The sequence below is a fragment of the Capricornis sumatraensis genome, chromosome 8 (genome assembly GCF_032405125.1).
Source record: "Capricornis sumatraensis isolate serow.1 chromosome 8, serow.2, whole genome shotgun sequence".
Classification (NCBI taxonomy): domain Eukaryota; kingdom Metazoa; phylum Chordata; class Mammalia; order Artiodactyla; family Bovidae; genus Capricornis; species Capricornis sumatraensis.
Window position 1 is genome coordinate 100,979,780 of NC_091076.1, and position 68,656 is coordinate 101,048,435.

Below are 68,656 nucleotides of genomic sequence, written 5' to 3' on the forward strand. Positions count from 1 at the left end.
CCTTCACGTGAGCTGGGGAAGGCCAGTTCCTTTCCTGCTCAGAGTGAAGGCTGGGCAAGCTGATCATTGAAACGGAAATTGGAAATAACTTGGAATATTCAGGAAATCAAAACATCACCCTTTCGTATTGATAGTTTAAAACATTTGTTCATTTTTGCTTTGTTTTAAACAGAGGTAAGATACATATGGCTGCAGTCACACTCTTGGGCCAGGGAGCCTGCTCCTGGCTTCCCTTCTACCTGCCGAGGGACTCTCATCATCAACCTCCCCCAATACTTTTTTCCCAGGAGATGAATTAAAAGGAAATAAACTCGAGTGTGACTTCCATCTTAGTCCCCCCAAGAGGTCAGCAGGTATAATCTAGGGTTCTGTCTGATCCCTCCTGTGGCCTCTGGCCCTTCGGGCCACGCCCCAGCTGCCTCTGTCGTCACAGACGCCCCAGTTGGAACTCAGCTAGGCTGAGGAAAACAGTGCATTTTCAAAGAAAACCCCCCAGAACAAAATCTCTACACACACACATACACAGACACACGCACACACTCACCCACACACACCCTTGTCACGCGTGTGGGGAAAAAAAAAATCCTTTTCCACTTTTTTTCCATAAAACTTCCCCGCAAGGAATACAATATTTACATAGAGAAATAAATAGACAACACACCTGATTTCTGCTTTCCCTGGTGGGAGACAGTCGGAGGTACTAGGGAAAATATGGCTTGGATTCTAATCTCTTGTGAACTGCCGATGCGGGAAAACAGAGAGGGCCGGCGGGTCCCAGATGGGGGCACAGCTGACCCTCTGCAGCAGACGGATGGGACTGGGTTCCGACACCTAAAAGCTCTCTTGCTTTCCAGGGAAAATAATAATAATAAAAAAAAGCCTGGATCTTGCCTTGGTGGGTTTGCATATTTGCTCAGACTTGCCCCTCCGAGGTGTGGGCCAGCCTCCTACTCAGAGGCGTGGGGCTGTGTCCTCTCGTGCCTGTGGCACCACTGGGCGGGTGGGTCACCTGTGGATGTCGGCACAGAGTCAGCACAGAATGGGCACGCCGTCGGCCGTCACCAGGCGCCCCGTGGTGGGGTCGTAGGTGCCCGCCAGGTAGTAGAGGTCCCGTCGGTCCTGGTACTTGCGGCTCCGTGTCATCTGCTCGTACTGCTCGCGCCCTACGACCTGGCACTTGTGGGAGATGGTCTGCACGTCGTTCTCGTCCTCATGGCAGGACTGGTACAGCGCGTTCTGCCAGGGAGCGGGGTGAGGAGCGCCTGGGGTCAGGTCTGGCCTGGGACAGCACACCCCACCCAACCCCGGGACCCTCAGTTCTGGATAAGACTGTAACTGTGTGGCAGGGGAGCCAGCACCTGGAGCCCCAGCAGGCGGGCAGAGTGGGAGAAACACTTTTTTCTGCACCATCTGCAAACACGGTTCTCAGGGAAGACAGGACAGTGTGCTGGGCGTGTTTAGGGTCTTAGGTCGATTTGGGCAGGCAGGGACCAGAGGGCCTGCTGTAGGGGGCGCTACTGAGGGCGGGACCTGCTTGGTGCTACGTGCCGCAGTGGGTCACAGCCCCCGACGAGGTGAAACTGTCACCCCCTCCACTAGGAGTCAGTCATAGAAGCAGCTGGGGAGGGATCCAGGTGGCCTGGCTCTGCGCCTGAGCCCTCAGCCATGTTTCTCCCTGTGGGGCCCGTGTGATCCTTGGCAACTTGAGGTGTGGGGACAGGGAGGGGGGATGTTCATTCCCCTTCTTCCCACTGGTGCTAGTTGCCAGGATACCTCTTCCCAAGGCCCCCCACTCTGAGCCTGCCCAGACCCCTGGGACCCCTGCCCCCCACCAGGCGGCCCCACCTTCCCGTCGCTCTGTCGCTTCCCCAGTTTGGTCTCCTCTGGATGGTAGAACCACTTGACCTTGACCACCATGTTGCTGCCCCACGACTCCCACATGCTCTCGATGCGGCCGATGTAGGGCAGGTTGGGCCGCCCGGCCGATAGGAAGACCGCGCAGTCCCCGATGCGAAGTGTCTCCTTGCCCCGGACAATAGCCTTGTAGAACAGCTTCCTGGCCTTCCCCTTCATGCCACGCCTCTGCAGGAGACAGCCAGGGGCACAGGGTGGGCAAGGGACACAGGGCAGAATGACAGAGAGACAGTGTGCAGGAGAGACAGATGGCATGTCTTGAGGGCGCTTGCACGGGCCAGGCCCACCTACCTGCGTGGGGTTCCCCGACCACTTCCAGAGCTGCCGGGCGGGCAGGAAGGCTGAGATCTTTGGCCGGTTTTCCACGGAGGGCAGCCGCTGCCTCCGGGACAGCTCTTTGGCTTTGGAGAAGCTCAGGGCCTCCTTGCGCTTGAGCCGGGGCCTGCTGCCGCTGGGGCCTGCGCCTGCTCCCCCACCGGCCACAGCAGCCCTGGACAGGAAGCAGCGCTGGGCATGCGGGTGAGGGCCGCCCCCCTTGGAGCGCAGGGCTTCGGGCTGGGCCAGGAGGGCGGGCACTGGGTGGGTGAGGCATGTCTGCAGCAGCAGGGCGGGGTCCTCCTCATCCGAGGTGTAGGAAGAGCCCTCGTCGTCCGAGGAGCAGAGGCTGGAGGTGGACAGGGAGCCCGAGGAGGAGGAGGTGGATGAACCCGAGGACGAGGAGGACATGGACAGGCGGGCGAGGAAGCGGGAGGGCACGCCGGGTGCCAGGCCAGGCCCGTCCTCCTCCTCGTCTGAGTAGGAGCTGTGGCAGTCGCTGTCACAGGGCAGCGGGTACTCAGCCTGGCCTGCGAACTTGCGCAGCGCCAGCCCCATGGACAGCGGGTGGACGGGCGCCCGGCCCTTCCTGTCCTTGCCCATGAGGGCTGGGTGCCCGTAGCTGGGGCTGGGCAGGGGCCTCCCTGGCCTGGGCCCTGAGTCCTTGTCGCCAGCATGTAGCGCCTTGCAGTTCTTGCTCTTGGGGGAGGTCACGCCCTCATGGTCCAGCTTGACCAGGAACTCGCTGCCTGCCCGCCGCCGCCCGCCCTTCTCAGCCTCAGCCTTCTTGGCCCGGAGCAGTTTGTGGGCACCCCCAGGCAGGCCAGGCCCAGCCCCGCCGACGAAGGGCGCGTAGGAGCTGGCCAGGCTGCTGAAGGAGTCAGCGCGGAAGCCGTTGCCAAACACGGGTGGAGCCACGCTGTGCACGGGGAACAGGGCCTCGCGGGCCCGCAGCTTCTTGGTGCTGCCGTTGAGCTGGAAGAGGTTCTGCAGCATGCCCGGCCCCTTGCTGCCTGCTGCGGCCACTGCCTTCCGCTTGGTCTGTGCCACTGCTGACCAGCTCAGCAGCGGGCTGCCCCGGCGGCCCAAGAAGTGGTCTGAGGCCCCCGCAGGGGTCTTGGCACCAGAGGTCAGGAGCTCTGCTTTGCCTGGGGAGAGGCCAGGTAGAGTCAGAGAAACCACCCGCCCACCCTTCCTTCCCCCGTACTCCTGAGGGAGTTCCCCACCCGAGGTCCTGTGAGTACCAGCTTTGTCTTTGCCTGTGGATTTCTTCCCAGAGGTCTTTGAGGCTTCGGAGCCATCATGAGCCTTAGGAGACAGGCTGGGAGCCGTGGCCTCACTGGGCGGGGGCGCCTCACAGGAAGACTTCTTGGTTCTCCGGCAGCTGCTGGACACCAACAGGGCTGGCGAGGGCTCCGTGCCTGCAGGGTGGACCGGGGGCCTCAGTGCTGTGCTGCTGGGGTGACCTCTTCCCCGTGAGCCTCCTCTTGGGAGACCAGGGAGCTAATGTCTGGGCCCAGGAGAAGCCCGCCCGAACTCCAGCCGTATGAGCTGACCCAGGAAGGAAGAACACCACCCTGGAGGGCCCAGGGACTCACACTGGATCTTGAAGTCTGGAGGCAGCAGCCTGATGTTGGAGACAGCGATGTGGCCAGTGTCCCCATCGTCAAACTCCACCACCACAGAGTCCAGATCCTCTTCCTCATCACTGGAGGCTCCTGGAGACAGGGCCCACCTGAGTATGCTGCCCTCTGCTCCAGGCCCAAGAGGCCAGGTGGCCAGCGGGGAGATGATGGGACAGGAGAATGATGGGATGGGCTCCGGAGCGCCTGACAAATGATGCTGGGACATTCTGCTCCCTGATCACATTTGACCTTGGAGCTGCCGTGGCAGCCGGGAGCAGCCCGCCTCCCCTCCACCTCCTGAAGTGCCGCTAGAGAGGCAATATTACCGCCATCCATCACCAGCATCCCAGGGCACACATGCAGGGACGCAGGGCCCCCGACCTCCCCCTGTGCACAGGCACACGGATGCAGACACATGCCTGGCTGAGGCCTGCCAGCCGATCTGCCCACCCACCTGTCCGACCCCAGGGTCCCCACATCCTGTGCCAGGGGAGCAGGGAGCAGAAGGATTCACCCCAGGAGAGCTGGTGCCCAGGTGACCAGTTCATAACCCTCAGGTCCGGGGCTCTGGGCCCCTCTCTGCTAGGCCTTCTGGTCAGCCAGAGGCTCTACCCTCTCCCCACCCAGGCAGCCCCTCGCCTTTTCCTGTTGGCCAAGGAGCTGAGGTTATCATTTGTCTTATCCGATCCGCTTTGGCCTGGGAAGCAGGGCTGGTAGGAAGCCTTCCTTGAGAGACAGGGTACCCCCGGCACCCTAGGGGTCTCGGAGGGGCCTCTCGTCTGTAGCTTTGCCTGAGGGGAGGAGTTGATGGGCCTCAGTGGGGGTCCCTGGGTGGTGCTCACCTCGCACTACATTGCCTGGATACAGGCAGCGGGACTTCTGGCTCCAGTAGGCACAGACCCTCGTGCCGGGCGGGAGGTACCGGCTGGACTGCGGTCGGACATCCAGAACCTGTGGGAACAGTAGTTCAGCAGCCGTAAGGGGGCTGGCCGAGGGGTGCCCAGGAGGGGCTGGGTGCCGTCAGGCCCACCTCCCGGGGGCGGTAAGCCAAGCAGGGGCAGTCTGCTTACCGCCTCCTGCAGCAGCTGCTCCAGCGAGTAGATCCTCTGCCGGTTGCCTCTCTCGCCCTCGATGACGATGCTGTAGCTGGGGGTGGGGGTGGGGGTGCATGGCAAGAGGTGCATGAGACAAGCCTGCAGACGCCTCTGCCCAGAGCCCTCCCTGCACACACGCTGGGGCCTCACATGTCGGGGGGCTGCAGGGTCCTGACGCTGCCTGCGTACAGCAGACTGTCCTCCTTGGGGATGAGCACAGGCAGCCCGTCCTGCAGGTCCTCCTTATGAATGGTGCACGAGCGTGCTGGGGAGACCAGGGCGTCAGTTCCCGGGCCCCCACCTGCCCACCACCGCCCCTCCCCCGATGCTCCGCACCCCCTCCTGGCCGCTCACCCAGGGCGGCACTCTGCTCGGCGCTCAGGGGGCCACTGGCCTCCTCCTCCTCCTCCTCGTCCTCCGAGAGGCAGCTGCTGTCCTCAAACTCAAAGTCGTCCTCCACCGCAAAGCTCTCCAGGAGCCGACTTACAGCCCGGCCCTTGCCCTGGGGGCCAGAGGGGTTAGCTCCCTTGGGACGGGTTGGGGGGTGGGGGGGTCAGGGCCAGTCAGTCCCCTGGGGTTGGGGCGGGGATGCTACCTGTTTGCTGACGGCCTTGGTTTTCACCTTGCCCGCCTTCCGGCCCCTCCCCAGGATGGCCTTGGCGTTTCGGGGCGACAGGGCGATGGACAGGGCCCCATTCTTCCGCTGTTGGAGGAGAGGGGTGAGGTGAGAGTGGCTCAAACCTCCTTGCCCCCGGTGTGCCCATGGAGTGACACAGACAGACCCCGAGTATGAGTCCCAGGGTGTGACTTGGTGTAGCAAGTAGGGAAGAGTAGGGTGAGGGTCCCCAAAGGCTCTCTGCATCCAGCACCCCCGCCGAACCCAGGACCCCGGGGCGCCTGCCGGCCCTCACCCGCAGCCCCGGCTGGAGCACCGTGCTCTTGCGCGTGGCTCTCTTGAGGCGCTCGCTGGCCAGCCTGCTGCCCTCCTCGTGGCAGGTAAAGGCCCGGGCGGGGCCGCAGAGGGCTTCCCTGCTGGGCGCGGCCCCCGGCTCTGCCCGCAGGCCACCCTTGGCCTTGGCCTTCTTCTTGCCAGGCCCACCTGGGGGCCTGCGCCCCGGGGCCCGCTCCAGCTTGCTGCCCACCTTGGTCTTCACCGTCCTCCGCTTGACCTTGACCTCACTCTCGGGGCTGGACAGGCGGCAGGCCCCTGGGGAGGGAGGGCAGGCGTCGCAGGAGCCCCAGCTGCCTTCCAGGGCCCCTACCGGCCCGGCCTGCCCCAGCCCACCCCAGCCCCCGGGGTACCTAGCAAGCTCTGCCTCTCCTTCTTCTTCTTGGCCTTCTGGTTGGCCTCCATCTTGACTACGGAGGAGGGCGAGGGCCCCAGCACGGCCACGCGGGCCCCAGCATGTAGCACCAACCCGGGCTCCTTGGGGGGTTCTTCTGTCTCCAGCAGACCGTCACAGTTTTCACTGTCCGAGCCGCTGTCTGTGGGGAGGTGGATGGTCCAGGTAACTTGGCATCAGAGCAGCGCCATTTTGGGGTGCAGCTAGGGCAGCGGATGGTTCATGTGTGCGGATGTGTCGGGGGCCAAGTAGAGTCCGTCACTGTCACATGGGGGCTGCTTCAAGGGCAGACACCAGGGCCAGGTGTCCAGGTGAGGGTGTCTGGACCAGGAAGGAGAAGGGGCGGCCTCTCTGACCTCCCTCTGTCTCAATCTCCCTTTCTTACGCCCTGGACAGTGGGGCGCCCCACCTTGCAGGGCTAAGGGTCCCATCCCCAGGGGCAGATTCTTTCCCTCCCTTGTCCTCCTGCCAGACGCCCTCTGGCTTCCTGCTTCCTCTTCCTTCCCTTTGTTCTTTCCCAGGCGGGACCTGGAGGAGGGGGCAGGGGCTGGCAGAGAGGAAGGGTCTATTTTTCCAGGCCCGTCTCTGGACATGTGTGTCTGCTGGGGGCCAGATAACCTCTCCAGTCACCTGGCCGGACACGGCAGGAAGGCTGGCTGGAGCAGACAGAAGGGCTATTTTTAACCCCTCTTTCCAGGATGCATCCAGCTGTCTGCTTCCTCCCCATGGCCCCTTGTGTGGAGGCGGGACACAGAGAATCCATCCTAGGCCAACAAGAGGGTCTCCCTGGGTCCGGCACACTCTAAGAGCTCCTGACCACCCCATCCCCCAGCCCCTCGTGAGCGTGGAGGTCCTGGTCGCACTGCTCAGACCAACAACTTGCCTGCCTCATGTGCTGCGGCTGCCGCCGGCTGGGCTGGGAACTTAGGTGCCTCCCTGCCGCCAATGCTGCCATCAGGCTGTGGGTGCCGGGCCGCCCCAGACGCCTTGGCATTCTTGGCTCGTGACAGCTTCTTCCGGATGCGACCCCCTGGGGTGGCCTCCTTCCGCCGGAAGGGGCTGAGGCCAGTGGGCAGCGCCTTGCTCTTGACCTTCGGCTTCAGCTGGGCCACCTTGTGGGCCACAGCAGATGCCAGGTCGCTCTGACTGCTGCTCTTCTTGCACCGAACCTTCTCCTGTGAACAGGCAGGTGGAGGCTGCAGTCACTGGGACCCCGACCCTGAGCCACGGCCCTGCGACCTCCGGCTGCCCTTCTACCAGTGGTAGGTAGGCTTGGGAGGTGGCAAGTCACTGGGCTTGCCCTCCAAAACAACTGAGAGGGCCCTGGCCCCCCAGGCACAGGGCCCGCCCAGTGGAGTCTAAACTTGTGCCTCTCTGTCCCCCATTTCACAGCCTCCTCAGGCGCCCAACCTACTCAGGTTTGGGGAGAGAGGCCAAGGACCCAAGTGTCTGTCCTGTCCTGGAGAGAGGGACCAGCCTCCTGCTAGGGGAGGGTCAGGCAAGGTGAAAACAGACTTAGACCCACCTCTCGCCTGTCCCTCCCAGGACCCTATAATAGGGGTGGGGTAGGATGTACCCACTGCACTGAGAAGGAATGGGGGGGGGCTGGCACCCAGGGGGAGCCCATCCCAAGGGAGGAATAGCTGTCCTTGGCCCACCCACTACATCAGGTATGCACCAGGTATGCATCGTCCACCTGTGACCAGGGCAGTGTGTCCTGTGACCTACGACACCTATGTGCTCCTTTCCTCTCGTTGGAGTGAGCAGAGGCGGCGGGTGTCGTGGAGCACAACCAGCTCCTCTCATACCTTTGGGAGCCCGCCTCTGTGTGAGGCATACGAAGCTCGCTGGGCCTCTTCTGCTCATCTGAGCAAAGGGACTCCAGCTGGGTGGTGATGGGGGGCGGGGTGAGGTGGCCGTGTTCAGCCTGGGGCTGGTCTTCCGCCTGCTCCCTGTCCTGTTTGTCTGACATCCTGCACCCAGCCCAAGGGGAAGGCTGCAGCGGGGACTCACCGCAGACCCGGGCTGCAGGCCCCCATAGGTGCCCTTCTCCAGCCGGCCTCGCTTCTTCGAAGGTTCATCATCACCGCCCCGCAGCTCAGCACACAGCAGGCTCAGGCTAGACCGCACTGCCCTGGGAGCACGGGGGCAGAGGTCACACCTGGGCACCCGGGCCTCGTGCCCATTGACAGGCCCTGCGGTGGCAGCCAGGGTGGGGTGTGCGGTGCAGCTCTAAGGCTGCAGACCCACTTCTCCCTGTGAGGGCCCTGCCTCTTTCCTGGCCAAGGCTGTGTCCCTGGGCCAGACTCCTCCAAGCACCCAGAACTGCTGGGGCGGGGGGAGCCAAGCCAGTGTTGAGCCCCTGGGGCCCTTGCTACCCAGTCGGCCCCCTCTGCCCACTGCTCAGGGGCCACGGCCCTGCAGCCAGCTGGGCCACTGTGTGACCTGGCCTGTGGCCTTCTGGGCTGTAGGCTCAGTCTTTCTACCTGGAAAGTGGGGGTGCCTTTCATTGTGCCTCTCTGCAAGGTGGGGGTGGGATCGTGCTGGTCCCAGGCCTGGCCCTTAATGAGTCCAAAGGCCAGCAGCTACTGCAATTAGGAAAAAAGAGGGAGTGAGGAGAGTCTGCTGAAAATGGGGTCCACTCGAAGCATCTCTGCCACGGTCAGTAAAGGGATGGGGGGCAGTGGCCAGAGAAACTCATGCCCAGGCTCTGCCTCCTAGCCCCTGGGACTCCCACTGCTGGGCTCAGACCCCTCAGAACTTTGTCCCCTGCCTTCAATTCCTGGTCTCAAAGGAGGGACTCTGAATCTCCCCCAACCTGGCTCCCGGGCTCTGGGAGCTGCTGACTCTGAGCCTGGTTCCCTGTGTCCCACAGGTGTAAGGCTGGGAGCTCTGCTCTGTCCTTGGCCAAACAGGGGGTGGGGGCTGGGCCTCTCACCTGCCCTCTCCCTCACCCACATAGCATTAATGAAAATGAGTCCCAGATGGAGGCTGAGGGCCCTGACCCAGCCCTGGCCTTGTGTGGCCAGAAGTCAACTTTTACCTTCCTGCCCGGAGAGGCCAGCCAGGAAGCCAGCCGGAGCCACGCGTGGCCCCCGGGTGTTGACCCTCCCACTTCCTGCCTGGGCCCAACTGTCGGCAGCTACTGCAGGGTAGGGGCCCAGAAGAGGGATGGAAAGTGGAGAGGAGCCTGAAATGAGGAGAGGTGGGAGGGAACCCCAGTCCTTAGGAAGGGAGGGCCCGGGCTTTGGTTTCCTTCCCCTGCCAACCAGGGCCTGCTTTCTGAGGTCAGAGGGAAAAGTGGCCAGATGCAAGCACCAGGACTCAGCTTCCAGGCTCAGGCTGGTGCTTGGTGCCAGGTGGGTCTGAGACAAGTGTGGGGCAGCCTTGACAAGAGGATCCCTGACAGGGCCCCCTGCCAGGCCCTGGCCTTAGCCAGCAGCCCCCACAGTTCTGGCTAGTCCTCAAAGGGAGCCCCCTGGAGCCCCCTCTGGGTGACACTTGGGCAGGGTGGAGGGACAGCCCCGGGAGGCTCCCTGCAGCCATATGGTGCATCGCCTCCCCCGCCCGCAGCCGAGGCGAATTCCCCTCCCTGTAACCTTCTCCGCATTTGCTAATGTTTTGTGACATAAAGCCCTGAGATTAATTTTTTGCCTCTGTCTTAATTGAAGGAACCATTTAGTGCCGATTTAACTATTATTACCAAATCATCAGGATTGATGCAGTGCGCACACGCCGCGCCAATCGTGTTTGGAGGAACTCGAGGATTTATGCAAATGGGCCTGCCGGGAGAGGCAATTTGTAGCCGAGAAGGACAATTATACCAGGCCCGGGAGTGCGCCAACGACTGCGCCGGGCGGGTAATGGATAATAACCGCGTGCCGGCAGCCGTGCGCAGCACCGCAGCGTGACCAACGACTCTATACGGTGCAGATAAAGAGGCTTTTACGCAACGCCGCCTCGCACTCGTGGGACTGGGCGGGGGCTGGGGCCGGGCAGGGGGTATGCCACCGCCCTGGCCACGGCCAGGTGTGTGGGGCTGGTGTGGCCACGCGCCAGGCCCAGGAGGTGGGGCTTGTTTGCACTGAGCTCAGGGCTCTGGACACTGCTTCACTCACCATCATGGCTGGCCTGGGGTTCTGGGTCTTCAGGAGAAGCTGTGAGGGGGGGGGCTCCTGCAGCCCCAGGAGCCAGAGAGGAGCCCAGCCCTACTGGTCAGGCCTTAAGGGCACCTGGGCCTGCCCAGCCTCATCGAGTAACCTCAGCCCTAGGCACCCCATGGGACCCCTGCACCCAGGACTCACTTGACTTTCTTGCTGTCACTGGGGCGCAGGGCAGGCAGCAAACTGGAGTATTTGCGCTTCCGTGGCCGGCCAGGCCCTCGCCTGGCAGGGCTCCTTGAGCTCTCGTCTCTCCTGGGGGCCGCAGGAAGGGTGGTCAGAGGTTGATGCCCTTCCTGGCTCCCTGACTAGTGTCCAGCAGAGGTCACTGCCCTTGGGGGATATGGTGGGAGCCAGCTGTCCCAAGACTGGGCCTGGGGAGCCTGGCCGCCCCGTGGAGGGCATGGCTGAGCCAGGGTCCCACCATCCTTGCTTCCCAGTTCCAGCCACCCTGCACACACCAGTCAGGTGAGCTGCCACCACTGCCATGACACATTTGGGATTCCCTCTGCCCCCCAAAGCCCAATCCTGCCCTGGCCCCCTGGCAGCCCTACCCTCACCCTTTGCCCCACTACCCAAGGACCAGCCTCTGTCCTGCACTAGCCTCTGCTGCGTACTTCTTCCCTCCCACACCATACCGCACCTTGGTTTCTCTGCTGGGTGATTGCCTCACGGTTCCACTGCCTCTGGGGACCTTCCCAGGCCCCCCGCCTTCTGGCCCCCGCTCAGCCCATCACACACAGGTTTACCCCTGGCCACAAGGCAATGGCCCTGGGCTGGGCCATGCCCACCTCTGCCCTGAAATGGGAGCATCTCCACAAGCCACACTCCCACCCTCTCCACCCTGCTGCCGGCCTGGGCCATACTCATGGTCGTGCCTGCGCTGCAGCCGGGCCAGCTCCCGCTGCTTCTCCTTGTAGCGCCTCTGCAGCTCCGCCAGCTGCACACGCATCTCCACCTCCTGCGTGTCCAGCCGATCGATGGCAGCCTTCAGTGGGCACACCTAGCGGGCAGGGGCACAGGGCCCTGTGAGCCCACCAGGCGGGCAGACCATGATGGGGTGGGCAGGCGGCCAGCCTGGGCACTCGAGGCCCCACCCACCGTCACGGCAGTGGGCAATGGGGGCGACCAGGGCCCCCCTACCACTCACAGGCTTGGTCTTGGGGGTCCAGGTGTCCTTGCGCCGCAGGATCTGCATGCGGGGGGTGAGTGCGGGAGCCCTGCAGGGGTCAGCAGTTGGAGGCTGGGCCGAGGAGGCGGGGCTGTCCAGGTTAGCGGCTTCGACCAGGGACCAGGCTGAGGCCAGAGTGGCCAGGCGCTGCAGGTTGAAGGCCAGCACATTCTCCTCCTCTGCAGGGGACAGGCAGGTCAGTGTGATGAGAGCAGGCCACACACTGTCCCTCAGAGAGTCTCTTGATGTCACCTTGCATCCCAGCACAGCCCAGACTACCCCTCACCCCACCCTGCATCATGCTCCCACCCCGTACCACCTCACCCACAGGCTGTCCGGCTCCCTGAGACACGCAGGCCAAGGGCGAGGGTGAGGCAGCCGGGAACAATGAGACGGTCCCTGGGCCAGACACCTAGCCCTCGCCTCAGCTCTGGGTGAGGGAGATGTCACCCTCAGCTACCATGGGCCAGGCCAGTTGGAATGGCACAAGTCCTCAGGACAGTGACCAAACGATTTTGTTAAGGTCTAGGGTTCATTACGCTCTAGCAGCAACTGCCTTGCATTTTTGCTTTCTTCCAGATTCAAGAAAACTCGGAGTGTCACAGCCCTGGTGGGTGGGGAAGGACAGTCCAGTGCGGGGTCAGAGCCCGGCCAGTGGAGGGCAGTGTCCATTCATGAGACAGGCCTGGAGTGAAGACTTGGGGCTGAATAAAACGATGGGGAGGGGGTGGTGGCAGAGACGGAGGTAGGGGTAGGGCACACGCAGGTGGGGAGATCCTATGAGCTATTGCTGGGGAGGGACCGGCCAAGATGAGCCCTATGGGGTCAGATAGTGTCCCTAGGGCTGGAGGTGTATAGTGGGTAGTCATGAAGTCTAGAACACACAGCCAGTTCTGCCCCCGAAGAAGACCTGAGGGCAGCAACACCCCAGCGCTAATAAGCACACCTGCACCCTGAACGTGGCTTCTAATATCCTCTGAGGAAAGGCATCAGCCTTCTTGGGGACATTGCCCAAGAAGGTTCGGGTACGAGCTGGGAACACAGGATGTGCTCAGAGAATGATCCAGCTGAAGGGGCCAAACCTGAGACAATTCAATCACCAGATTAAATGGTGACAGTGACATGTTATAATAGACTGAAGTGAATAAATATCCACAAGTTACACTGATATAAATAAATTAATGAGTGAATCCAACCTTTGAAAAGGAATGAGATATCACACCATTTCAAAGACACTTCCCGCTGAATAACTACAATAGAGAAGGTGCCCGGTCACAGCCTCGATAGAGTCATCAGGGTGACCCACTCTCAGTAATGGGACAAAGCACAGGTGGACACCTAAGTTCAACCCTCTGGATGCAGTGCTAGGTCAAGGCCAGAGGTGGGGTGCTGGGTCAAAGGTGCCCTGGGAAGACAGGGGAGGGGCTGCGGGGGCTTTCTTCTCCCACCTCACGCTGGGGCACTGATATCTGCAAATTCCATTTCAGCTAAAAGTTCCACAGGGTCTGCCTGTCCCTTGAGGTCACTGTAACTGCTGGGAAGCCTCCCTGTTCCTCCCTGCCTCTCACTCCTCAGGCTAAGCCTGCTAAGATGGCAAAGTTTTGCAGGTGAGCTCTGGGTGGGGCAGGAATGGGGGGCTCAAGGAGATGGCAGGGGTACTGGTGGTGCTGGGCTCCAAACGAGACCCTGCCTTGCTCTCTGATTCAGGGAGGTGCAGGGGCAGACAACAATAGTCCAACCCCTCAAGCCTCCAGGTCTACACCCTGTGTCCCAGGAGGGATGTGGGGCTGGGCTCTCCAGGCAGGTTCAGGGTCCACAGGTACAGAAAAGGCCCAAGACTTGGGTTTCCTCCCAACCAGCCAGGCCAGTAGAAGCTCTTGGGGCCAGGAGCAGGTGGGAGGAGGGAGTGTAGCAGATCAAAAGGGATCAAAAGCAGGGTCTCAGCTCATCATGTAAACTGGGCGGGTCCCTCAGGAAAGAAGGGGCAACCATACTCTGGGACGGGGCCTGGGCTTCACAAAATCCCAGGGTAGATGGGAAGCGCAGTGGGCAGCATGGCCCCTGATGGCCGCTCCAAGTGCAGAGTGGGGCACTCTGGGAGCCTCGGGGATGGGCCCCTGCAGGCAGGCCTAAAAATCCATGGTCAGATAAGCAAATGGCCAGAGGTGTCCAACTTCCTCCCAACCTCAGGGCTCTGTCTGGGGCCTGAGTTCCTGCCCCAGCTGGAATGGAGGTCTGCGGGCTGGGCAGTCTGCCCACTGAGCTCCCTGGACTTGAGCCCAGATGGGGGATAAGCCAGGGTCCTGGGCCAAGTCCTACTGGTGGGGGCAGTGAGGGCTCTCGACGCCCACACCAGTGAGAGCAGAGCTCTTTCCAGCATGGGAGCAAACGGCCTGGGGCCCGGCTACGGAGCTGGGGGCCACGTCACCTTTCTCACTCACACTTCTCAGGGGTCCCCGTCTGGCCTTTCAGCAGCTCTCCCCAGCCTGGGATGTACTTCAGGGGGATGTACTCAAGGACAAGAGGGCGGCGGGAGGCCCTGCTGACCCTCTGGGGTCTTCTTCCTCCCTCTCCCCTCCTCATCCCAGCCTGTTCCCGGGATGTTCTTCTCCTTCTGTGAGTCCTCCCTTTTGCTCTGAAAACAAGCTGATTTCCTAATTAATTTCAGGCAAGGCAGTCACTGAGCTTGTAGGGAACAGCTCCAGAGCTGAGAGGCTGCGCACACCGGCCAATTAACTGGGACAGTGGGAAGGGGTGGGCCTGGGAGCGGCAGAAGGGGAGGGTGAAGACCCGAGGGCTCTAAGAAGGGAGGGTGGGGGGCTTGGGAGAAACAAGAGGGGAGAGTGGGGGCTTGCAGGTTCTAGAAGGGGAGGCTTGGGTGGAGACCCAGCAGTGACAGCAGGGCCTGGCCTGGACTGGCAGCTGCAACGCCCACAATGGGACACACGTGGTCTACACGTGAGCATCCATTCAATGAATGGGCACGGGTCCAGCAGGCATTCACAGGCACCGACTGGGCGGCCACACACATGGTGCTTGGCATCGGCTCAGTGCACCCTCACGCCAGCCACACTCACAAGGTGACTTGGGCAGCAGAGACCCCTGCCCAGGGCCACCTCACCTCACCTCTCCAGGGGTCATGACCAGCAAGGGCTCACTGGCTCACTCTCCTCACCAGCACAGTGGTGGCCCCTCTGGTCAGACAACAGAGGAGTGACACAGAGGCCTTCGGGGAAATTAACAAGAACTTTCGCTTATCTCCACGCAGCACAAGAGGTGCTGGCGGCTGGGTGTGGGCTGTGAGAGTTCATTATGGTGAGAAGACGGGCAGGCCAGCTGAGGATGTTGTTGGGTTCTTTCTATAAACGTCAACCTGGTACAGTGCCTGGCTGGGGGTGCTTCCCCTTGCCCCCCTGGGGTTCCAGCTGGGAGAGCCTGGGTGGAGTCCCTCGGGGGGACCTAAGGTCTAGAGAGGCCTACGCAGAGGCCTGGCCCTTGGGTGGGATGCAGGGAGCCCAGGAGCAATTTTCCCAGCAGGTCAGTTCCGGGGGCCTGGTGAGGCTTAGGGGGCCTCACCTCCCTAGGGCCTGGGAGGCGAGGGTCACTGTGTCTTTAGCTGGATCCCATGCAGGTATCAGGTTCGGGAGCTGCAGAACCCACGGTGGTGATAGCTTTCAGAGAGAGCGCCCTCTCCTCCCCTTTCCTGGCTGTGAGATCACCATTTAGTGACCTGGGGCCCCCACCCCCCAACCTGTGGGCCTTGGCATCCTTGTGCATAAAATGGGGACAACCTTGAGCACACCCCCTGCCCCCCAGGGCATCGTGAGAATCCCAGGGGTCTTCCTGACACCACCATCGGGGCCACAGGCCTGGCCCTGAGGCCCTGCCCTCATGGCGCAACCTGCAGGTGGAGCTGGAGGTGATGCTGGAGGTGTGGGCGCACCTGCCTGGTTTCCTGACCTGGGGCCACACTGTGGGGACAACTGAGTGGGGCTGAAGGTTGACCCTGAGTCTGTGCCTGAGGGTCCAGCTCCCAGGGCTCTGGAGGGATGGGGCTCACCTTGCAGGGCTGGCTCAGTCCTCTGCTGCTGGATCTCCAGGTCAGCCAGCTCGCTGAGCAGGGCAATTCCATGAATCCCTGAGCTACGGGGCAGGGGAGCTGTGCTGGGTGGCCCAGGGACTGCGGGGGGCAGAGGGCCCAGTGGGCTGACGCCAGGCAGGTCCCCCAGGTTGATGGTGGCTGCCACCAGAGCGTCCAGCCCGGGCAGCTCCCTGGGCAGCTGGCTGTTGTCAGGAGTTGAACCCCAGTCCTGCTCCTCTTCCTCCTCTTCCAGCTCGGCCTCCTCGAACTCGGCCACCTCCTCCGCCTCTGCTTCTGTAGGGGCTTGCTGTTTGCCCGGCTCAGCCTGGTCCACGGCGCCCAGGCTCCTCCCTGGCTGCTCCATGGCCTGGGGACCGGCCCCCAACGAGGGCCCCCGCTCTCCCTCCTCCCGCCCCTCCTCCATGGTCCTTGCCTCTTGGGCCCCTCCTCCCTGAGTAGAATCAGCCTGGCCAGAGGCCTCAGGACCCCCTCCCTCGAGGTGAGCCCCGCACCGCAGTTCTCGCACCCCCTCCAGTGGACTGGGGTCTGCTGCCTTCCCCGGGGGTCCCCGCTCGGCAGGGTGGGGGGTGGCGGCAAGGTCCTGGGTGGCCTCCCTGGTCCCTGAGGGCAGCCCAGGCTCCTCCAGTTTCTGGGGGCTGCGGAGGCAGAGCTCCCCAGGTGGGAACGTCCTGGCCAGCTCAGGCTGGGCCCCCAGGGGGGCAGTTTGCATAGTTTCAGGGTCCGAGAGGTCAGATGAGTGCACGCTGCGGGGCAGGGAGAAGCCCGAGCTGGCCGCCGCGGGGCACGTGTATCCGGGAGGCAGGTCTGCAAGAGAGAAGCGCGGTCAGGAGAGCAGCTGGGGACGAGGGTGGCCTCCAATGCCCCAGTTCCACCTGTGGCGAGGGTCCCCAGCCAACCCTCTGCTTGTGAAACGTGACAGGCAGGAATGGGGACACGGTGTGTTGAAAGGGGCAGAAGAAGAGCACCGGGGGCAGGAGGGGCGATTTCCCAGGCCCCCCTCTTCGACCAGGATGGTTGTGAGCTCCCCAGCTCCTGCTGCAGCCTTGGCGGGGTTGGGGGGACCCCTGGGGGGTTCCTAGAGGCCACCTCTGGCATGTGTGGTGTGGCTAACCAGAAAAGGGGGGATTTTAAAACAAGATACTTGAATCAGGGTTTTCCCTGAACCAGAACGAGCTGGCAGCCTGTTGGAGGCATTACGCCCCATTAACTACAATAAAAAAAAAGAAAGCAAAAAAAGTCTAAAACACACACACACACACACACCCACGTCGGCTGGCTCAGCCTCCTTATTGTGGAACTGGGACGGGTTTTATGTTTGCCACACGGGCTTCCACTATAAACTCTTAGCCTAATTCAGAGAGAATCAAATAGCTGTGGGGAGCTGGCGGGCAGCGGGCGGGAGAGCGGTTGCAGCGGCCAGGCTGGGCTTGGACCCTTCACCGCAGGCTGCTGCTCCTTGCCTCGGGCCCAAGCCGTGGCATTTTGGGCCCCCACAGTGAGAATGAGCTCCATGTTGCCCAGCTTCATGGCTGCTGCCCTGTGGTCCTGCCACCATCCCCGGCAGGCCAGGCGCTTTCTCATCCTCGAGGCTCTAGCGCCAGCTGGCTGGGCCTGACCTTCACCCTGCCCCATCTGCCAGGGACAGGGACCCTGAGTGCTTTCCCTATGGGTCCCTCAGAAGGACACGGAGAGGGAGGAAGGGAAAGAGCAGGGGGACAGGCCACCTTGTCCCGGGCCCCATCAGGGGGACTGGGAAGGTGAGGTCAGCCCTGCAGGGGCCAAGCCAGGTAGCCTGGTCTCCACTCAGCTCAGCCCACCAGGCAGGTGACAGGCCTGAGTGGAGGGGGGGCAGGCGAAGGCCAGCCTAGTGTGCCCGCTCTCACCTGGTTCCAATGCGTTGAGGTCGGCTCTGGGCCGCTGGCCCTCCCCACTCTTGTCTTCGGCGCTGGGCAGCTTGGAGCCTAGCCCGGGGCTGCCGGTGGGGCAGACGGATAAAGTGCACGGGGCGCCAGGATGCGGTGGTGGTGTAGGGCAGCTGGCAGGGGTGGGCTTCGGGGCGGGAGAGTGGCAGCAGGGTGACAGCTTGGCAGGGCCTGCGGTGGCGGGTGAGGGGGTGCCCTTGGCCGTGGGGGTTAAGGCAACTGGCTTGTGGGTGGACTTCAAGGCCTTGTCCTGGGCGGGCTCCTCCAGCTCCAGGTGGTGGTCCTCAGGCTTCTGCTGTTGGGGTGGGGCAGAGGCTCAGCCCAGCCGGGGCCCCCAGTGCTCAGGGCATTGTAGTGCAGGGCAGAGGCAGGGGGAGTGGACAGTGGGGACTCCTGGACTGGACCAGGTTGAAGCACAGAGGGAGTCAGTGGTGCCCTGGGTCCCGGCTGGGCATGGCCGAGGGTGTACCTGGAATTGGCTGGCCCGCTGCAGCTCGAGAGCCTGAGTGGCCCGCTGCTGCTGCTGCTGCTGCTGTTGCTGCTGCAGGGCATACAGCTCCTGTTGCCGCAGGAACTGGGACCGCGAGTAGACGGGGAGCTGGCCCGGGTGCTGCATGTGGGAGGCGGGGCCCCGGCCCCCGTACATGGGGGGCCACAGCGAAGCCTGGTCCATGACATCAGCTGTAGGCAGAGCCAGAAGAATGGTCAGCGCCGGTGGAGACAGGATGACCGGGCCACATCCCAGCCACCGAGCGGGCCTCCTCCAGCCCTCGTTTCTTGCTTCTCACCTCACACCTGTCTCTCGGACCCTGGCTGGGTGCCTGCCTCGCTGCCCGTTCCCCAGCACCCATGGGGGCTGCTCCCTTCCTCAGACCCGCTTCGGATCCCCCCCCAACATGCAAATAGCCTGGTCCGAGAGGCCCTTACCAAGCGCATGGGGGGCCGTGTGGGGTGTGGGCTCAGAGGGCAGGATGACTAGTTGTGTGGGGGCATCCTGGGAGAGGGGGAAGACAGGGGGCATGGAGCCGGGCACGGAGGCAGGGAAGCCGGGGGGCAGATTCTGGTGCAGGGCAGGGTGCCCAAGGCCTGTGGAGACACGGCAATGAGGTCAGACAGAGCAGAGGAGGAAACAGGGCCCCAGGCTGGCACTGACCACCACGCCCACCAGGATTCTTGTCCTGCCCCGTTCCCTGCCTGCCCTCCGACACTGACCGTAGGAATGTCCTCCCATCCACAAGGAGGGGCTGCGGGTGCGGGGCAGCCAGGGAGGGTGGGCAGGGTGGGGATGGGGGGCCGGGTCCCCAGCCAGCTGGCCACTCTGCAGGGAGGATCCCCCGGTGATCATGAGGTGGGGGGCCAGGTCCCCGGGACAGCCGCCTGATGGGTGGATCCGGGCGAATTCCACGAGGTCCTTGTTGTCCCTGTCCATCATGGGGGTGGGTGAGGGCTCCGCATGGCCGCCAGCCACCCCCAGCCCAGGTCTTCCACCCCACCCTATGGGGTCACGCTCAGCACCAGCACTGGTCCCCTAGCTGAGGGGAAGTTAGCAGAACTCCCTCCAAAGTGGGCAGAAACCCCAGCAAAGCCTGGGGGGTGGGTGCATAGCTGTGCCTGGAGACAAGTCACAAAACCTAACATTGTGGCCACTTAATCCCATGTGGCACCACTGGGCACCCCCAGGGGCGTGGCCCAGTCCCCAGCCCAAAGGTGCAGCCTGGTTCTTACTGCAGCAGCAGTTCGCGGCCGGCGAGCCCCAGGCGGTCCTCACACAGGCGGGCCCTCTCCTCCTCGGCCTCCAGGTCCAGCGGGTGGGTGGAGCGGGGCCCACCGCCAGCTGCACGGGTGGGAGATGGCAGAAGGGACAAGGGTTGGGTCGGCTGGGGAGCCACAGCTAAAGCAAGCAGGAACCCCACTTCGAGCCAGGAGACTGATGAACTGAGGGGGTCTCCTGCCCTGTGAACCTCACGGGAAAGGTGCAGGGCAGGTCAGCTCAGCCCTGGGAAAAACTGCAGACATGGGGAGGTGATGGGCGTGAAAGCCTGGGGTCCAGCCCTGGGAGCCCTAGGTGAGTGGACTAGGGCAGGTCAGTGACACCCCTACCCCGCCTCCCTCTCCGTGGAGGGTCCGTACCTTTGAAGGTGGGGGCTGCCCGGCCCTGCCGCCCTGTGTTGGCACCGTAGGCCGACTCCGACCGGCTCACCGTGTCCTTCTGCCTGGCCAAGGCTACCGCAATGCCCACGGGAGGCTGCCGCACCTCCCCATCACTGTGGGTGGCATCATGCTCCCGGCTTCGGGCACAGTCTGGCCTTTCCACCTCGCCCGGGGCCTGGCCTGCGCCCTTGGAGGCTGGGAACTTCCCATCCTGCTGGGCACAGCTGGCCTTCAGGCCTCCGAGGCCCACGAAGGGCGCCTTCTGGCCAACGACCAGCGCTTGGTTGCTGTATTTGAGCAAGTTCTTCATGGCCGAGACCTCGTCGGGCGGGGCGGGCAGGTCCTGTGACAGGAGGGCAGCCTGCTGCAGGGTGCCACCAAAGGGGTCCAGATAGGTGCCCGCCTTGCGCTCCTCGCCAATGGCCACGGTGGCCCCCTGGCCTGACTGGACATTCCATGGGGGCGGGGGTGGCCCGCCATAGCCAAGAGACGCCAGTTCCAGAGACTTGCGCTTGGCCTCGGCCCCGCTGCCCCCCGGTTCTACCTCAGGGGCCACCAAGTGCTGCTGATGCCGGATGCGAGCCACCTTCTGGGCCCCGGGGGCACCCACAGGAGTCTCCTTGCTGGCAGCCTTGTCTAAAGTGCAGCAGGCCTGGGTGACCTTCCCGCCCAGTGGGTCCTGGTGATTAGGCCGGGCGCAGTCTTGCGAGGGGGTGGGCAACTCAAAGTAGCCGCTTTTGTCCAGACCTGCTTTGGGGAGCCCGGGGAAGGGGGCCTCGGGGCCGGCACTGTCCAGGTACTCCAGGCCCTTCAGCCGGGGGTTGAGGGCCGCCTCGAAGCTCCCGGACCGCCGCTCACCCTTGCCCTCGGCCTTCAGGTGGGCGTAGGAGACCCCATAAGGCGCAGCATGGTCAGGCGCGGCAGCTGCCTCCAGGTGCCGATCCTTGCCCTCACCCACCACGGCACAGGCCTCGGCCGCCTGGAAGGGGCGGCTCTTGTCGGCCAGGTGTCCCACAGAAGGCACAAAGGTGGGCCCACTGGCCTTCAGGTCCCGGGGGACTTTGTCCTGCAAGGGGCAGAGACCATCCGGGCCCCCATGCAGCTGCAGGCAGGGGAAGGGGCCGGCTGCGGCTGTGCTGAGGGGAGGGGGCGGCCCCGCGGGCAGGCCGGATGGCACTGTGTAGGACACGGCATGGTGTAGCATCTGCCTCCGCTCCAGGCACTCGCTGAAGGCTGGCCCAGGCTCCGCGGGGCCCGCCGCCTCCTTGGCGCAGCGTCCAGAGGCCGGCATGCCCACACCCGGCCGCCCCAGCACGGTCCCCGCACAGCTGGCCAGCGCAGACCGGCCCAGCTCGCCATCGAGCACCTTGGTGTTGAGAAGGCAGGAGGCCAGGTGCTTGGGGCGGCCTTCGCAGGCTCCCCGGGCCATGCTGCCCTCCTTGCAGTGAGAGTCCCCTGGCATGGGCAGCACCAGCTTGTGCCGCCCCCGGGCGACGTCCTCCTCCGCTGCCGGCCGCTCCTTGCCCTCCGCCGCCTTGCCGGCTTTCTCTTTGCCCATGAGGAAGCGGTCGAACTCCTTGGTGCCCTTGTGCAGGTGGCTGGCCTCGCCCCGGTCACGGCTGCAGGAGCCGATGGGGTGGCCGGGGGCAGCCCGGGCCACACTGGGGAAGTTGTGGTTGGCGGGCAGGAGCGTGGGCTGGGGGGCCAGGTTGCGCAGGTAGAAGTTATCTGCGTGCCGAGAGAGCTGAGGTCAACAAGAAACCCGAGGCAGGTGCCGGAGGGCTCAGTGCCCCCAAGACACTGCTCCAGGTGCCTCCCCACCATCACCGGCTGACCCTGACCCACTGGTACTTTCCAGGGCAGGTTTATAACTGTAGAAAACGTATTAACATAAATATCACTTTAACCATTTTAAAGTGTGCCATTTAGTGGCTACTATGTTCATGGTGTGCAACCTTCATCCCTGTCCATTTCTGGAATTCTTCATGCTCCCAGTCTGAAGCTCTCTGTCCCCATTCAATACCGACTCCCCATGCCCCAGAGGTTCTGACTTATGTTCACCCCTAGAAGAGGAACGCTGAAAAGAGCACAGCTACCATGCCCAGCTGGACCCTGAGGATTAGTGGAGGAAGGGCGGGAGCGGGTGGCAGTGTGTCCTCGCTGGACTCACGGGGGTGGAGTCTGGGGCTGCAGCAGCTCCCCCAACCCCACACGATGCTGGAGGAGTGCAAACTGATCAGGTCTTTACAAACAGCCACCAGAACTCTAAAGGCTAAGGAGGCTATGGGCTTATAGTTGTACGCTTAGTCGCTCAGTCATGTCCGACTCTGCGACCCCATGGACTGTAGCCCACCAGGGTCCTCTGTCCGTGGGATTTTCCCAGGCAAGAATACTGGAGTGGGTTTCCATTTCTTTCTCCAGGGGCTTATAGTTGGGGGATGGCTAAAAGTGGACAGCATGTGCTATGATGTGGCTACTACACAGCTCAGGACGCCCAGCCACGTGGAGAGTTATCTGAGGCAGGCCCCTGAAAGCAGGATAGCGCACTGTGGACAGCAAATTTGGCGGCCTTTAGTAGCCCCTGTAAGTGCCAAGACACCCCCGCCCAGGAGGAAGTGAGGCTCTGGGCGGACATGCGTCTGAGAATGGGCCAGGAGTGAAGGACCCAGCCCACCTACCTTCTGAATACTCTGAGAGGCCCCCAAGCCTTCTGCACCAGGGGCTAGGGTGATCCTTTAAGGAAGGAAGAAAGGCAAATGGTCCCGACGGCCACCCCTACATTCTGGGCTCTCGATGTCTCTGCAGCTCAGGCCCATCCTGCTTGAGTGGCTGGGGGGTGTTCCCCCAGCTCCCTGCATGGGGCCAGCCTGGGCCCCCCCTAACCTGGGGTGCCTTGGTTTCTATCTGGGTCCCTGGCCAGCCCTGCAGACACCCACTGCTCCCTAAGCTCGGGCTGGGTTACTGGGGACCTGGAGGGACCGACCCCCTCTACACCCAGCTGGGGTGGCGGATGGGCAGCCTGGATGGCCTGGAGCCTAGAGAGGGAACAAAAGAAACATTTGGAACTTGTAAAACTGTCCTCAGTCGTGTAAATTCCTTGTCAATTTCCTGCTAATTAAAGCAAGGGGGAAGAGGGTAGCCTGGGCTAAACCTAATTAGCTCAATTTCCAAAACCAAAGTGTTCTTGGGTGGGGCTCTGCCACAACACTGTGAAAGCCGAGGAGGCCGCCAGCGCTCCTGGAAGCCAGCGGCCCACATCCTGGAGGGGGTCCCTAGCTCTGGGTCGGATTTCTGGGGCTGGGACCACCTGCCTGCTCTTGACAAGCGCTGTCAAAACAGCAGCAGCACACGCGGGGGCTGATGTGGGAGGTGGAGGGACTCAGGCCGCGGCCTGCGCGCGGTTCTCCTCTGGGCAGCAGAGCACCTGGGCTCCAACCCCGAGGAGACTGGCTCCCTGGGCATCCAGTGTCTGTCCGAACCCCTCATGCGACCGAGGAGTGATCCTGGCCCGTCTGCAGGCAGCGTCTCATCCGCCCCGGCCCAAGCTGGCCAGCCCTGGGCTGGGGCAAGTGAGAGTAAGGCCTTCCACAGCCTCAGCCGCCCCGCCTGGACAAAGATGCCAGGTAGGCTCCAGGACACAGACACCCCACTGTCACGGAGTGGGAGGCTGTGAGGAAACGGGAGGACGGTGGCGGGAGGGCAGGAGGACTGGGCACAGGCCCACCGCCAACCTGCCTCATGGGGTCACCACTCTGGGGTCCCCTTCCTTCCCTGAGACCCTTCAGGACTCTCTCCTCCTTAGCTGCTGCTGCTTGAAGCCTGCCAGGTACTTTGTGGGCCCCTCCCCTGCCCCCACTCAGAGCCCCACTCTTGGGGTTCCCTGGGCTCCCTGGAGCTGGATCTGTCCTTATTTACCCTCTTCACCCGGGTGGCCCCTCTCCTTGAGCCAGATCAACCTTTCAACCCACCCTCTGGCACTGACCACGAGTGTGCAGTCACCCCCTGGGAAGGCGGCCCCCACCCCCCAGCCCCTCAGCATGGAAGCTGAACTCACCCCCAGGTGCACCCCTTCCTGCAGCCTGGGCCATAGATGGGGATCATCTGGGGCCCCCTGACCCTCGTGCTCCATCCAGGCCCCCCATGGGATCCCATGGTCCAGATCACTTGTCATCTAACAAGGTAACTAACCCCAGCCTCCTGGGCACCACCCCTGGAAGATCTTTCTAAAACGCAGATGAAGTATCACCCTACCCAAGAAAAATCCTGGACACCGGGCATCAAGGTCTCAGGCGACCCCCTACACCTGTCTCCTCTCCAGGTGGCTACATCTCCCATGGGCTCCCTGATGGGATCTGCGCCCTGAAGGCTGGGCTTTTACACACACACGTGTGCGTGTGGGCATGTGGTGTGAACACACTCTCCTTATGGAATGCCCTCCTGACTCCACCAGCCCTATGCTCCTATCAGCAAAGCTCCAACCTCAGCATACCCACTCCAGCGACATCTCCTGCCAATGGGGCAGGAGTCCCTCCATCTGCTGGGGGCACACCATTGCCCCTGTCCCCTGCTGCTGCCTCCACCCCCTTCCCCCCACCCCGACCCCTCTGACCTCAAGCCCTGGTGTGGGTTGAGGCCTGGGCCTTGTGCTGTCTAGCTTGACGAGGCAAGAGGTACAGGCTTCTAGGGGCTCCCCTACCCTCATCAGATGGTATTCTCCCCTGAGCTGCCCCTGGGACCCCTGAGCTGCTTGGGTGGGTCAGGGCGGGGGTGCCACAGGGTAAGGCCAGGTGCTGAGGGAGCTGGGTGCTTCTCCTTCAGGGCCGCGGTTGTTTGAGATGCTTCCACTTGGGTGATGAGACCTCACGGAGCATGGCTGTGTTTTCAGCATGCTCGCCTGACCCCAGCGTGCAACCAGCTGCTTGGCCATGGTCCTGGGCCCCGCACTTTAAATTCTCTGGGGGCCTGAGAAGCAGGCCCATCCTCTTTCAGCCCCTGTCCCTACAGTGTGGCCTGAGACCTGGAGAGAAGGGTTCATCCAGGCCGGCCACCTTCATCTGGGGCCCCAGAAGCCCCCGGCCCTGCCCTCCACCCCTCCAGGATTCACTGTGTCCCAGGCCCCATGCAATCTCTCACAGACCCACGCCAGCACTTGCCTTTTTGGGTTCCATAGAAACGATGTTGCCCATAGAGAACATTGCTGTTTCCATGGTGATCCAAGTGGCTCATGGGTAGGAAGGTGGATGCCAGACTCCCCGAAAATCTGGGGTACCCTGGAGCTAGAGAAGCAAGGAAACTGTGGTAGAGGTGCCTCTGGGCCACAGGCTTGCACCTGCCCTGACCCCAGGGAGGTGAGAAGCCGGCGGGTGGCCCAGGAGTGACGCCCCGCGGAGCCCGGCGTGCAGCCCGCCGGTGGGAAATCAACCCATCAATACATCATATTAACTCTGACTCGACTAATACCATCCCTCCGGTGTGGCACAAATTGAATTGCTGATGGGCTGGGGAGAGAGGGGAGGATGGAGGAGGGAGCCTTTGATTTCTCTCCCAGTAGCACTTAGCAGTGTGAGAGCTTCAAGGCAGGCCAACAAAAGGGGCTCTGGAGAGGTGGGAGATGTGGCGGTCACATTCAGTGGACATGGAGGCCCTCACAGCTCAGGCCGAGAGGAGAGAGGCGGGGCCGGACACCACCTTGGCCTGTACCATCATAGCTGCCAGGTGAGCAAGCCACTCTGGGCTCAGTGACCCGCACCCTGAGGCTGACTTGGTTGGGTGTGGCCAGCTTCTGCCTGGCTGGAGGCCACGGGCACCAGGCTCTCCATTGGCCGGGCCTCCTTAGTGCTCTGAGATCTGCAAAATGAGCTGGTCCCCAGCCATGGCAGCATCGCCCCCCTGAAGAGTTTCCCACGTTGGTCCCCAGCCCCAGACCCTCCCTGGAGCCTCCAAGTCAGGTCAAGCAGGCCCCACTCTGTCCCTTTGAGGGGCCTGGACTGTCTTCTTGGACTGGCCCTGCCCAGCAGAGGACCACCAGCTACACCCTGGACTTTGCTCTGGCCACCTGGGACACACACCCTGCCTCCCAGAAGTGATGAAGACAGAAAGAGCGAACATTTGGCCAAGGAGGCCCCTTAGGCACTGGCACCTTGAGAGCAGGCACAGCCGTGGCAGGCGTGTCTGTTGGATGCCCAGAGCCACCAGCCACCTGCAATGCGGCTCCTCACAGCTGGTCCTTCCCCACCAGGCCCAGCGGTGAGGGGGCGGGTGCAGGCCTGCAGCTGGGATGGCTGAGCTGGCTGGGCTGGGCTGGACAGGATGCTGTCTTGCTCCAAAACTCCTGCTTTGAGCTAATGCCCTTAACATTTTCCCCATGGAAAATGAGTCCCAGAGGAGCTTCTCCTGGGGACCCCATGGCTGTCCCAAGAGCGAATGGCTGCTGGGAGAGGCTTCCCACCTGACTTCTGAGGCGCCTGGGCTGTGACAAGGGAGCGGGAAGGAATCCCAGGGTCTCCCCGGGGAGCAGTGGCCACAGGGAGGAGGGGCTGGCGCAGGGTCCCTGAGGGGAGGGTGGCGGGTCCCAGGGCGCGTGTTCGAGCTGGGTCATAAGCCATGCCTTGACACAAGGGAGCTGGGAGCCCCATGCCTGGGGAGCAGGGGTGCCAACTTCCGTCTCAATGCATCACGACAAAGTTAAGACAAGTCTGAAGCAGGGAGCTAGCTCCGTGGACCTGCTCGTTTACGGTTTTCTAAATCCCTCTTAGGACAGAAGCCCTTTGCTGTTTCACTGGAACTCCTTGTGGCAACTCATGGCCGCATGCTCCATGGAACCCATGAGACCAACACCTTTCCAGAAGGAGAGGCTCAGAGCTGCAAGACAGGCCTCCAGGCCCCAGGTCCTCAGAGGCCCTGAGGCTGGCCTGCCTGGTGCTGAGGCTGTTGAGATGGAGGGTGGAGGCCGGCTCGATCTCTGTGGGTGCATGGGGGTAAGCCCTGGAGCTTGCTGCATGAGGGGCCCAGGAGCAGCCCCTTGGCAGGCCTGAGGTTGGGGAGGGGGGAGCCATGCCAATGTGGGGTCAGGCTATGGAACCCAGCTATGAGGTAGGGATGGACGAGGAGCATTGAGAGAATGGGAAACGCACGGGCATCAAACACTCTCGGAGCCCCCAGGGTCAAGGCCCCCAGTCCAAAGGGTGCACCCTGAACCCTGGTCCTGGTGGCCCCCTCAACATAGCCACCATCCTGCCCCTAATAATGCAGGAGGATGGTCTCTGGATCAGGAGATCTGAGGTCAAGCCGTGGCACCCATTCTCAAGAAGTACTCCCCGCAGGACGCTCCTGTACCAGTCCCGTTCAGAGGTTCCCCTTGAGCACGTGTGTTGCAAAAGCTCTGAGTAGTCCCTGGGCGTCTCCCCCACGGAGGGGCTCACATCCCCGGGCCCGTGGGAGGACACAGAGGAGGTACCCACTGCCCCCCAGACCCATCCCTCTGCAGCGCCCTCCTGCCGAGGGCACAGCTGAGTCCAGGGAGCCTGGCCGCCTCGCCTGGTTTGTGAGTGGAGACACATCTGGAGCAGATGTTTCCGAGATGAAATGCAGCTCCTGGAAGACCTGACAAAAGCTGGGCGAGCCCGACGGGGGTGGGGACGGGCCAGGGCAGGGGGGGCAGAGGCCTGTGTGTGTAGTAAGGGGAGCGGTTAAAGCGCCACAGCTGTCCCCCTTTAATTGGCTGCTGTTAAATGTTTTACGGGGCCTCGTTTTGGTAAACAGAAGTCTGTAAATTCCTCCTTCCCAGACGCCCGTTTCCCAGGCACAGACCCCCCTGTGACCCCTCGGGAGGTCTGGGCCTCCCGCCCACCCGCCCTCGGCCTTCAGCTGGCCGAGTGGTGGGCTCCTTCCTGCCACACCCTTCGGGGGGGCAGTGGGAGGGTGATGGCCATGCCCGTCCCTCCACGTCTGACCCTGAGCTGGTGGCCAGGGATCAGGGGACAGGAATCTACGGGGGCTCCTCCCCCCATCTCCAGTCTGCATAAAGTCCCACCCTCTAGGACCCCAGAAGGGGAGTTAGGACTCGGGGAGTAAGGATGGGGAGATGGAAGAAGAAATGGAGTGGGCAAGGGCCGGAGCTGAGTGGGGTGGCCAGGGAGGGGGAATGTGAAGAGCGGGTGGGCATCTGGGTTGGGGGGCAGAGAGGGAGGAAGGAGAAAAGCCCTCCCAGCCCAGCCACAGAAAGGACCCTTTCTTCTTCCCAACAAGAACCTACTCTCTGAATTGAAGAGGAAAATAAAAAATGATTTTTATGAATCACAGCAGCTGTTCTGTGACCAGAAGCCAGGGCTGATGTAGCTGGCCTGGGAAATGCCTCAGGTCCTCAAAGGGGCTTCTGCAGAGGAGAATGTGGTGGTGGTGGGCTCTGAAGAGGGCTCCGGGAGCCGAGGATGGGTCAGATACCCTGGAACCCAGGGCCAGAGATCCTCGACCCTGCACTCCTTCGGGGTGGCATGGTCCAGAACCCCCTTGTTCCCAGGCTCTCACACCCCCCGAGGTTGGCTACTGCGATCGCCCCTGTCGGAGCCCTGGAAGCCCCTGCTGAGTTCTAGGGAGAAGCCCTTGGCCTCAGCCACCACCCCACTGAGATTCCCCCCATTCTGGTCCCACGCTCTGAGTTGCCAGGAGACTTAACCCCACCCTATGACGTGAACATTAAAAGGGTCAAAAAGGTGACACCATCAGCACCTAATGGGGTTCAGTGATGTGGAGGCAGTCTTGAGCTGGGAGGGGGCAGCAGACCAGGTCCTTGGTATTCTGGGATACCCAGCCCCTGCCAGCATCCCCCAGGGCCCTTGCTGGCCACATCCGGGAAGGTCAGGGGTGTTTCTGGGTAGTGGGCTAAGGAGGAGAGGAGCCAGCGGGCAGCCCGCCCCTGGTGGGGGCTGCCCAGAGGGCAAGGTCTGAAGATGGAAGGGTGAGAGGAAGGGTGGGGACACTTTACAGGGGAAATAAGTGAGGGGTGCCATGGAGTAGGAGGCTCCTCTTGTCGCCACACCAGAGAAGGTGCCTGGGAGGACCCCAGGCCTGCTGCAAGTCTCTCAGCTGGAGAGGAAAGAGGGGTGGCCCTGGCCCCCCACATGCGCCCTCCTTGCCTGGTGGCGTCAGTTCCCACCCCCCCTGCACGGCACCTCACCTCTCCTGGGTTCTGCTGTAGAACTTTCCCAGCAGCCCAAGGTGCCCCACCTGCCCCAGGCCAGACCCAAAGGCTGGGGAGGCAACACCACCTCCCCATGGTCCTTGCAGGGCTCACTCTCCTAGGAGAGGACCGGCTCTTGTGTCTCAGAAGGCTGACTGTCTCCTGGCCAGGTCTGGGCATGGGGTGGGGTGTGGCCTGTGATCAGCCAACCAGTGGACCAGAACCCCTTGTGGGGTGGGTCAGGGGACTCCCACCACAGGGTCCCTGAGACCCCCACCCCCAGAGCTCAGTGCAGACCCTGCAGGCTTAGCAAACTGCCAGCGGCCTGACACACAGGGCTCTAATCACTCCCATGCCACCAGGGTCCTGCCCCGTCTCCCCGCTGGCTCCCCGCACACCCATGAGGGCAAGGCCTTCCGCAATAGACGCCCCCCGCCTCCCATGACGCCTTGACAAAAAACAAGGCCACCTCCCTGGAGGCTCGAGTTGCTAGAAAGTTCTCCCCACCACTGAGCCCTGAGCTGTGGCCAGGGACTGCCAGCAGGGTCTGACATCAAGTCCCAAGGGGAGCTCCCCACAACGTGACTGGCTGAGTCCCTAATCGGTGGGGCCAAGAATCACGCTTTTATATAGTCAGCCACACTGTGGGGGCGGGGCAGGCTGGCGCTCCAGAAAACCCGAGCTGAACCATCTCAACTGCCTGTCTCGTGGGTCAAGCCACCCTCCAGGGCTCAGCAGAGGGGAAAGCCCCTCTGGGTAGAGCACCCCCCAGACCATTCCACCATTGACCGGTGTCCTCCCAACCCTGACAGGTCCCATCTTTACTCTACCCATGACAATCCCCGCAGACACCTAGGCAGAGAGCCCTGTTCCTGGAGCCCTGCACACATCTATCCCTCTGAATTCTGCCATGCCATTAACTGGACGCTGGCTCTCTTCCTGTGACATCCTTTTCACTCAGGGTGTCAGTGGACTTCCACTGTGGTACACAAGACTACTAAACAGTAGTGACCACGCTGAAAGCTGGGTTAAGAAAAATTCTGAGGCTGTGTCTACACGCAGCTTGGAAAGTGCTGCAATCGACTAATAATGCCTGCCCTGGGCACAAGAAGGTCACTGGCAGCAAACTGGGAGGACACCCGCCACCACCCTTGCTCTAGTATCTGAAGTGGGTAACTTTGCAACAGCCTCCTTCCCACATCCTCCCTGTTCCTTGCCAGATATTCCAGTTTCCGTCCATAAGCCCCTTCAGGCTCATACTCAAGTGGTCAGAACCCTTGGGAATCCAGGCTGGGCATCACAGTGCAGCTCCCAAGATCTACCACCCTGGACTTCGTTGGGAGGAGCCAAGCGAGACCCCTTAATGGGCTGAAGATGGCTTTGGAAGCTGGGCCTCTCAGGGAGTACCCAGATCTCAGCCTCTTGCAGCTGGGGGCTGGGGCTGGGGCCTAAGGCTGGCACAAGATGATTTCTGTGCCACTGTGGCTCGTTAAAGTTGGCCCAGGCACACACACTGACCCCCAGTTGCCCCAGGTTTGGGGCCCAGCTGCCTGGTCTGTTCCCAGGCTGAGTGGAGTGGCTCAGAGGCAGGGGAAGGTGCCAGGCTCCCACGGACACCTCTGGAACAAAAGCAGCAGGCAGCTAGCCCAGGAGCCAGGCGGTCATGGACAGTCCCGGGCTCCTGGCGAGTGCTGTGCAGGGAGGAGCTGGGTTCAGGCCGTACAGAGCTGAGATGCAGGCCTTAGCAGCAGCCCCTCCAGGGGAACAGGACCTGTGGGCCAGGGAGGGCTGGGGACCAGGGCTTGCTGCAGGACTAAAGCTGGGGGAGAGACAGTGTCTCAGAGCTTGGAGCTGGGAACAAACTGGCATGACCCCCCCCAAACCCTCACAACACCCCACCCAACACCTCTGTCAGGGAGCTCGGCTGGAGAGAGCCCTACGCTACCCCTGACCACACCTCTTGCACCCTGTCTTCCTGGGTGGATGCTCTAAGACCCCCGTACCCCATGCCGGGGTATCTAAGATACACATAGATAGTGCTTGGGGGATCCTGGGGCTTGGGGCCACAGGAACAGTGCAAGCCAGCCCAACACCCAGATGTGACACTGGGCCTCCATCCCCAGCCTGTCAGACCCAGTGTAGCTCACATACACCCTCGGCTGCAAACAGCAGCCCAGGAAGGTCCCCAGGCCCCCAGCATAGCAGTGGACAGTTGCTACACGGGACATGCAAGGACAGAGGGGTCCCTGGAGGTTGGGACCTGGATGAGGAGGTGGGCAGAGGCAAAGCGTGGTGAGGGGCCAAGGTCACAGGGAGCAGGGTGGGGTGGGGGGTGGGGGTTGGCCACGCAAAGCCCCGAGAAAGCTCTGGAGGGGGTCAGAGGTCCAGATGGGACAGGCCTCCCTCTGGCTACGATGCAGCTGGCAGGAGAAGGCCTGTCTGGCAGGGCAGCCCTGATCCCCATGTCTGGATCTGGGGAGTTTGGTCCCTTCCCCTACACTGTCCCCAGATCACAGGGTGGTCAGCTGCCCCCAGTGACTCAGCCCTGCCCTCTGGCACTGGCAGGACCAGGTGGGCAGGGTAAGTAATGCTGCCTACATGTAGGGGCATCTTTACTGAGCTGGGCAGGGAGGGGAGGTGATCATCGGTGGTCCCGTGCGGGCAGATTCAGAGGCCATTTTGGCCACCGAGAAAACTGAGGCCAGGAGAAGGGGCTGGAGTGGCCAGCGGCCAGGGGAGAAGGACAAGGTCCAGGGCAGGGATGTGCCTCAGAGAAGGGCAGGCGGAGGGCTCCTCTCGACAGCGTCACCACACCAAGACGGTGACACCAGCTGGGACCTTTGTCCCCCACATAGACGTGCTCCCAGAAGCCCTGGTGAACCCTGAAGTCTTAGAGGCGGACAAAAGGACAGCTGAGGGGCTCAGGGAAGCCAGGAGGGGGGTTGGGAAACGGTAGGGAGTGCCCAGTGGCTCTCGGGTGCGACCCCTGCACCATTGGAGGCGAGCCCAGCCCCGAAAGGAGAAACAGCCTCCAGGGCGGGTGCAACTGACAAAGAGGCCGGCCGGCTAACAGCCAGCGCTGGCTCATGTGCCCGCTGCCTCCGGAGGCTCTCCCTCCAGGTGGCACAAGAGACCACGAGTGGCCTGGGCTGTGGGAACCCAGCAGCCCCGTTCCTCCCCAGCTGAGCCCCCAGGAACAGAATCCCCTTTCATCGCCCTGTGGGTGGTCCCACCAGGCAGCCAGGGGTGGGGTGGGGGGGCGGGAGGCGGGGTGGAGGAGGGAGGGAGGGGGCCCAGCCTGCTGACAATAGGGCCAGCTGTGCTGCACCCCACCCCCATGGGGACCCACCCAGGGCAGGCCAGCTACATTGGCTCACCCCTTTGCCTCAGGTCAGTTCCGCCGCCCACCCTGACCCTAGGCCCCGGAAAGGAAAGTCTCATCTCTGGCGGGACCCTTCACTTGGTCGAGCCTGGGGTGGGGGGTCCGGGGGTGGGGTGGGGCAAGAGGCCCTGGACAGACAAGCTCTGCCCCAGGCCAGATGTTCTGGGGCGGCTCCTCCGTTCTGGGGTACTTGCCCTGCACCCCAGCTGCTCCACCAGGGAAGCAGGAAGCCCTGGCCCCGGCTCTGGTGGCTGTCCCCCAGATGGTGGGTTGGGTCCACCCACGGAGAGCTGGGGGCCCTGCCTGAAGTGGAAGGATCCATCCTCTCTCCTGACCCCCACTGACGTCCCTCCCCATCCCTCCCTCCCCCACACCCTCCCCACCATCCTGGCCTCCTTGCTCTTAAGCTAAGAACTCCTTTAGGGGCCCAGCCCTGACTATCCCCAGGCTGGAGGGGGCGGGTAGCAAGCCTGCTTTGCCAGGCACCTGTCTCCCCACCCATCCTGGGGGCGGCAAGAGGATGAGGATGAGGCCAGACCACGGAGCAGCCTGCCCAGGCAGCCCACCCTGCCCGCCACCCCCCGCTCTCCGGCCATGTCGCGTGCCCCCCGCCCCACCTCGGCCCCCCTTCCCCCTGAACACACACAGCAGAGAAACAGGCCCCTGCACGCGGGCAGCCAGCTGGCACCCAGTCAAACTAGCAGCCAGGCACGCTGCCAGGGCAGCCAGCCAGCCAGCGCTGCCACTCGTCCCGGCCCCGCCCGCCCGCCGGCCTTTACGCTGGGAGCTCACAGTGAGGCAGCCGCACCACGTGGCCTGTCAGAGCGAGGCTGCAAGGAGAGGAGGGCAGGGGAACCCCGTAGGAAGGGGATCCCAGGCCGGGCAGCGCAACTGCAGGCAGAGGAGGGGAGACTAGGGCACAGGCCTGCGAGGTGGTAGGGTCCCCAGGACAGACACACGAGCGACCCTCAGGCGGGACCTGGCAGATTGGGGTTGCTCTCCCCAGGAGCCGCTGCTCCCCTGAACTCATCTTTAGTCCCAGGCGGGCCCTGCTCTCTCGTCTCCCTGTGTTCCGGAGCCTGTGTTCCACGTGGGTGGCTCAGAGGCCTCCTCGCTTCCCCGTGTCCTGCACCCACCTGCATTTGCCCACGGAGCCCACCGCCTCCACATGCACGCCCTCCCCCACGAGACCGTGGGTGCCCTCAGCCCAAGGAGGCGCCAGGGCTGGTTCGGGGCTGCTCCAACTGTCCTTGCCTCGGAGCAGCTGCCTCCCTGGCATGCACGGTGGGTAAGGGGTGGGTTGGGGGGCTGGCACCCTTGCACACACTGGTCCCCTCACACTGGGTGGTGGGAACTGCAACCTGCCAGGTGGCTCTGGGGCTGTGGCTACGGGTGGCGGGGTGACCCACAGACCATGAGCAACTCCACGGAGGCAGCCGTTGGCTGGGGGAAGTGAGTGTCTGGAGGCCGTTGAGGGCGCTATTTGTGGGCTGCCTCCCACCCGCCCACCCCCGCCTCCCCAGCAGCCCCCAGAGGGGCAGGACAGGGAGCCTTTCCCCTGGGCCCCAGGGCAGGTGGCACTGCCCACAAACCGCCCTTTTTGCCCGCAAGGTCCTCAAGGGTGGGCCGGAGGGGCAGGGGGATATGTACCTTCTGAAGCAGATCTCTGCCATCCTGACCCTGACCAGGGATCACTGTGGCAGCCAGCCTGGCCACGCCCACGCCCCCATGGCCAGGTCAGGGCAGAGCAGCGGCCGGGGGAGGCCGTGGGTTTGGTGGAAGCTGTCCTACACGGCTGCTGCGAGTACGCCCTGCCCGCCCCACGGCACTCGGCCCTCTCCTCCCTCCCACAGACATTTTGGAAGCCAGACGCTCCTGCCAGGTTCAGGAGTTCACCCAGCAAATGCAGAAGGCAGAAGAGCTGGGAGGAGCAGGGGAGCAAGGGGTGCCAGGCATGGCCAGCCCGGGAAGCCCTGATCCGGGGCCTGACACCATTGCACCAGGTGTCCCCTGGGGAGGCTGCGAAGAGGCAGAGGTGGGAAGCAGGCGGAGAGGGGTCTGGGCCAGGCGTCTGCTCTGCCCACCTGGGTCCTCAGGGCCTGGTCGCCCTTCCACTGGGGAAGGGAGCTGCTCCTTATCGCCTACCCAACATGTGCGCTCTGCACAGCACTTAAAGCCCAGATTATTTTAACAACTGTCCCTCACTCGTCACCTGTCCTGTTTGGAAAACAGCCCCTTTCTTGTTGCACAAAGAGAGGTTTCTCTCGCTCTCCAGCAGCACTGGGCGCTAATCTCCCCGCCTGGAACGCGGGCGGCAGCGGGCGCGGTGTGTGGGTCCGCGTGCTCTGCAAACACAACGCCCGCTGCTCAGCAGTCATTGAGTTACGGCGGTGCTGGTGCCAGGAGCGCAGAGCCCTCTGTGCCCGCTGCCAACTGCAATTACCTCTCCGCGTGCCAGCCGCCGTCGGGCTTAACCCTTCCTACGCTGTGGTGGCCTACTGGATATCAGCAACCTCGGGCTGGGGACACTAGGGCTCAGGGTCACTGCCCACATCATGGTGCCCAGGGGCTGAGCCGACAGTGCAGAGCTAGGTGGGGGTGGTGACCTTCCCTGAGAGTGCCAAGAGGAACCTCAACATCCTAATAGGCCCTGCAAGGGCCCTCCAGCCAGCCACGAGGCCTAAGAGTGACACGTATGAGGTACCTACTGTGTGTACAAGGCTGCAACCGAGGGGGAGGGAGGGGCCAGAGAGGGACTCTGTCCTAGGCCAGGCCCCCAGGGTGGCAGCCTGAGTCTGTTTACAGCTCTCTCCTCCTCTCCACTCCCTCCCAGCTGACACATCTGGAGCCCATGCCTCTCCGAGTCTGGGAGGTGGGCGCAGGCCTGCCCGGCCAGCGCAGCTGTGTTCCACATTTCCTCAGCTCCCCTGAGCCTTCCCGGCCCCACCCCTTCTTCCCTCTCTGCCCATCTCTGCTGCACATCTGGCCAGGACCACTGACTGGCAGGGTTGTCCCCCGCCCACACACTCTATTTCCAACCAGTTACCACCTCCCCCATGGGAGTGTCCTCGACAGGGAGGCAGCCCCTTGCCCCGGTGCTTGGCATGGTCTGCCAGCCACAGCAGGGGAGCCCTTTGCTTCCCCATAGGCCCTGGGAACCACGATCAAGAACCCAGTGGCTCTAGCAGCAGGGTGCGGCTGGGAGCCTGGGCCCCTGACTTACCTTCATGGGAGTGGGAGAACCAGATCTGGGAGGTGGCGGGGTGTGAGCCCCGGTAGGCCTGCTCCGAGGGGGACGGGGTGGGGCCACTGGGGTGCGCAGAGGCCGCCGAGCCCAGGCTGCTGGTGAGGAAACTGCCCATGAAAGAGGAGGCCGGAGAGTTCCCCATCAGGCGGCTGCTAGCTGTGGACACAGTGGGCGAGAGTGAGTCTGGGCAGGGACAAGCACTAAGGAGCCCTTTCCCAGGGCTGACTCTCAGGCCCCAAGGTTCCCGGGCTTTTGTCTTCAAACAGCCAAGAAGCCAAGGCGGGAGAAGCTGCCCGCTCGGGCCCTGGAGGCCCTGACACCCTCCTGTTCTTGCAAAACCCTGAAGATTGGCACTTCAGCTGAGCTGTCCTCCACCCCGCCCGCCACCCCCAGCAACCAGGTGCCAGGTACTGTGGGAATAAACATTCAGGGACCCAGGGCTTGAGGGAAACATCGACCCTACGGGCGGGTCTTCACTTCGGAGGCTGACTCCCCCAGGCTTCTTAGCTGCTGGCAGATCTGCCAGAGTGCACCTCCCGAAAAGGTCCAGGGTCAGCAGGTCTCAGCCGTCTCTGTTCTCCCCCCACATGGCACTAGGGTTCTGGCCTTCCCCCCAAGCAAGGTCTTCAACCTTCTCCCCAGGTCCAGTTAACCATCTCATCACACTGGATGCCCTCTATCAGGTGAGCAAGAGAAGAAACGGAGGCAGAGCAAGAGAGAGCCACAGGAGGAGCCCGAGAACGGACACGGCAGGATCTGCTTTAATGTCCCCAGGGTTTTTCAGGGTCAGGCCCTCCTGGTGGCATTGAGACGCAGTCAGCCATTTATGTTTCAGGATACTCGGCATTTCACCCAGTAGCTAGCCTCCATGGCCTGCCTACCTGCACCCTCTGACACTGTGTCCCCCTCTCTGCCCTGTCCAGTGGCCAAGGCCAGGCTGTTCGAGTCTCTCCAGGTTACCATGGCAACCAGTGGATTGCCTGGGAATGATGTACACGGTGCACTCTGCGCAGTGCAGCCCCCGGTGCCAGGTGGGTGGTCTGGGCTGCACCGCTCAGCCCCTACCCCGGCACGGCCCCCTGGCACCTTGTCACCTCCATTCCATGGGCAGTGAGCCTGGCCTGGGACCATCTCAGGGGATGGGGAACAAGGTTCTGGGGGTTCACCATCCCATTAGGCTGAATGCAGCAGCCTGGCAGGGTTTGCAAGGGTTCTGGGGGCTCCAGGAGGCTGCAGGCCCGGCCCAAGGTGAGTCAGGGCAGCTGTTTCCCTACCCGGGAGGCAAGGGGAATTTGCAAATTTGTGATGTCTCATCCAGCCTGGCTGGGCCCTGGGAGCTTCCCAGACGTGAGGTGACTCAGCAGAGAGGCGGCAAGGCCCTGGAGCAGGGGAGAGGGAGGGGCTGCCCCACCGGGACCCTGGCAGCTCCCCTCCACTTCCCTTCACTCCCATTCGAGGATGAGACTTGTGGATGAGAAAGGCCTCTCCCAGGAACCAGCCTCAGCGGAAGGGTCTGTGAGTGCTGGCTGGGTGCTAGGGTGTGAGCTAACCTCTGTGGTGGCTATCAGGCCAAAGGGAGACCCTGAAAGGACCAGAGGACCCAGGGGCAGGGGGCGAAGGTGTCCAAGAGCCAGGGACTTCCCAGACCGCAGGGCTGGGACTGCCATGGGCCCTGGCCAGACCACAGGCACGTCCAGCCAGGGGAGGAGACTCTGGGCTGGGAAGGGAAGTACTGGCCTCCCGGGCGGGCGCGCAGAGCAGGCAGGAGATGGAGGGCGGTTCCTGCTGGGCTCCAGGGACCCTGGGGGGGGGGGGGCCATGCTTGTGGGATGAGTGAGGCCTCTTCCTGCCTCGCCCAGGCCCACCCCATGTCCCCCAGGCCTTCCCACCCCCGCACCCTCCCAGGGAAGTCCCTCCGCCCTGCTCTTCCTGGGGACAGTGGGAAGCAACCGAGTCCAGAAGTTGGTCTGGATAAAGGATTTCTCTGGGAGCTTGGCCTGAGAACCTTACGTTCTCCCACAGCCCAGCGGGTGGGGGCGGTGGGTGGGCCTGAGGCTGGGCGGGAGGAGTGGCCTGGCATCCCATAGGGCCCCTCCAGTCTGGATGCAGGGAAACTGAGGCTCAGAGGTGGGCCCCCTCACCGGGTCTCCCGCACCCGGGCACCCTGCAGGGGCAAGTGGGGAGCATCCCTGAGGCCCAGAGGGGGATGTTCGACTAGTCTTCTAAGCTGGAACTGGGTTGGGGTGAGGGAGACGTGGGACTTCCTGTCACCCTCCCCCAGGAGACTGGCCCTGGCCCTGGCTGGGCACTCTTAAGGGTGCCTGTTTTGACACCATCCCAGAAGGGGATGTCCCACTTCGTGGGCGCTTTGGCGGAGAGAGGCACTGCAGCTCAGCAGCCCTGGTCCCAGCTCCACGGGGCAGGGGACACACCGACAGGCTGGGCTTCCTGCTGTGCGCCCACCTTGTCTAGGCCAGCCACTCTCCCAATTTGGGGGACCCTCTTGGAGCCTTTCCTGAGTCCATAAGGAAGGAACCCTTGCTCCTGAGTGTGGGAAGTGAGTGGCTGGGACGGCACTCCAGTCTTGCCCTTTGACTTCGGTTCAAGGCTCCCCAGGGCCCTCCTTTGCTCCAAGCCTTTTGGGGATGCCCCTGCTTCTCCATCTTCCCCAGCCTTGTGAGCGGTTTGCGGCCCCAGTGTCCGGCCTCAGGCTGGACCATTTATCTCGGGGGCAGAGGGTGTCTTTTCCCTCCTTTTTCCTTTCACATTGAAAACGGAAGAGCCTTATCACATAAATATTATGTCTTTATATCTTCACTGTAAGACATTCAAATGACAGATACAACAAGGAAGGAAACAGAGATATCAGGGACCCCGCTGCTCTGGGGCACAGCAACACACATACCAGGGACCACTTTCCAGGGACCACTTTCCAGGCACTCGCCCTGGTGGGCCACCTGAAGGTTCCCAGGTGTCCTCTCCTAAGGCCCCAGCCCACAGCAGCAGGTCCCGCCAGGGGCTCTCATACTCCCTGACTGGCAGGCCAGCCCTGGGGGATGGGCGCTGGGCAGCTGCAAAGCCAACTTCCCTCATGGGCCCCCCAGCCCGGACCCTGCTCAGTTGGTGGGTTCCATGAGCCTTGCTCCAAAAGGGTCAGTCTCCTCCCGCTGTCCTGGGCTAGAAATCTGCAAGCTGCCGCAGGTCCTACAGGCTTTGCCAGGTGGGCACTGCCATGATGGGTGTCAGGGAGGGGATGGCTGGCACCCAGAGCCTCCCCCACCCCATCTGACCCCTGACCCTCAGACAGAGCATCCATGCTCCCGTGTCACTTCCACCTCCAAGGACTTTGGCCATGGCCCCGTGCCCAGCCAGCAGAGGCATGGGCAGACCTGGCTGCCACCTCCCAGCCCCCGCCCGCCGACCAGTAGCCAGTCCCAGACAGAGCTTGAGCAGAGGCGGCCTGGGCCCCGGCCAGGGCTGAAGCTGCACAGCCAAGTCTGGCTGGGAACTGGGCTGGAGACTTCTTTCCTCTTGGCAAGGCCCTTGCCACGGAGTGTTGTGGTTAGCAACCCGGGAGGCGACAGTGGGAGCCCCAAGCAGCAGGAAGGGCCAGAGGGGCTTTCGGCTCAGAGCCCCCCAGGGGCTAGGAGCCCTAACCCTGGCACTGTCTGCCCTAGCCCTTCTCACAGCCTTGTTTTAATGCAGGTCACTGTGATCCCAGGTGGCCGGCCCACTGCGGGACTGATGAAGGGGTAGGCATCACCACTGTTGGCCCCGTAGCCTCTGGGGTTTGGATGTGGCCTGTCCAGGGAGCATGGTCACGGTGGCCAGTGCCCTGCGTCCTCTAGGGGCTCACAACAGAGCCATCTGGCCAAGTTGAACATCATCTCAGGACTAAGACCTGAACAGGGCCACTGAGGCAGACGGTTCTATAACCACACACCAGCCCCCAGCCCGCCGTCCCCACTGCCCGGCCGGCCCAGGCCAAGGTCTGCAGCCCCAGACACAGGGCTCCAGCCCCGATTCCAGCGCCGCCTCAGCTCTGCCTGGGACACCACGGAGGCCTGGCCCGGGTGCCGGGCTGGCTGAGAAAACCACTCCGGAAGCCAGAATGCCCGGGAGGGCTGGTTGACACCCCCCACCCCCCGCCATGGCCCAGTTCCTCAGGCCCGGCCCTCACCCCCGGAGGCCTACTCGTTCCCACGCCCCGAGGCCCAGACAACCTGGACCGGGAGACAGAGCGTACCTGGGCCCTGGCCGTGTGGCGACTTCTAGCTGCTCCAGCTGGACAGGGCTGGGCCGGAATCCCCTGACTGCCTAGCCTGCGCTCATAGGACCATTCTGCGCTGGCCATGCCCGAGGCTGCCCCACGTGCCCCCAGGCGAAACCAGGGGGAAGGGGCCTTCCTCTGCCAACCTGTTTGCCAGGCCCACCTGCTGCAGCCAAGACGTTCAACAGAAGTTGGGCAGGCCAGAGGGGTGCTGAGGGGGCCCCTGTCGTGGAGTCCAGGGGTGCCCCAAGGAGCTTCCAGTCCAGGGAGTGTCTGACGGGCAGCAAAGTCACCAGAGCTCAAAGTGCTGGCACTCCAGAGGCTGGCCCTGGGGGCCTAGACGACCTAGGGCCTGCCTACCTCCTCTGCCTCCAGCCTCTACCTCCCCATCAGCCAGCAGGATGGAGGGACAGACATAGAAGGGCCTAGGAGAGCGCGGGAGCGGGAGTGGGCGCCCGGAGTACAGCGCGGGAGCATTTGTTTTGACTTAAGTGAGCTACCTTTTCTGGAAACGGTGAAATGGGTTATAAAAAAGCACACACACAAAAGGCCTCCCTGTGATGGCTGGGGGCAGCTCCTGAGAGTCAAGCCCTTTCCAGCTCCCCTGCCGCTGCTGGAGGCCCAGCTGATGGGCTGCTGGCACGAGGCTCCCCAGGGGTGCTGTGTCTGGCGGCTGCACCCGCCCGCTGCCCAGACCCACTCCCGCCCTGTGGCTCACACCTGCTCAAGGCACCCCACCGCCCCCAGCCCCCGGCAGAGCCTGCCTGGGTGCTGGGGACATCCAGCTCCCCTGGGGCCATCCCTGGGTCTCCCCCAGGACCTCAGGGGCAGCTGAGACACTGCCGCGACAGGTGGCCTGCCTGGGAGGCCAAAGTGCCCCTCGGGTGCTAGGCCAGGCCCCTCCAAGGGAGTTAACTGGAGAAGAGGCGGCAGGAAGGGTAACAGCCCACCACGTGGACTGTTCACATTCCTCTCATTCCAGGAGAGGGAAGGGGAGGGCGGATGTCCATCCCGGGTGTCCGCGTGGACAGAGGTGGCGAGACCTCGGTCCAGCCTGCCTGCAGGCGGGTGGGCGTCCATCTGTCTGGCCACCCAGGAGAAGAAAGTGGGGAGAGAGACAGGACTGGGGATACCAGGCCCAGGTGGGAGGGGCTGCTCTGGACTGCCCCACCGGAAACCCAAATTGCACAGAGCAGGGGCCGGGCTATAGAGGCTACGCTGCACTGCCGGCCACCAGATCCGCTCTGGGTGCACACGTGTTCCGGGCTTAATTGCTGATGTCACCACGGACACTCCCCACTGGGCTGGAATCCATCAGTGGCCCAGGCATGAGATAATACATGTGTGTGTGTATGTGTGCACGTGGGCATAGCAGGCAGTGAAGTGAGTATGTGGGCACTCAGGGTGTGTCGGCCTGTGTGCATGGCTGAGAGTGCATATGGGCAATGGTCACGCACACAGGCTACAGATGTGCATGGAGGTCTGGGGCCAGGGCTCTGAGTGTGCGCTCAGGACATGGGTGTACACACCTGGCTCTGAGTGTGTGCGAGGTGGTGACTTGTTCGCACGTGAGGGACTCACACACAGGCTGGGCCAGCCCCCAGGGACGCTGCTTCCCAGGGTCACACCTCCACCAAACCAGTCTCCTTATTGGCCCAGACTCTGAAAAAGGCTCCCAGCCTTGGATTCTATGCGACGCCCATGGTGGCATGTGAGAGACGCCAGGACGCCCCTCTCTTTCTCCACCATGGTGGGGGGGGGCTCATCCAGCTTACTCGTGGTGGAAGGGCAACTCAAGCCTTAAGCCTGTACCAAACTGTGGTCCCAAGACCCCCAACTCCCTGCTGGCTGGGAGTTGGCCCCCTCACCAGCCCAGCGACTCAACCCATAGCCACCTGAACCTGAAAGTGAATCCAGCAGTGGTATGGGTTCTGGGGGCAGCAGGCAGGTTGCGTGGCCATCTTCCCGCAGACACCCGATCCCTTTACAGTGAAGAAGCAGCTCAGAAGCCCCCTCGGATCTGAGACCCCCTCCCAGCAGGGCTGGTCTTACTGACAGGCTCTTCAGGACCCAGAAACTGTTGGGATCTGGAGCACTCCCCTCTGTCCTCGAATCGGGGGCCTCCTGTCTGGCTCCCCTCACTTGCTGGGTCTCAATGGACACAAAACCTGCCCTGCTTTCGGCCATCCTCTGCTGCCCCAGCCCGAGTCCCTGAGGACGCCATCCAATGACCCCAGCTGCCGTCCACAGCCCCGCAATGATGCAGGGACCAGAAGAGGATGCAAGACAGGCCTACGGAGGGAGGGAGGAAGGACAGAAGAGAAGAAAGAGGCTGGAGGCAGGAAGAGAGACAGCTGCAGCGGTGGGAGAGGGGCGCTGGTGGGAGGCGGCATGTGGGGGCAGCCCCGGTGAGGAGTGTCTGCCAGAACACACAGGCGTCACATGGGAAGCCCCTCTCCGCTGGTCCAGGAGAACCTTCCAGAAGACCCGGTTGGCCCAAAGGCAGCGTCTCTCAGGCCATAACAGGAGAACTCTGTGGTTGCTGAGCCACCAGGCCCGCAAGTGTAGAGGCAATGATGACGGGGGACGGGCCCAACCACCAAGAGCCCAGAACTAATAAAAGAAAAGGAAAACCGGATATAAGTCTGGTTCTTATTAAAAGGGTAAATTTAGCTTTTCGGCTGGAGGGGGAGGGGGGCGGCCAACACTCCCCCCTGGGGCCGCCCTCGAACTCTGGCTGAGAGAGTGACTCAGAAGGTTGCTCCCCCTCCTCCTGTTCTTTGCACCTTCTGGGGTCTCCGCCTTGCTTCCCTCTCACACCCTCCCTGGCAAGTGGCCAGCACTCCCCCTCCAGGACACCTCTGAAGGCCAGGGGGCGGCGGTGTGGGGAGGTGACCAGCGCCACCCCCTCCAAACCCCGCCAGCCAGAGAAGGAGCCTCAGCCAAAGCATCACACCATGTTGAAATAAGCCAGCTGCAAAGAGACGAATGCCCTAGGGGCTGTAGTCCAGTGTGGACATCGGGGTGTGCACACACACACACACACACACACACCTGAGCCCCTGGACAGGGTCATAGGGGCCCACTCTGTTCTACACTTCATCCGCTGGACCCCGGCACTCAGCACCTCAAGCTGGTCTGGGACACCCCTCTGTCTCAGCTGCGAGCAGGCAGGGCAAGAGGGGAGCAGATGGCGGGGTTGGGGGCAGGGCTGTGCCTCTCCAGGCAGAGACCTCCATGGAGCCCACGTTCTTGAACTTCTGATGGGCCACCCTCTGCAGCCCATCCCTGCCTTCTGAGACTCGCAGTAGACCTGGCCTCCCCACCAGACTCTAACATCCGTGACCAGAAGCAGGAAAAGGCCTAGCACTGGGGCTGGGGCTGCTCCTGGCTCCTGGCAAGAGGAGCACTGTGTGGGGGCAGCTCGCTGGGGAGCAGGATCCCCCACAATGTGTTCCCGGGGGCAGCGCTACCCGCCCCACATGAGAAGGGAGATGGGGCAGAGGGCAGGGTGCACCCAGGACTCTGTATCCTTGTAGCTTCTAACAGCGCTGCTCTGACAAACCACCCCACTCCCTTCAAAGTACAGAGATAAAGTATTTTAATTTCTAAAGACGGTGAGTGTAAGTAGAGAGAAAACCTCAATTCTCTGACGTACAACTACAATATTTCTGGGAACTGTCAAAATGAGCAGGGCAAGGAGAGCTGTTTCTGGCGTGGAGAAGGGCACCCCACTGATCGAAGGTCCCAAATAGGGATGGAGTGCCAGCCAGCCCTGGGGAGCCGGTAGGGGAAACAGGCTCAGGGCAGCTCTGCAGGAGCTCCCAACAGAGAGAAGATCCCTGGCACACGCAGCTAGCCCACAGCCTGTGCACCCAGCCCTACTGCAGGGCGTGCCGGGGCAGGGGGTAGGGGGGCTCAGGCAGAGAGCCAGCCTTGGATCTCCAGCCCAGAAGCCTGAGCTCCTGTCTCCCGATGCGACCACAGGGCAAGCAAGTTGGCTTGCTGAGTCTCCACCACCTGGATCCCACCTGTTTCAGGGGCAGGAGGCAGCAGGGAACTCAGCCCTGAGACTGAGGACTGACTCCCTCACCCGATTCACAAGCTGGGCTTGAAGCAAGTGTCTTTGGCAAAGGCTCTGCTGCCAGAGCAGAGGAGGGGGCTCTGTGCTGGGCTGCCCGAGTGGCACAAAGTCTTCAAAGGGTGCCCCTCACCCCAGTCTAGAGACCACAAGATGCACCATGACCCTCCTAGCCACCTAGTCCAGCAGCCGGTACCTGGGCCAGCTGCCCTCTCCCCAGGAGGGCCCAGGGCATGGTTGGGCTGCCCTGAACCTCCATCGGCTCCAGGTAGTCCAGGGCGAGTGCCCAGGGAAGCTCGGGGCACCTGCTGACCTCGCTAGGGCAGGCAGCTGATGTGGGAATACGGGGAGAAAGTGCTGCCCAGACCGGACAGCATGAACATCCTTGTCACCCAAGCCACAGCCTGGGTCCGGAGTTCTGGCCGGAGAACGAAATTCTAACCCAGCTCATTCGTTAGACAGTCACTGAGCGGCTGCGGTGACCTACCCTCACCCTGGCACCCAAGGAAGCCACAGGCTGCCCAGGCACCTGGGCCTTCAACAATGGCCCCCGGGCCTCTGGGTGACCCACACTGGCCTCACGGCTGCTTGGGACCATCTCACTGGCCTGTATCTTGGAGCAGACGTTCGACAGGTAGAAAGACGCTGCTGCTTGTGTGCACCTTCCAACTTTTCTTGATTTTACCTGTATTCACACTTGTTAAGGGCTTTTTAAGAGTTTGCCTAAAAATGCATTACAATTTAATTGAGCTTTAATTTTTATATTAATTTAAAACAAATTAAAAGCTTATTTTTAGGAGACCCAAAGGGATGCAAAATGTCTTGAAAAAGGGACTGGCTTCAGGCAAACTGTCCCAAGTGACCCGCTGGCCAGGCATGTGGCAGGTCAGCTGGACAGGGCAGCTGCCCCATCGGATAGACTAGGAAGTCCTGGGGGACCCCAGGTCCAGCTCCTTCACCTGCATCCTGTGTAGGGCAAGGAGGGCTGTGCCCACGAGCCAGGGACAGAGGGATCTGGTGGTACCCTTCCGCGTGGCGCTGCCAAGGCCAGGAGGCTCCACGGGCAGGAGCCCAGTCCTGTCCTCACTGCACCCGTGTCCGAGCCTGGGTCCTGAATCCTGCCTGCCGGCCGCCGGGACCATATAGCGGGTGATGAGAGTAGGCATCAGGGCCCGTGCCCCACCGAGTGAGAGCTGCAGGGACGTGAGCGCTGCCTGGGCAAGGAGAAGCGACGAGGATCTGGAGTGGCAGGGCTTGTGGGAAAGAGCCTCCAGGAGACGTGCAGGCAGTGGGTCCCACTAACTGCCAGCAGCCCCAAGCAGCCATGCACTCCTGCCAGGCTGGGCGCTGAGGCTGAGAACCTGGAGCAGCTCCTAGGCCTCCTTGTGCATAAATGCTAGAGAACACAGTGGTGCAGCGTGGGGGCCCCACCTGGCTATGCAACGCTCGGGTGCCCACAGCCCCTCGCCGCCACACCTGCCGGCCAGGGAGGTGCACAGAGCAGAGGGTGAGGGGCCACAGCCCTGCTCCCTTGTCTGTCCTGAGCCCTTATTTTTCTTTTGTTGGTTGACCCCCAGTTCTTGCCTACTCGGTCACCCAAACAGCCACCATAGAGGGGAGGGGAGGGGGTAGCTCTCCCCAGCATGTGTCCTTCCTTGCCCCCCAGGCCCTAGGGCCCAGGTGAGGCCACTGGCTTCTACCCTCTCATCCATCGTAGGTGCCCCATCACACACAGAATCTCCTGTTGATGGTGAGAGAGCCACCTGCAGAGGGTGCCAGGGACAGTCAAGAGACAGACATGAAGTGGCCCCACCTGGTGCCCAGCTTTTGCTCCATCAGGTCCCTCCTTTACTGGAGTGGGATGGGGCAGGGGAGTCTCTGCAGGGACGGTCCCCATCCTGAGCCTTGTTCCATCCCCACCGGCCCCTTCTCTCCACAGCCCGACCTCACATGTACACCCAGGGGCCAGCCCTGGTGCCATACAGATGATGCCAGGCTGTACTGCCCAGTGGACCACTCCCTGCCACGCTCTCGCCCCCTGCCATCGAGTATGGCGCTAAGAAGGAGGAGACTGCCCTTTCTGCCAATCTGTTTGGCTCTGACACCTTTTTAAAACACAGTCTGGGAGCCTTTGAAGATGACAAAAGATGCTTCTGGAAGGAGAGGAGATGCTGAGCTGATCCCTGTGAGGTGGCCACACAGGCTGGATACGCTGCCAGCATGATTGTCTACCATGTGTGGTCAGGTATGGGGCGGTTTTTAGGGTAGAGACAAGGGCCAATCCAGAGCCCTGTGTTTCCTGCCCTTCTCTTCCTAACAAGGTTCTCCCAGAGCATTATCTTCTCGATTTTCCAGTGTGGCGGCACACTGGTAGAAGAAAAACCGAACAGCCCCCTCTCCATGTCTAAAGGCATGCGCGTGCTTTGCCTCAGTGTGCACGGACACGCATATCCCCTCTTGCCCCAGCCATCCTGCAGGGAGGGAGGCCCGTGACAGCCACACCCAGCTCCGGGGAAACAGAGGGATGGAAGGCAGAGACACCGAGCCTCGGGACCCTGCCGCCCCTCAGAGAAGGTGGCTCCGTGTGGTGGAGGATGGAGCTGCCGCAAGGCCTGGTGAGAGAGACTGCCGAGGGCGGTCAGGGCCAGAGGTCACGGGGATCTGAGCATTGGTGACTGTGGGGGCTGCCCAGGTGGGAAGATTCCAAGAGAGGCAGGGGAACGGGACAGAGAAGGTACTTGAGGCAGCAAAGAGGGGTGCAGAGGTGGCCGGAGCCTGTGGGTGGCTGGGCATAGATGCTGAGTACTGGGAACGCTTGAGGACAATGGAATGACGAGAGTAGGGGGTGGGAGCTGACCTAAGGTGTGTGGGGGGGTGGTGTTGGGGAAGGGAGACCTTGAGGGAAAGAGAAGCAGGGCTGAAGGCTCACACAGGCTTGGGACTGACTTGCAGGTCGAGAAAGGGCAGGGAAGCTGACTAGCACCTCTTAGAGGAACTGGGCGTGGGCTCACCAGAGACATGACTGCCGACCAAAGTCCGTCTAGTCAAGGCTATGGTTTTTCCAGGAGTCATGTATGGATGTGAGAGTTGGACTATAAAGAAGGCTGAGCGCCGAAGAACTGATGCTTTTGGACTGTGGTGTTGGAGAAGACTGGTGAGAGTCCCTTGGACTGCAAGGAGATCCAACCAGTCCCTCCTAAAGGAAATCTGTCCTGAATATTCACTGGAAGGACTGATGCTGAAGCGGAAACTCCAATACTTTGGCCACCTGATGTGAAGAACTGACTCCTTGGAAAAGATCCTGACGGTGGAAAAGATTGAAGGCGGGAGGAAAAGGGGACGACAGAGGAGGAGATGGTTGGATGGCATCGCCGACTCAATGGACATGAGTTTGAGCAAACTCTGGGAGTTGGTGATAGACAGGGAAGCCTGGCGTGCTGCAGTCCATGGGGTGGCAAAGAATCGGACATGACTGAGTGACAGAAATGAACTGAACAGATTCACTGGAAGAAGCCTGGGGCAGGTGCTGGGAAAGGACCAGCTCCAGTTCAGTGGAAACCAAAAGATGGGTTCCATGGTGACAGAGGGAAGGAGGGGGCTGAAGCAGGGGCAGGCAGCTCACCAGCACCAACCCCGGCACGTCGGGCTCTGAGTCTGTCAACCAAGGTCACTGGGGACCTTTAGGCTCCACCTCCGGCAGCTGGCCAGGAGCTGCAGGATGGAGCAGGAGGTGGGAAGTGGAGACAGACCAGAACGCACATTCTGATCACTGGGCCCGCTGGCTACCCCCCAGGCCAACTGGGATGTGATTCCTTGAAGGCCCATTGTGTCTGTGTATGCGTGTGAGCACATGTGAGTGTAAGGACATACCTCAGGGTATGAGCACACGTGATCAGGCGTGATGAGTGTCCATGCATGTGTGAGCTCGGCCAGTTAATGTGCTGGCGAGCCTGTGGGGACGACGACAGGGTCTGTGCCTCTGCCCCCAAAGGGGACACAAGCAGGGCCAGGCAGCAAGGCTGGTGCTAAGTTGGAGCCTGCCACATGGAGCTGCCCTGAGATGCTGGTGGAGAGCAGCCTGGAAGTGCAGCTCCTTCCCCACCCCCATCAGCACATCCCCACCCTGGGTCCCACCCCTAGAGTCTCATCCCACTGTCCCCAACCTGCCTTCTTTTCACCCCCATCCAGCTGGGCTCCCAGCACACCTGCCTTGAGGGGAGGGGGCCCTCCCTGGCCTGGCTGTGTGATATTAGGGCCATGGTGTCCTCCCCAGAGCTGCCTTTGAGAACAAAGTCCCAAGGAAGAAAGGCCCTGGCTTCCCTGAAGGAGGAGCACAGGGATAGAGCCAAGACTGCCTCTTCTCAAGGAGATGGCAGAGGGTGGTTTAGTCCATAAACCACCACTTAAATGTGGCTGATGATTCTCTCTCACTTGGCGGGGTGCCCCAAGAAGACAGCCCCAGGCCACCCTGGGGGACCCCAGTCTGCCACGCAGGGGCCTCTCTCGGCAGCACAGGCATCCTCTGCCCCTCCCCTGCATTTCTGGTAATTTCTACTGGAAACCAAGTCCCTGCACTTGGATGGAACAGGACTGCTGTAACTTTCCCTTCTGTTCCAGGCACACAGTGGGTCCCCCTTCCCCAGTGTCAAACATCTTTGGATCTAAAGACACTGGACTCTTTGTTGGGGGCCCTGGGGAGGCAGCGAGGGGGCAGGGAACCCAACCCACCTGTTCATTCCCTCCTCCTCCTCCTCCACCCCGGCTCTAGGTCAGAATGGGGAAAAAAAAAAAAAAGCTTCCTGGCTTATCCAATCTGGAACCTAATCGTCTGGACAGCTGCAGCAGCCCTCGGATGCCAGCCCGGCTGGCTCCCTGCTTGGGCACTGGATGCCTCCCCGCCAGGCCCTCGGCCTGCTGCAAACCCACTCCAAGCCCCTATGTGGGGCTGGGGCAACTCCCACCCTGCGCCCCTCCCTTTCCAATCCCACACCCAGTGCCCGACTGGTCCCCATCCTCTGGTGGCAGCTGCTGGCAGGGCCACGGGAGGCAGTAATATTATATATTACAACAAACAGGGGCGGCCCACTGACAAATAGGCCTGCGTGATCTAAACGGTATATTATCCCATAAAAACGTCAGCGGGCAGGGCGTCAAAGCCGAGATGGAGCAGCAGCCCCGGAGCACAGGCTGCAAGGCCCGAACCTTCCTTGGCACAGCCCAGAGCTGCAGGGATGTGTTCTAGACAGTGCATGCTGGTTGTGATCTTGTTGTTTGCTTTTAATCCTGAACCTTCGGTGGGAGAAAGAAGTCCCCAGAGGTTAATAGGGACCAAGGAACCCCGGGGGAGCCGTCCCCTGGCGGGTGAGGCAGGTGGAGCCCAGCAGTGTGAGGCACCTACTGCCAAACAGGGCAGGTGCCACACCCTGAAGCCCTGGCATCAGCTTGAGAGCTCTGGCACAAGGCCCAGCAAAGACCTCCGAGGATGGCCTTTCCAAGAGGCGCCCACCTTTCCAAGAGGCCGCTGGTAGTGGCCCGAGTGAGAACTTTCTCTGGATGGGTGATGACGGGCCCCCTTCCGAGGGGCTAAGGCAGCACCTCCGCCCTGGGGGGATGGTTTCTAGTCATCAGAAGTCATCCAAGGCTGATGCTAGTCAATATGGCATTGACAGGGCTACTGCTGCCTGGTGACGTGAGGCTGGGAAGAGGGGTGACGCTCCAGAGGCTGTGCAGGATTTTCTTGTTGGACTCTCTAAGCAGAGATCAGCCCTGAGGCCACCCAGGTGGAGTCCCCAAATCCCTTCCATGCTGACCTCTGGCCAGAGTGTCCAGGGCCCCTCTGAGAAAGCCCTGTGCAAAGGGCTGAGATCAGGGCAACTGGTGGGAATCCCCCTGAGACTCTGGCCACGCCAATCAAGGCAGCTGCCTGCCCTGCTGCACAAAGTCCCTGGGATAGAGGGGCAGCTCCTATCTTTGGGGGCCTAGATATTTATGGTAGGGAAGAGGGCAGGTGGGGGTGGGGGGCCCAGAGGCCTCTTTCAGAAGAAAGGGCAAGGGGACCCTGGGGGTGGTGACCAAGGCCTCTTTCCACCCAGAAAGCACTCATTCCCAGTGGTACTGGCTGAACTCTATTTGAGCTTGGGAATTCCCAGCTTAGGGCCGGTCCCAGGCTCAGACCCTGGAGCTAGACCAGGGGCATTCTGGGAAGTGTAGTCCTTTGGGAGTTGAGAGGGCCTGCTGGGATTTCGGGGGGTGGGGTGGGCATCCCATCAAGAGCAAGCAAATAAGCAGAGACAGCAAAGGAGGTTACTCTGACCCTAATCCCAAGGTGGAAGTCTGACATTCCTGGGAAATGGCTGAACTTAAGACATCTGCCCTGAAAAGACACCAGCCAATATTGGACTCCAGCCTCAGATCACACCCTCAGTGGTTTCCCTGAACAAACTGTCTGGAGCTCTTATTTTGGTGAGGAGATCTGGGAACTCCCCAGAGAGGAAAGACCCGACCTGAATTCCCCAACGCCTTTCCTCCTCTGGCTGCTGCCTCCAGACCTCAGGAGAGACAGGGGTGCTACCTGCCGGCCTCCCGGAGAGGCTGCAGCGCATCCCGCACACTCTCGCACATTATTTATGCTCACAGCCCGCGCTGATGACATATGTAAGTTGACAGCGAACATCCTATCAACTTGCTGGAGTGTATCTTGATTGTTAAAACACACTCTTAAAGGTGTACGATCATTTATCAAATTAAAATAGCGGCGCCTTGCCTGTCCCTTTTCTGCCTTCCCTGACCACTCCCCTGCAGCCTCCCTCCTTCTCCGGCCTCCTGGGCATCCTGCCCTTGTACCCAGGCCCTGCTCCTCTGGTGGGGTGGGGGGCGGAGAACCCTGCCCCTGCTTCCAGGGACCCAGACTCAGTACCCCCTCCCCATCCCACCCCAGGCCAGGGCAAGCCCACTAATCGCCAAGAAGTGACAAATGCCAGAAGCCCCACCAATTAAATCTAAACTCAAGCAAAGCTCAGTGGCCAGTAAATTATTATTTTTATTAGCTTGAACCAAGTTCCCGTAAGAGAGAAAGTCAACTTGCTCCCATGAATGGCTCTTGTATAATTTATTTAACTCTGTGCTCTTTGCCAAAGCCTGGAATATTTTTAGCTCGTTCTGTTGTTGGATTTGGCTTTTTTATGTGTGTTTCTGAGGGGTATTTTTAGCTCCCTCCATGTTATTCTAACAGCCTCCTGTGCGTTTTGTCCTGTCTGTGCGGGCTGTTGAACCCAGTCTCACAGCAGACGAGGGAGATTTCTAAGAATAAACGGGAGCATTTGGGGGTGATTTGGGATCCGCAGAAGGCCACTCCCTGCCTCTATGGCTAATTTGCTTTAGTGCTCACGTGACCTGGATATTCCTATAGGAATATCCCTGTAGGAATAATCAGACATGGGGGCAGTACAAGCCCCACTGAGAAAAAACCCACATTCCAAAAATGGCTTCGTTGGGGTGGGTGAGGCGGCCGCAGCCTGGCCAGTCCACGCGGCCGCCAGATCCTGGGCTCCACAGGGCAGCCGTGGCTTTGATGTTTGCTTCTGCCACTTACAGAGCAGGACGGGTAGAGTCTTCGGAAAGTAACTCTTTTCACACCTACTTAATGTTGGTAACGGTTGCCGAAACACTCCATCGTGTCATTGAGTTAATGAGGTATTTACGAAATTGTATTTTTTTTCCTATACAAAAAAATATCACATGAGAAAGGAGGGGGATCCTTTGATGGGGTCTTTTCACACCAGGAAATTATCTTCCCCACCCCACCCCCCACTGCGTTTTTCTTTTTGAGATTGAGGATCAGAAGCACTTTTAGCAGGAGAGAAGTTTGTGGTTCTCCCACCAGAAGGAACCTGCCGCCCTGTATACTCCCAACAACAACCACAGGCCCAGGGCACCTGGCTTCCAGGCCGGACCATTTACACGCCAAAGAAGCCAAGAGAAGGGGTGGAGAGGAGAACCCACCCGCAGTCACATTGCCGAAACCTCCGCCTTGCTTGGGTGGAGACCCAGTGATTCTCCTTTGGCCCCACAGGCAACACACAGAGAAGGATGAAGGGCAGTAGCAGTAGCTGACGGCTGGAAGAGGGGGCGGGGACCCGGCTTCTCCCGGGCAGGGCTGCCTCCTACTAGACGGGCTCCCTCCGAGGAGAGGCGCGATCCCCAATCGCTCCAGGCAGTAGCGCTGATGAAAAATCTTGGGTTGGTGTGTTGTTGATTTTCATTTTTTTCCCCCCCTAGATTTCACAGCTTTGCCTCCAGACCATCTGTATTAGAGACAAAATCTAACACTGCACTAAAAATAATGATTCCAAACATTCTAATTGCACCTTTTGGTGACAAGGTTACTGGAACAGCACTTTACCATAAAACCCTACAGCCCAATGATAAAGCTATCCGCACTTTCATTTTTAGAAAAACAATGGGAGAAGCCCTGGAGCCCAACTTCCCAACGGGGTCCTTCAAGCTGACATTTTGAAAGCGCTGGGTGGGGGCAGCACTGGAGGAGTGCAGGGAGGGAGACCTTGGCCCAGGGTGGGGGCGGGCCAAGACGAGGAATCCTGAGGCCAGGGACTCGATCTCCGGTGGCTGGATCCTACTCCCATGTTAGAGCCGAACAAATAGGAAGAAGCTCGGTGCAATTTTCCTTTCAGCTGGATAGTCAGTGGAGGGAGGGGTGGGCTGGGCTGCTGCAGCCTGGCTTATGGACCTGAGGCCATCACGGAAATGGGAAGAAAGTCCGCCAAACTGGCCATTTTGAAATCCGCACACGAGATGCAAAAAGAAAAAAAAAATTTAACTTAATTATACTTTTTCCTTTTTAAACTAGATCATATATAGGTACAGACCAAAGCAAAGTAGTCTGAGGTATAATTCTTTTTTTTTCTTTTAATTGATGTAGCTAAATTTTAAAACCAATACAAGATCCTGGCTTTCAGCAATTTCAAAAGCCTTTCAGCGGCAGATGTTTCTAGCTGGACGCCCTCTAGGCCAGCTTTCCCATCACAAATGGGTTGAACATCTCCAGGCACAATAGGTCTCTCTGGTCCCCCAGGGAGGTAGAAGCAGCCTCCAGGAGCAGCGGACATGTGGGCCCCCAGTTGCCCCCTCTGAGGGTACCCTGGGGACCTCCAGTGAGCTCTAGAACACTCTGCATATGGGGGAGGTGAGTAGGGTTTGGGTCAAGGACACAGACCAGGCCAGCGCCCACCTGATTTCTCCAGTCCCTCCATGGCCTACGATCCAAGAACCACATGGTCAAACTTGGAATGAGCCAGACAATGCTTCGGGTCACCCAGACCCTGTTCCCACCTGGGCTGGTGGTGCCTGCATCTGGATACAAGAGCAGAAAGCAGAAATGGCGGCTGACCAGGATCTGGTGAGGGGTGTGGGCTGTTGAATAGGGACAAGGGAGGCAGCAGTGACTTAAACTGATGGGGAATCCAGCCTGGCCATGCCTCCCCCCCCCACCGCCTCAGCCCCCAGGAGGGCATGGCCCCAACATGTCTGTGCACTACTGGGACAGCCTTGGTGTCAGAGGCCCTTCTGAACCCTTGCTTCTGTTACCCTCCAGGCTAGAGGGCATGGCATACGGCATGGCGGGGGGCGGGGGGTGCATCCAGAAAGGACTAGGGACGCTGTGGCACTGTCCCTACGGCTACCAGCCCCCAACCACAGCCCCTCAGTGTGAGCTGAGCTGGGCAGGCAGCATCTTCAATGCAGGAGCAGGAGAGACAACCACAGGGACAGTAAGGACAGATATTTAAAATCACCGATGGCCCAGGCAAGTGCTTTTGCTCTTTTGAGTTATAAATCTATAAGAGGAAAGAAGCAAGGAAGAGGGAAGAGCGAGGCAGAGGAAAAACGCAGCCTTGCAAAAGGCTCACACTGGAAGAGGAAACGAAGGCGAAGTGCTGATTCCAGGAGAAGGCTGAGTCCAGCACCTCCACTCCTAGCTTGCTCTAACTTTTTGAATCTCATGTGGTAAATGCTAAAAGCCCATTAGTAATTAACCAATTTCTCGTTTTTTTTTCTTTTTAGGAAATTTATGTTTTTCTTTCTGACTGCCCTCCCTTCTGACATTTTCCCTTCTAGCCTGACTCTGCCATCCGTTTTAATCCACACACTAATTGTAATCCCATTAAAGCAGATATAATTTTATTAGTATTCACAGTTCATCAAGCTAGCAATAATAACTGTTACTGCCAAATTAACAACAACAACAACAAAAAAAAGAGGCAAACAACATTTCTAATGTTTAAAACAAACTGTAAACAAAAGCAAGCCAACCTTCCAGGGTGACCAGCGGGTCCCCAAACGCGCAGCCACTCAGGCTTCCTGCAAGCTCAGCCGGCGCTGGCCAGTGACCTCCAGGGTCTCGGCGAGGTAGAGGCCCCTTTGCCACCCTCTGCCTGCCCCTGCTTCTCCTCTGACCTGGCTCGACAGTAGTATCGAAGCCACCCCAGAGGGGGACCGCTCTGGAGATCTGCGTCAGCTCTGCCAAGGAACAGCTCTCTCCCGGGAGAGGTCTGGAGTGCAGGGAGGCCCCAGCTCTCTCCTCTTGGAGCAAATCTGCGGCGAACTCGCCTGCACCGAAATCCGGCGGCGGCCCCCGCGCCGCCCCCAGCCGAGCCGGCGCCGGCGCTGCCCTCCCGCAGGCCGAGAGGCTGGGCCACGATCTGGCCACGCTTTGTCCGGCTTTAGCAGGATACCAGAGGCACTTGTTAAAGCAAATGCATCCCCTGCAAACCCATTCTCGCCCTGACACTTCAAGGCTTTATATAGAAACAGGATTTGCTCGTCTTACACCAGCAGTCCCTATTAACGCTCACCCCGCGCACACACCGCCCTAATCCGAGAGGCCGCGGCACTCCCCTCCCCAAGTCACAACAGCCGTTTTTGTTCCCGCAGAAAGTGGCCTCGTTGTCCCAGCCCCGGAATGTCTTAAGGATGTGAATGCAGAATGCAGAAATGAGGTTTCCGCGGAATTTAGTTCTTCGGCAGGAAGGGGTGGGGGAGGGTGCAGGGGAGGAAAGGCTTTATTTTTAGCCGGCTCCGGGGCTGCCCCTCCGAGACCCTGGGGGACCCCGGGGAAGGGCGCTCTAAACCGCGATGATCCGGCTCGGGGGGCCCCCGCAGGACGCGCGGGCCGCCACCGGTGCCGGAACAGGGAAATGAAACCGAAGGCTTCTCCGCAAACGCTCGAAGAGAGGAGGGGCAGGCTCCCATCCGACCCTCGACCGTGCCCACCTCGCGGCAGGGTCTCCTCTCCCGCGCCCGCCCGGCCGGCACTGACCTGTGTGCGAAGCCATGGGCAGCGGCGACGGGAAGTACTTTCCGGGCTGGAAGTGAGCGGGGGGCTGCGCGGCGGGCCCGGGCGGGGCGAGGCGCGCGGCGGCGGCGGCGCTGCGGTGGCCCAGGCTTCCGCGCTCCGACAGCAGATGAGGCGGCGGTGCGAAGTCGCGGCCATCCATGCCGGGCCCCGGCCCCGGCCCGCCGCCGCCTCCCGGGAGCAGCACGGCCGGGGCCCGGGGGCGGCTCGGCGCGCGGGTGGCGCGCAGGCGGCGCGGAGGAGGCGGTGTCTGGGGTCACCGGCGGCGGCGGCGGGGCCGGTCAGCACGCGGGCGGACTGGGCTCCTCGGCGGGCGGCCGCGTGCCGAGCCGGCAGCCGCCGTGCGGATCCATAGTCTGCGGATGCAAGCAGAGGAGACTAGGTGACTTGGGGGTTCGGCTCGCCTGGGGGTCCCCGCCCCCACCCGCCAGCCTGCCACCCTTCCCACCCCGCCGGCCCGAGTCCCGCCAGGCGGGGCGGCCGGGCCCCGAGCGCCCAGCGCGTCTCCCCGCTGCACGCGCGCGCGTGGGCCACCCGGGTCGCCCCGATCCCTCCGCGCACACGCACCGTCCCGGCCACGCTCGGTCCGGAGGAGCCTGAGGGAACCCGGCCGTACTACTCGCCGCTTCCCCTTCGCGGGTCCCTGCGGCGAGGGCACCGCGGCGAAAGGCTGCTGGCTCCGTTGGGTGATAAAAACCCAAATCTGCGAAGCCATCACGCATATACACACACACACACACACAGAAACACACACACGCACACCCTCTCCCCTCCCCCGCTGCCCAAAGGTGTCTCTGAGGAAAGGCCTGGGGTCCACGCTTTTTTCTTCTTTCTCCATTCCGGGGTCCAGCTTTTACTGCATTCTGCTTAACCGAATAACCATGCTAATTAAGCGAGTAATTTTATTGATTGTAACTCGAGTTTTTTTTTTTTTTATAACCTTCCTTTTCTCCCCTCTCCCATCCCCCCCCCCTTGCGTCTTTTGGTCCATTCTTTTGAACCCGCCGCTCCTCCCTCCCACCCCTGCCCCGCCACAGCCCTAACAGGACCAAGCCCCCACCCTGCAATGCCGAGCTTGGACCCCGGGCCAGCTCCCCGAGCCCCAGGGGCTCTACGTCCGCCGGCGGCGTCACCTGGGCCGCCACGCCGCAGTGCCCGGCCGGCCGGGAGCCGGGAGCTTCCTAGCGAGGCTCAAACAATCACCCCGCCCCCCGGTGAAATTCGCCCAGGATCTTCCTCTGTGGATTGGGGCTTTGGTGGGGGCTTCTTTGAGAGTCAGAAATTGTTCTTCCTCAACGCTCCAAATCGGCCACGAATTTCTCCCTTCGGCGCCTGTCCCAGGTCGCTCGCTGAGCCGAGGCCGTTCTCCGCACGGCCCGGGGACGTGGGGTTTGCGACGCCGGGCTCGGCCTTAGGGCCGCGGACAACTGGCCCGGCCCAGGGCAACCTTCGCCAATGCCCAGGTCCCAGCGGACCCCTGGCCTCCCCTCGTCCACCTCCACCTCTCGGCTGAGCCACTTGTAATGTCCCCCACCTCCCTTCTCTTCCACCCCCACCCAAAGCGGAGAGTCCACTCCGAGGCGAAATTGGGGACAATTTCAGACGCTGAGTGTGAAACGACGACGCAAGCAACATAAACTGAACAGCTGTGCTCCCGCGTGGACCTCTTTCATTTTGCACATTTCTCATTTCCTCAATCTGTATTGTTTTAACGTTTGATATCACTTCGAACAAAAGGGAGATGGGCAGGCTCAACATTCTTAACTGTGAACTTTGCAGAAAGTCTTCGGATTTTTTTAAAAAGTCGTCCCACCGTGACAACAAAGCGATTAAGATGTTTTCCATTTTGTGAATACCATTTTAAATTACTATATTTAATGCTACAGGTTCTACACGTCTTATTTGCAGACTGTTTTGTGTTTGATTTAATCTACAACCGAAAACATAATGTATTAAGCGAATACATATTTGCTCAGCTGATAAGCTTTTTAATATTTATTCGGAGAGCTTTTGCATTGTAAATAAACGGGACGTACACAAAGAGTTCTCTTTGTCTCTCAACTTCCTACAAAGGGGTTTTGGGCTTCCTCTCCTCTAGGGATCCTCAGCTCTCTACCCCGGTCTAACAAATCACTCGGCTCGCCGCCGCTCGGGCCTACTGAGCGAACGCCTGGCCTCAGAACCCGGAGAGCGCCGGGCGAGGGGGCTGCCCGTGCTGGGGCTAGGGGAGGGAGGGGCTGCCGCGCGGGGCTTAGGGCCTCCGGGCAGCAGGGAGCTGCGAGCCGGGGGGCACGGGGCGGGACAAAGGGAAAGAAGGAGGGGAGGGAGGTCGAGAACCTGCGGCTTCAAAGGCGCCGAAGGCCCGCGGCTGCGCGCACGGGGGGTGGGGGGCTTCCCAGCGGCCTCCGGGGAACCGCGTATACTACGCTTTTGTTTTGTGGGGTTTCTTTTTTCCAATAAGAAATTCCAAAATTGTAGAGAAAGGGAGTTGCTCTCGATTCTCGGGACGCGGGCTTGGCTACCAGCAACAGCTTTAATCTTCACCTTCTGTGGGCTGGATCGATCCTTCCCCACCAGCCCGCCAGACTTTTTACTCGGAAGGGGATGGGTTGTTGTCGCCCCTCCGTGCCGCGGAGATTCTCACCAGGTCAGAGGGGCTTTCTTTTGTGTTCTTTGCTCCGGGGAAGAGGCCGCGCCGCGCCTCCCAGTCCGCCAGAGAGCGGCTCCCGGGGGCCTGCGGAGCACGAGCCCGGCAGGGAGAGGGGCGGCGACGCGCGGCCTCCGCCGCCTGGGCCCGGAGTCTCGGATCCCAGGCGCCGCCATCTGCGAATCCCAGGGCTCCGAGCCTCCTCCCCCCAGCCCCAAGAGAGACCGCAGCTCGCGTCAGGCCGGACTCAGAAAGGACACCGAGCGAAAGCGGTGGCGTGGGAGCCCCCGCGCCGGCTGGAAAATCGCTGACAAGGGTATTTTGGAAACAGTCGAACTTTGAAACGCCGGGTCCTCCCTAGGACTCCGCGGCGCGATCCCAGGAGTCGCCAGTCTCTGCGCGTGGCTCGAGCGCTCCAGGATTGTGGGAGCGGCTCCTTCGGTTTTGCTTCGGTTTTAATTTAAACACCGAACACCCTCCCTTTGCTTCGGCCGCCCGCATCCTCCAGAGCCGTCTCCCGGTGCGCTGGCGCCGTGGGGCCTGCAGGCTGGGCTGGGGCCCGCGCACACCCGGCGCGTGCTGCTCGGGCGCCGCCGTAGAACCCGCTCCCTGCGAAACGGTCGCGCCCGACACCCACCCTACCTCCGCCAGGAGAGGACCGAGGTCCGTGGCCGCTCCGGGCCCCCGCAACCCAAGGCGCACCCGCCCGCAGATGCCGCCTCAGGGGTGGTGGTCTGAGCCCTGCATGCCGCCCGGAATGCGCTCGGTGAGAAAGCCACTCTACGCTGACCTCGCTTGGCCCCCTCCGCCACCCTCAGCCGCCCCGGAAATTTTTTTCTGAAATGTCCTGAAATGAGTTAGGCTCTGGAAAGCGAACCCCCACGAACCTCGCCGTTACCCCTCTCTGCCCGGTCCCTCGCCCCGCACGCGGCTGGCGGCCGGCAAGACCCTCTAGTAGGCGGCTCAGCCGCCTCGGCCAGCGCGAGCCAGCCGGTTCCCGGCGCCGTGGAGCTACCGGGCGGGGCTGACCCAAGGCTACTCGGGGGAGGGGAGCAGCGTGGGGGGGTGCAAACAATTGGGGTTCATTCGTGGTGCCTCCAGAGCCGGAGCGCGTTGGCTGCGTCCGGGACCTCACCGGCTGTCTAGCCGGAGCGGCCCGCGCGGCTTTCGCCGGACGCAGCCTGGCGGTCCTTGTCCTGTCGCGATTATTTATTTTTAATGCTGGGTGTCGATCGACACAACAAGCGCTCAGAGCAAAGCAAGGACGCATTACAGGGGGAATTTTAAACCGATCGATAAGATTTTTCAGAGGGGGGAAAAAAAAAATCTCTCTTACATATAGTCCATTAAAAAAAAAAAGCCTGTTCGACATTATAACGGATTTTTTAAAAGGGAAGATATATACTTCTTAACATAGCAACCCTGAATTTCTTTTACTAAAAAAAAAAAAATGTAAATCCCCAAAGCCAAAATAAAAATAATAATAAAAATACAAAAACAAAAAAAAATGAAAGCAATTTCAGTTACTTACTGGAGGTTGTTTCCTGGATACAATTGAATGCAATACAATTAAACCAGTAAATGTGACTTTGTTTTGTATTCCTATTGGTATTTTCAATGTGCTGACTGTTGCACTGTAAATGCACCGCTTCCACAACAACGACTCTAGCGAGCCCATCCAGAGCGGCTCTCAAACCTGCAGCCCGGCGCGGCGAGCCACGGGCCCTGCATACTAATAAGCTCGTGCCACTCAGCCCGGAGCAGCCGGTGCGCTGATTGGCCGCGCGGGCCTCCGCGGCCGGGAGCTCGTGCCACTCATTCGGCGTAAACAGGCCTCCCAATAGGCTGGCGCCGGGCCAGGGAGCTGCCAATCAGGGAGCAGCAGGGCTACTACCGAGCCCGATGGCGCCTAATTCAAGCCCGGCGACTGCGCAGCTCCTTTGCGCAGATCGTTGCTGCTGAATGGGAATGTGTTGGCGCAGGGCGGGAGAGGGAGCAGGGCCGAGTGGGAGCGCTTATCCACGCCGAGGAGAAGGCTTTTTCTTTTTTTCTTTTTTTTTTTTAAATTTAACCCAGCAGGTCTAACGTTCGGCGTCCAGTGAACAGAGGCCAGATGATACAGCAACACGCGTTGAAGCAGATGCTTTTTAAAATACTTAGGATGTCTGGCAGGTGGCTGAACCCGGCACAGGTAGGCCCGAGATCCAAGCATAGAGGCTTCCTCGGGTTGCCTGGCCCTACTACCACTTCGAGGCTCCACCTGCTCTGACCAAGCTCAGGAATGCCTACACTCTCGAAGTCTGGGTACCACGGACTCTTGAGTCGCCAGCCTTGTCCTCTCCTCCTCTTGCCCCAGGGATCAGAATCTGGGGAGAAGGTTTTGTGTCTCTGGCCACGTATCTGCGGACCCTGTTTTTATTCCCCTTGGCTATATTTTTGCAACCCAGCACTGATGAAAATGAAAATCGGGGATTTATGGCCATGACAAAGATTGCCCTTTCTTCATCTGCAACTAGATTTTAAAAATATGTTCACCTTGATATGTACAGTATTTTTTCAATATCGCTGTCCTGCATATCTGATAAATTCTTGCCCTAAATAAAAAAGCCACTAAACAAATATCTTCATCGTAATCAGATGCAAACTATTTTTTAGGTTATTCTCCAAATATTTCTGTTAGAGTTTGGTTTCCCAACGATGCTATTTATGCTCGGGAGTCAAGTCTATGTCTTAGTGGCGATGGATACATTATTTTTACTCCTCCAGGTGCAGCTCTGCTTCCCCCTCAGGGGGGACAAAAATGGTATTTAACTAGATGCCAACCAACTCGGGCCCGCGCGGTATCCACCGGCTCATTCCGGTAGGGACAGCCGCTGCCACCGCCGTTGCTAAGTCGCTTCAGTCTTGTCCGACTCTGTGCGACCCCATAGACGGCAGCCCACCAGGCTCCCCCATCCCTGGGATTCTCCAGGCAAGAACACTGGAGTGGGTTGCCATTTCCTTCTCCAATGCATGCATGCATGCTAAGTCGCTTCAGTCGTGTCCGACTCTGTGCGACCCTATGGACACAGCCCACCAGGCTCCTCCGTCCACAGGATTCTCTAGGCAAGAATACTGAAGTAGGTTGCCATTTCCTTCTCCACCGGTAGGGACAGGAACGGGTTAAGCCAGAGGCCTTCTGTTGTCACCTTTCTTTCCCCGCCCCCCAGCCCGCTCCCTAGGGACCGTCAGGATTGGCTGGCACTCGGCCAGCAGGCTGTCAATCACCGAGTGTAAACAAGGCGCTGATTGGCTGTTGTCCAGTCCGCACAGGGCCTCCTGAAAAAAGCAATTACTGGCTCCGCGGTTTCAAGGCGGCCCCAGGCCGCTTGATGAAAGGAGATAAGCTAGGGACCGTTTCCAGGACCCCCGCGGGCCGACCCTGGCAGCCTTGGAGCCGAGGTGCGGCGAAGAGCCTGCGGATCAAAGGAATCCAGAGAGAAAGGGGAAGCCGGGCGCACGGCTCCGGCCGGCCTTCCCCCGCGGGCATCTCTGACCTGGGTAGGGGCTTGGGCCGCGGACGGGGCTCCGGAAGTGGGAGCCCGCTTTGGGCGGCGCGGCCGGGCAGCTCCGGAGAGTCCGGGGCTGGCAGGTAAGCGCCTCGCTCCGCGGCCCGGGCCTAGGACGCAGGACTCGGCCGGCGCGGTCCTGAGTCCCGGCTCCAGCGACACCCCTGCCAGGTGACGAGGACCCCTGTCCCCCACGGCCTGAGCCCCTGGCCAGTCCCTAAGCCCGTGCCTTCGGAAGCCACCGGGGTGGCGCGCGTCGGCAGCGGGAGAGGAGGCGGCACGTATAAATCCATAAAGCGCTCGGAGATCCGATTAGCGCACGGCTATTCATTAGGCCGGGGGCGATTGAATTAGGTCCCGGGTGCGGGCCCGAGGGCGGTTCCCGGCGCGGGTTGGGCTCAGCCGCCAATGCGGGGCGTGGGGTGGGGTGGGGGGGACAGTTCTGGCGCAGACCTCAGGGCTTGGGCCGTGGCTTCCGGAGGAAGTCAAAGCATCGGCTCCGGAGCGAGTTGAGGGGACGGGTTCCTCCAGGTCCTGCCCCAGCGGGTGCGTGCGGGGGCGGCCGGCTTCCCATGCACACCGTGCAAAGCCAGCCTGAGCCCGGCCCGGCTGCGGAGAAATCGCGTCCTCGGAAGGGTGGGCGGGCAGGAGGGGTGGCCATGGCTCCCGGATCCAGCGCAGGGCCAGGAGCAGCCGGAGCTAGGGCTGGGAGCGGCTAGCTGTGCGGTCCCGGTCCCGGAGCACACAGGCCTCGCACCGCCTCCTCGGAACCGGTGACCTGGCACGCCGAGACTGCCTGTTCCGCACGCCCAGGAGTCCCGCCAGCTTCCCGCAGCCCTCGGAGTCCTGACCCCCAGCAGGGTGCTCCTCGCCTCCGGACGTTTGGAATCTGGGTTCCGGATTACTGTCTCTGATTATCTTGTTTTCTGGCGCAGAAACTTTTTCTTATAACTGAAGTTTGTAAGCTCCACTTGAAATTTTTAAAAATGAGAAGATGTATGAGAGAAAAACCTTCAACCCAAGAGAAAGAATACCTTGCCTACCCTCAGTATCCCTGTAGTTGCGCCTAGCTCCCTGAGCGCCCGCCAGTGCGGGACCCCGGGGTGCGCTGGAGTCGGAAAGGGGCTCAGCCTTGGACCACCACGTGGGGGAAGGGCCTCCAGGCCCCCACTCTCCGTCCAAGTGTGTGAGGAGAGGCTCCCAAACCCCCATCCCCCACAAACAAAATATTGTCTGAGGGTCCTGGAGCCTGGCTGATGGGCCCCACCCTAGGCATAATCCAAGATGTGCAGGCTGCCAGCGAGATGGAAAGACAGAGGGTGGCACGGCTCGGGTCCTCCCCGCCCTCCGGAAGGCTGGCTCAGATCCTTCCAGCTCGCCATCGCCAAATTCCTAATTCAGTGGGAGAGAACTGGCTTTCAGAACCTCACTGCTGTCCCCTGCCCCTCCTGGCCCATCGGGAGACAGAGGCTGCCCGCCTGGGGGAGGTGAAGCACAGCCCCCTGTCTGCTTGGCTTCTTCCCCTCTCCTCTTCCCAGCATCACTTGAAAACAAATCTAGTGGGGTTTTTTTTTTCTTCTTCTTCTTAATACTGTTTCAAAACAGTTGTTAGAGCAAATAGCTGCAGACGGGCCTGCTGGATGCGGCAGGGGCTGGCAGCTGCCCAGCGCGGGCGCCTGGCCGCTCAGCAGCTCCCGCGGTACCAAAATAAGCTCCCCGTGTTCCCCTTCAGAAGACGCGGCCTACCGAGGCTCCGGCCGGCCGGGGCATGTTTGGCTGGGTGCGCTATCAGCTCAGAGGAAACCTCCCCGGTTTCCTTTTTTATTCTGCCTGCTGTCCAGAGCTAACAAATGTTTTTAATTTTAGAGGAACATGGTGTAGGGATCTGTAGACCAGCTTTCCACTGGTGAGGACGAGGGAGCCAGGGAGTGGGTGGGGAAGGAGAAAGGAGAGGGGATAGAAATGTGAGATCAGGGTTGAGCTAGGGTGTCCAGGTTTCTGCAGTTGCCCACAGTTTCACAAATGAATGGGCTCCCAGTCAGGCGAGGCCCACACACCCTTCCCAGCCCACATGCCCTGCCCCAGCCTGGAACACTACCCAGGGGTGTCCTTGAACCCCCAGCTTGCTTCCTCCCTGGCAGGTACCCAAGCTTGCCCTACGGCCACATGCCGCCAGCTGTGCCCTGACACCTGGGCATGCACCCTTGCACATCACCCATCCACATACATGCATGTGTGCACAGACATAACACAAACACATCATGGGCACACGCTTGAGCATTATATAGCACAGCACATACCCATACACCAATACGTTCACAGCACACACTGGGACAAGTGCTCTGGAGAGCCTGCCTTCCCTCACACAGCCTGGCGGGCCCTGTCACCCCAGAACCTAACCAAGCCGTGGGGCCCCTCCCGGCACTTGCCCCCACTTCCCCTGAGAGCAGCTGCAAATCCAGAGCTCCTCGTTCCCCAAAGACCAAGACCGCCATCCAGCGCTGTCTGAAATCATGAAATAATCATTTTTTTAACGCAAGGGGGTGGAGGTGTTGGGCAAGTTACATAAAATTGTGAATTAGTCTCTGCTCCAAATAAACGCCTGCTTGGGCCAGAGAGCAGCAGAGCTGTGCGCTGGGTAATTGTGTGTCGGGTGTCTCTCCATTGTTCCCTGTGCCATTAGTCAAAGGGCAAATTAGAAACAATTTCTTGACAAAAATTGACTCTTAATTTTTCCTACCAGAGGCATAGAGGGCTGGGTCCAGAGGCTGGGCTCAGCGACAGACAGGCCTGTCCGGAGGGGTGCTGGGGTCACTGATTTGCACTTGCCCAGCCTGCTGTAGGGCCCTGGATATGGTTCACAGCAACCACCCCCCCCACCCACCCTTAGCTGGAGGGCAGCATTACCCCATCTCAGCCCAGAGTCTGATGCAGGGGTCGGAGGTTTGCACTCTTTCTCTCAAGTAAGTGGGGTAGAAAAAAAAAACAAAACATTCCCAGAGATGCCTGGATTGGAGGAACTCAGCCTTCGAACCCCTCCAGCCCCAGGAAGCAGGGTTAGGCCCCACCCCATCCCCTGGATGAGATCTTCTGCCACAGATGTGCGAAGTGGTTCTTTTCACCAGGGCAGTTGGCTGGTGGACTGAAGGGGGCAGGGGTATGGGGGGAAGGTTCTAGGGTGCCAGCCCAGCCCAGGATTCAGAAACCCCAGGGCCCCACCCTGGCTCCACTCACTAGGCAGCCATCAGAGCAGCCTGCACCCCTACCTGCCCAGGTGCCTTCAGCTTTGGCTGTGAGTGGAGTGAGAAATCCCTACCCCATCCCCGAGGGTCCTCCCCAAGGTGCTGCACGGGGAATTTGTGGCTAGATTGGGAGTGGCCTTCTTTATGGCTATCTTCTGTCTTTAGGGGCTTAAGCTTTGTTGGAGTTGGCCTATTTTGGAGGAGAAAGGAATACGAAGATCTCCCAGAACCCCCCGCCACTACCAAGGGGAGGGGGCTGCCCCCGCCAAAAACAAAATCTCCAGTCACAGCCCCTTCATTATCTAGCAGGGCCTGCGGGGGCCCAGAGGGCCACGTGGCAGGGGAGAGGGCCACTCTGAGGCCCAGCGTCAAGAGGATGAAGAGTTGTCAGGAGCCAGGTCAGGAGGGAGAGTCCTCCGGTCATGCCTCCCATGAGGCCTTCCTCCAGCATCTCCTGAGCCCTGTGTACTACCTTGAATCCCTTCCTAGAGGTCCCAGCTCCCACCTGAGCAAAGGGCCTGCATGCTGAGGCCTGAGCCCTGCTCAGTTGGAGCCCCTGGAATGTCAGGGAGGCACAGCTGGTCTCTGCAGACCACAGACAGGCTCCAAGACAGACTTGGGGATGTGGCTGGAAGTTTTAAAAGGCAACAAGAGCAGCAGGGGAGCCAGACTTTGAAGTCAGATGAACAGCTTTCCTGGGACCCCTCCCTTTTTTGGGGGGGAGTGTAATTCTGTTGCTGGTTTGTCCAACCAAGTCAGGCCCAGCCCCCTCCACTCTGGAAAGGTGCTTGTTAAACACAGTCGTAATTTGTGGCTAAATATAAGCCAGTGTGTTCACACGGAAAGTATAATTCAGGGTGCTGGTTGTGTGAGGTTATCAACCAGGAGGCCCATCTGGGTTAAATTGAAGTGATTTTCATAAACGGGTAGGAGCATCCTATTGCTAGGCTGCTCCCTGACTTTTTATTAGTGACTGCATGATTGTTGTTAGTGTTAAAGGGAATAATAGGAGTGGGGGACTCCTGGGACCCCAGGGGAAGCAGGAGAGGGGAGCCTCCCTACTCTGCTCTGTCCTGCCCCTCCAGTCTCTTGGCCACTTTCTCATCTAGGCTGAAGGAAGGCAGGGGACCCCTCAGGGAGTCTTGAATCAGTAGTGCTAAGCTGTCCTCCCCAAATACAGCCCTGCTCTTGCCCCACAGGAAGTCTGGGAGTGACTGGGAGAGTGGGAAGCAGGTTCTCTGAGGAGAACTCCACTCCCCTTGTAAAGCTGCAATTAGGGGTGGGGTGCACTGGGGAGTCTTCTTACAGGAGGATGACCCAAATTGGGCCCTCTGTTTTCCTGCTTATCAGGAAGGACCCTACTGAGAGCCCAGGCTTGGCCTGCACAAATAGGTGTGGGAGACTTAGTGGCTGGAACTACCCCTTTGGCGGACAAAACTTCTGCAGGGCCTAATGAAGGGTGGGTTACTGGTTACTTGGTGCTTCCAAGCACACCCCCCAACCAGAGCCTGACTGCCACCCTTCCTGGAAGGACACCTGCTTCCCTCCAGACGGGACCTCACAGCCCAGCCACAGGAAGTGCCGAGTAAGCAGTTGCTGCCCCAGCCTTCTGCTCCTTCGCAGCAGTGTTTGGGTGTGTGTTTACACGTGTCGCTGTCAAGGTAGTCTGGACATGGCCTCCAGGGCTGGACTTCCCGGGTCTGGTCTCACACTAGCAGGAGGGCCCTGGGAGAGGGGCGCAGGCTGGGTGTCAGGGTCTCCTCTGATGAAATCCAGCTGGCCCAGGCAGAGCCAGAGTGGTCCAGCCAGGCCAGGAGAAGAACCGAAAAGACAGGGACTGGGACTGGCAACCTTGGATCCACGGGGCCACAGCTGTCAGCGACCCCCCGCCTCGACTCCTCCACCACACACGTTCAGCAAATTCCTCTGGGCATCAGTTTCAGAGCCTACGCAGCAGGAACAGCACCTGCCCCTTCCCACCGTGCCCATGATGGGCAGGAACCTCGAAGCCAGCTTCCCCACTGGATTTCTTCCAATTCCCAGACCTAGAAAAGCCCCAGACCCTCCCAGACACCCCCCTCCCAATTCTGCCCCAGCAGAGGGCTCCAGAGGGTAAGGGGCTACCCATTCAGACTTGTTTCTGATCACAAAACAAACAGGCCTGGGCAGTTCTGGTCTCTGGGACCACACATCCCACCATCCTAGTCTCTTCCTGCTCTCAAGCTGGGCCTGCCAAGCAATCTGGGCCCCCACCCCCACAAACCCCCTGCTGTCCTTGGGCAGGGCCACAGCCCCATCCTGTCCTCTGGACTTTTTCCTGTGTCTGATGGCCAAGGGTGGGGAGGGGGCAGTCCCTCCCCAGGCTGCCTTTGGGAAGGACCCAAGGCTGGGCATGAGGCCTGGGAAAGCTACAGACACACCTTTTCCTCCTCTCTCTTATTTCTGGGGAAGGTGGGTATTGAGTCCTTGGCCTGGTTACCTGCCGCATATATAGACCAAAAATAAATTATTCCCATCAAAATTCCCACAGCTAAGGCCTGCAGCAAAGCACTCTCCTCCCAGTCCTCAAAGGCAGGTAGCTGGGCTCGGCTACACCACCACCCATCAGGCCTGGTCTAAGCACAGCCTCCGCCTCTTTTGTTAACAGGACAGTCACACCGTTTAATTAAAATCATTCAATAGGTCTGTTTTCTTCTGACCTGCACAAATACATATTCCACCTCAATTCGTGACTCAACAATACCCGCTACAGGCGGTAATGGGAGGAAGCAGGAAAGTTTCCCAAAGGATGACGCCCCAGAAAACTCCGTTTCAACGACGCTAGCCCGGACGGTCAGAGGAGCCTGCCCTGGGGTCAGCGCCACGCCGGGCCCTGCGCCGCCGACCCCCGCCAGCCACTTCCGCTGGAGCCGTTTCGAGCACATTCCACCAGGACTGGATCTCTGGCAGGCTCTGGGCCGAGGTTCGTTTCAATAAGCAAACCTCGAGCCTGGCCGGCCGATTTCTACTCTGGCGGGTGGAAACGCAGACGCAAAGAGAGGTTTTTCCACCGGAATTTGATTTTGTTTGGTTTGCATTTGTATTTTTTAACTAGCAGGAATTTTCGATGTAAAAACCCTCCTGAGGCGGGTGGGGAAAAATCAAAGTCCCTACATCCCAGCCAGAAACAAAAGCCCTTTGGAAACGGCGCCGCAGGGCGGGCGGAGCCGGGCGCCCGGGTCCCGCGTCGGGAGAAGCGGCGCGCAGCACCTACCGCTCGGCGGCTCCAAGGCGACTCCGGCTCCGGTCCGGGCGGCCGGTGTCCGACCTGCTCGCCCGAGTCCGCCGGGTCCCTAGAACGCGGAGGCGGCCGGAGGCCCCATAATCGCAATTTATGGCCTGGGTGACGTGCTTCCCTCTCCCACAATGGGGCCGGGTGACATTAAACAGAAAATTGATGAGAGCGGAGCGAAATCTAATCTCTTCCCCCTCCACCCAACCCCATGCCGACTCTCCGCGCCTTCGGGGAGGGGCTGGGGGACACGAGGCAGAGTGGTCGTTAGTTGGTGCGCTTGTGAGCCCCGCGCCAATGCTTCCTCCCGAATTCGGGCTCCCAGCCGGCGCACGGGAGGAGGGAGCACGACCCTCGCCCGGATCCCCATCCCTTGCGGCCCGCCGCCTCTCTCCTGGGCTTCGGGCTGAATCTGCTCTCCTTTCCATTCGCACCGGGCGGAGCGGGGAGCCAAGCATCTCTCCCTTTTGCTCGGAGGGCCCCCGGCCCAGGTACGGGTCTCCACGCGGCCCCGGCCCTCCGTCCGCTACCCAATCTTCAGCCCCCTCCATGAGCACCCCCCTCCGCTTCCAGAGCGGAGTTCCCCGCCCCCACCAAGACGGGCCGGCGCCAGGAGAGGAGGGGA

General features: G+C 61.0%; 1 protein-coding gene across 2 annotated transcripts; it reads right to left on the minus strand.

Moving 5' to 3' along the window:
* Positions 1-1,029: 1,029 nt before the first annotated feature.
* Positions 1,030-55,465, minus strand: BAHCC1 (BAH domain and coiled-coil containing 1). 2 transcript variants are annotated; one of them, XM_068978332.1, is made up of 28 exons: positions 55,288-55,465; positions 35,581-35,760; positions 24,951-25,073; positions 19,777-21,525; positions 19,372-19,480; positions 18,859-19,067; positions 18,574-18,732; positions 18,116-18,327; positions 17,608-17,941; positions 15,697-16,528; positions 14,170-14,186; positions 11,602-11,801; positions 11,318-11,454; positions 10,596-10,706; positions 8,305-8,425; positions 7,171-7,466; positions 6,251-6,429; positions 5,860-6,155; positions 5,544-5,651; positions 5,303-5,450; positions 5,099-5,213; positions 4,925-5,000; positions 4,697-4,805; positions 3,828-3,947; positions 3,474-3,650; positions 2,206-3,377; positions 1,846-2,082; positions 1,030-1,236 (listed from the first exon to the last, which is right to left on the minus strand). In XM_068978332.1, the coding sequence occupies exons 1-28, from the start codon at positions 55,463-55,465 to the stop codon at positions 1,030-1,032; spliced, it is 7,911 nt and encodes a 2,636-aa protein (XP_068834433.1). The 2 variants fall into 2 exon arrangements, with proteins under 2 accessions (XP_068834433.1, XP_068834432.1); XM_068978331.1 differs by having other exon boundaries at positions 15,697-16,545; positions 17,550-17,941.
* Positions 55,466-68,656: the final 13,191 nt, after the last annotated feature.

Excerpts from the sequence above, each read along its gene's own strand:
- BAHCC1 (XM_068978331.1), bottom strand. The coding sequence starts at position 55,465 with ATGGATGGCCGCGACTTCGCACCGCCGCCTCATCTGCTGTCGGAGCGC. Across the intron at positions 8,426-10,595 it reads AGTGACAGCAAGAAAGTCAA|GGCAGTGCGGTCTAGCCTGA; the intron begins GTGAGTCCTGGG and ends CCGTGCTCCCAG. Across the intron at positions 6,430-7,170 it reads GCAGCACATGAGGCAGGCAA|CGGCTCGGACAGTGAAAACT; the intron begins GTTGTTGGTCTG and ends CCCCACAGACAG.